A 63,272-nucleotide genomic window follows, 5' to 3' on the forward strand; every position below is an offset into this window, starting at 1 on the left:
ATGAGTTCATGGCCTCACGGAATCACCCCTGTTCCTCCTCCTGGACCCGAGATGGAGCCCGTGGTAGCACCCCGGTGGGAGATGCCTCCCTTACCGATGAGATGCTCCGAACTTCGACTACTCGTATATGCACATGGTGCCATCCCTCCTAGGACTGCTCGTGCCTCTACCCCTGCCGATGATGATGGTGATGAGGATGAGAGTCATGCGGCTGCACGCGGCGATGGCGAGTACTCATGGTCCACCGGGGATGAGATCTACTGATGACTGCGATAGCATCTCTCCTCTTTTCTTCGCCTTTTTGGTGTTCCGATGCCAAAGGGGGAGAAGAGATTAGAGTCTAGGACCACGGGGTTCTTTGATTCCCACAAGCCATGGGAGTTGCTTTATTTGGATTTTATATGGCTTGTGCTTATTTGCTTATTTGCTTTGAGTTTTCAAGAACCATTTGCTACTTCCAATAATTTGTGTATGGATATGTATGGACGACTATTATGTGTGCTACTCTATGTTAGGATGATTATGTGTGCTATGCTTATATATCTTGATATGCACATCTTCATACCATGCTTGTTTCCTAAAGATATTGGGGAAGCTTCTCATGTTCCACAAATGGTGCACTTTGCATTCAAACGCAAATTCTCCAAGTGCACACATTATGGGGGAGCTGTCGTAATATCTTATATGGAATCAAGGTTTAAAGCTTATCATAATACCTATTTGTGACTCTAGCTCGGTTTGTCATCGTATACCAAAAAGGGGGAGATTGTAAGGGTATTTTACCCTTATCCATTATTTTGGTAACAATGACACCGCGCTAGAGTATTTGACCTAATATGTTTATAAGGATAATCTCAGGTATTAGGCAATGAGGCATAAATGGTGTATCAAAGGAACAAGAAGGCTAAAGGAGACCCCCCCCCCCACTTCAACAACAATCAAAAGGGGGTCTACAGCAGAAATCCGGTCTGCAGCCCGGTCCAACCGGGCGAGCAACCGGACTGTCCGGCGCTCAGCTCGGTCAACCGGTCGCCAACCGGGGAAGTCCGGCGCACGACCCGGTCGACCGGCCGCCAACCGGAGTCTTCAGCAGAACACAAGAAATCCGGTTGCCGACCGGTCAACCGGCCTACTGACCGGCGGGTCCGGCGCACGGCCCGGTCGACCGGTCGCCAACCGGGCGCCAACCGGCCGCCAACCGGAGGAGCTCCAGGACCAGCAAAGAGCGTCCGGTCACTGGTCCGGTCAGACCGGCCTCACCACCGGGCTGTCCGGTCTGTGGCTCGGTCAAACTGGGTTTCTCGAGAAAAATGCTGAGGTGGCAAGTGACCAACGGCCATATTTCGAAGAACACTATAAATAGGCTTTCTCATACCTCTGAACAGTTAGGCATTATACTACAAGCTGTTCTTGAGCTCTCTCTCTCTTACTCCATTGCTAGAAACACCAAAAGGCTCAGATCTCCCTCCTCCTCCACCCAAACTCAAATCCCTCCGGGGAATCGTTAGAGGAGGACCCGATCTACCGTTCTACCAAGCCAAATCTCATTCCCCCTTGTATTCATTGAGAAGCTTGCTTCCTAGGGTTCCTTGGAAACCCTAGGTGGGCAAAGGAGTCCGGAAGCATCCGGGCTGTGGATTTGCTCCGGGCAAGATTGTGAAGGTTTGGAGGCTACCTCAAAGTCTACCACAAGTGAGTGAGCTATTCCTTCGTGGGATAGGCTCCGGAGAATAGGGTGAGCCTTCGTGGCGCGGGGAATCCTTCGTGGGACCTCCACTCCTCCAAACGTGACGTACCTTGTTGCAAAGCAAGGGAACACGGGAATACATCCTCGTCTCCGCGTGCTATCGGTTATCTCTAACCGAACTCCTTACTTGTGATTTAACGCACTGTGAGAGCCTTCGTGCTCGAGTTAGTTGTATCCTCATATAGGTTGCTTCACCTAGTTTGCATTAGGCTCACCTTTATATTCCGCAAAGCCTAATATTGCAAAGAAAGAATTAAAATCTGTAGAAACCTATTCACCCCCCCTCTAGGTTTACCATCTCTATACTTTCACAAGTTAGCGGAAGAAAAGGGTCAAAGTAGCTTGGCGGTGGTGGCGGTGGTATGCCGGTGGTGCGTGGTGTCGATGCTCTTGCGGATGCGGCGGTGGTTATGGGGCCGCGGTGGTGTGTACCGGTGGTTTGGGAGGGTGACAGAGCTTGCCGGTGGTGGAGAGGAGTGGTGGTGGTCGGCGGCGGAGGTGGGAGTGGTGGCGCCCGGTTGGCGGCCGGTTGACCGGCCCTGGCGCCGGCTGGCCCGGTCTGTCACCCGGTTGACCGGGTTCTGGCCCGGTTGGCGCCCGGTTGGGCGGCCGGTTGACCGGCTCTGGCGCCGGCCGGCCGGGCTGCAGCCCGGGTGACTGGATTTCTCAACCGGCTGCACGAGTTCTTGAGCCAAATCGTCCAAATTGACCCAAATCGAAGGAAAACGATGGAATTTGGGGCTAAAAGTTGGGGAAATAGTAGATCAAGCACCACAACATCGAATCCATGGACCAAAACCACTCAAAACGCAACCAAATTGCAGATCCGTCAAAAGGCAAATTAGGGCTATTTTTGGGGAATTTTTTGGAAAAATTTTAGAGACGAAATTGGGTGGGTGGGGGGTCAAATCCGCGGAAACCAAAGGCTGCTGATACCATATGATGAGATCTGAGATCTAGGGGTTGGCCCGATCTCGCGATTTGACCCAAGAATCGAGGGGAAAAGGTGGGAGAGCGCGAGGAACACGAAGAACACGGTACTCACGCACGCACACCAACCCGATACACCCGATACTTAACCCCGTGGCTCGATGGACCACGCCAATAGAATCACCAAGGAAGAGGCACGCGGCAGAATTCTCGGTGAGAGATTGGTGTTGGAGAAAAGAGATTGGTGAGGGAGAGAGAGTGACTTGCACTAGAATCTCACTCAACAATATCCAAATCAACAATAAGGATGGCCTTGATTACAGAGGGATGCTTATCCAAGATGGATGCTAACCCTAGGGAGACTAAGCTCAAAGTTGGTTTAAGCTCAAAATTATGTCTAAGGGGTAAAGGGGATGACCTAGGTGCTTATATAGGCATACACGGCCAGCAAGGCGAAAAGGTACGCAAATGGATAACTTAGGCAGTTTGGTGAGTCATTCCCGTCGGATCCGGTTTGGGGCCGGTCAGACCGGGCCTGTGGCCGGGTGGTCCGGTCCCTGGGGCCGGTCGACCGGTCGCCAACCGGAAACCTCGCAAGTTTCTGTCCGGTTGCGTTCCGGTACGATGCGGGGAAATCCGGTTGGGCGGCCGGTTGACCGGGCCTGGGACCGGATGGTCCGGTTGTGGGGCCGGTCCAACCGGGTCCTGGGCCGGCCAGCTTCTTCCTCCCGCCTCTTCTTCCTCTTCCTTCTTCTTCTTCTCTCTTCCTTGCACCATGGGAGTTCCTTCTCTCCGGTTCCTCGATGACTCTTGTACCTAATGACATGTAACACACCGACATGAGGTAGCATTCCATCCAAGGTATTGACGAGGTCGAGTGTCGAGAGGAAGGAGTTCACCTTGACATATATGGCGGGGGTTTGTGTTGTTGGTCCACTTGGGGGACTCCTTGGCCATGGTGTAGCGTCGATGATAGTCGGGGCTGCACTTGTTGGTCTTGAGGCGTAGGTGTCCAAAGGCCACCCCGCATCACAAAAACAGTACATTATCAAGCAACTAGCTAGAATGGAGACAATAGCAACTCTCTCCTACCTCTAGTTCTAAGCTCATCCTCATGTGCATTCTTCATTGCTTTCTTCCCTACCTTTCTTTTGTTTAACTTCATCTCCGTTTGGTTGACCTTAGCCCAAAGCTGCAAATTTTCTTCCTCAATGTCGCTCACATTCCTGCGACTAGTGTTGTAATTCACGGCTTGTTCCATTTTATCCTACAAAATTAACAGGGAATTTCCATCAATTTTAGCTGCAGAACAAGCTACTGTAAATGCAACAAAACAAAACAAGGGAGAACAGAACATGGAAGAAGAACTTACTGGAGATCCTGGGCCACCCGTCCTCGCCGGCATCGTCAACGGCGCCCTCATCGACGTAGGGTAGTACTAGACGGAGGTCTCCACCCATTCCTCCTCTGTCCAAGTGCTTCCAGCCCCGCCAGCACCTGCACCTGAGCCACTCCCACCAGCACATGTGTCTGAGCTGCTCACAGTCGCCGCCATCAGCTCGTCGGAGCCCCATGAGCCGCTCTCAACCTCACCTCACTGGCCGCGGAGCTCGCCTCTCTTGCTGCTTCTGCTCTCAACCTCGCCTCACTTGCCGCGACGCTCGCTTGACTAGGGTTAGCGATTGGGGAAAGATGGAAATATCCGCTCGCCGCTCGCTCCAACTAGGAAAGATGGCTTCTGTTCAAAGTACTACAAAGCGTAAGGGGTTATCAGCAAATAACACACACTAGCTAGCACGCATAGATTTACCACCGTGGACGCCACATGTCATCTCTTGATTGGTGAGGACCAGTGATGAATCCAAATTACAAGTTGTTGTACTGCTATATCACGGTTTGCAAGTTTGAGGACCAAATCTTCAAGTCGTGTGCAAGTTGTTGGACCTTTGGTGTAATTAGCTCAATTACAGCATATATATTTCAAGTCTGTAGCTCCATACTACTAACGAGCAGTTATACCATCGACCTGAAGATCAGTAATAGAGTAGCAGTTTAAGTTTTTACTGGAAATCTCACATGAATATACACCTTATTTGTATCATTTTTCAAAACACTGACATGTAACTTTAGAAGAATTTGCAAAAGGTTCACAAAACAAAATTTATTGCAGGACTGTCCAAATCATATTGTAAATAAGATGGCTTCATGGTTTGGCTATAGCTAAACAGAGCAAAGTACAAAGACCAGATTACGCAAGAAACGGACACACCATTCTCACAAGAAAAATACAAAACAATGGCCAAAAATGGTACAGGAGAATTCATGCTTTTATTTCTCATGTGCAACACGCTACATATAGAACAGGCCAAATCAACACGTTTTTAAACAACATTGATGCAAAATGATACCCCTTGTGCCACTAACAAGAAACAGCAGTAAGAACTTTAACTGTGGCTTCAGACTATTTGATAGTTAGAAGCAACCAAGCGGACCCTCTGTGCATACTTCGGAGGGTTACCTTCCTTCAGAGGATTGATTCCAGTGACCTGCAAACATTCCAGAAAACTAATAAATAAATGGGGAGATCAGGGGACATATGAAGCAGCGAGTCCACCAGTACAGTAGAAACTAACCTTCAAGTCACTGAAAGTATTGGATGCAGCAAATCCAATAGATATGGGGAAAAATGTTGACGGATCAGCTGGGGGAACAATAAATTCCATAGACCCGCTGAGAAGGTAAAAAATAATAATTAGTAAGACATGATTGGACAACGTATTATAAAAAATATTATGATTCAACGAAATCATATGGCTCATGCACCTGCGGTTTGACTGATCAATGAGAAGAATGGACCATTCCAACACAGAGTTTCTTGGGTCATACCTATATGCACAAGGAGAAGTTAAATACTAACAAGAAGCAAAGCAAACAACAAATATATGCAGCTGAACGTCATTGCAATGCAATGATGGAAACAGAGCAATAAAATAAACCATAGTTTCTATAGAACTATAGAGTCTAATGCTCTATGGATGCAAGCTTTCTTTCCTTCATGACGATCCCTTAATGGTTCGAAACACCAGCGGTAAGAATTAAGACTGGAATGCTAGCCATCACTACTTATTTATTAAGACCTACATAAACAGTTAATATAATAACTATCTAAGGGAGTGAGTGATACTAGGACTGCTAAAGGCCATACAGCTGGATTTGCAAAGGCATAATTCTCATGTACATATATAAAACTGTCACTGATAATTTATGCAAGATATTTTCATAAATAAAACATAGCCAAGAAAGCAAACTGAAAGTAAGTCGAAACATTACTTCCACTCTCCATCAATCTGTTTGACAGTTGGAGCCTCCCGTAGTGCAGGCAGAGGAATAGTTATGACAACATTGTTTAAGTCAAACATCTCTGAAGCCTCATATTCAATGTTGACGTAGGTTTCATTTCCAGATACCGACGGCCAGCAGTTAACTACACAAACAAGACAAGTTACAGAGATCCCGAATTAAGAGTGCCAGAAGAGAATAAAGCAATTTTGCACCTGACAGAGGTAAAGACGATTCATTCATGCCCTGGATTCTCCACTTCACAAGTGGTGTTTCATTTTGACCACTTGGGAAAGGCCTGTTTGGATCTTTTGCTCCAACAATTTGCTGGCTGTTAAATAACTCCTTGTTGATATTGGGGTGTGTTTTGAAGCTAAGTCCAGATACATCTTGGTTTTCGATCTGTAAAGCACACCACAAATCAGAGATAGAAGCTCCAATTAATTGCATGGTCAGCAATTAGATAATGCATGACAGAAATCAATAAGGTTTCTTATCAGCAACACATATATTAAACAGAAATGAAAGTAAATGTCAAACTTATAACAATGGTCAATATTGTATTACTCCCTCCGTTCCTATATATAAGCCATATAGTTTTTTGAGAAAAATTCCAGAATATAAGGTTTATTGCGTTGCCCTACTTGTATGGACAATATTTTTGGAGATTTGATTAGGTTTACTTATCTTATGCAAAGTCCTCTATTAGTTCACGGCAATTACTTACGGTTAACCCTAGCCAAACATGGTGTAATTTTTTCTAAATATGCGTTTCTTAATTTCCGTGCCAGAAATTATATGGCTTATATGTAGGACCAGAGGGAGTACTATATTAGCAAAAAAATACTGTATTCGCAAAAAATTAGTGTAAAATACTGTAATATGCTAAGATGGCAAAGAAAATAAAATGTAGATATTGCTTGAAGTTCAGAAGAAAATTACCTGTAACTGGATAAATCCATCTGCATCATTAATGACCTGAAGAGCAAGGGTCCCTTGCACATCAAAGTTATTAACACCTCCATCTCTTTTGACTGTTACATTAAGCTTCTCTTCAATAGTCACGGTGATGGGATCGCTTGGTAGAAGAGGTGAGGACCTTGAAACTGAACTTGGTTGTGCATCCTCCAATATGACTTCTCCTTCAGCTTTCAAAGATTCTATGAACTGATTTGTCTTCTGGGATTTGCCTAACTTCATACCCAAACCTTTACCAGGAGCAGCAGCTGCTGCTGACGGACGACCTGCAGAAATGATGCTATGAATTAGACCAAAATGGACATGACATGGATGCCTGAACTCCCTCTTTAACAACAGTACAGCGCAGATAATATACGTGCCAGTCATTAACATGAGGGGAAATCTGTCTCGAAAGATCTGAATAGACCCTACTTGGCAAATCTAAGAAATCAAGAGATTGATCTATCACACCTAACCAACAATCAAACAGGAGAAATCAATAGACAGGGGCTTTTATTACTAAAAAATTCATATGAAAATATAGAGCATGAAAGTGAGATGTAGGTATGCTGAGTAAAAAAAAATCATGAATAGTGTAAAGTAAACCCAAGAGCGGTCATTTTGGCTCCCAGGAGCATATGCTCCTGGACGGAAAGTAGGTTCATAAAACTTGCTAGAAAAAAAACAAAAAAAAATGAACTTTTCTGACAGCATACATGTTTCTGTCTTTTACAAGTCCACAAAATTTTGTGAAGAGGCATCTTGTGTCCTTGGCAAAAAAAAGACAAAAAAAATGGGATGTAAAAGGCCATTTTTGGAGAACCAATTTGTCCTTTTTGCACAGGCCGCAAAAAATGTCCTTTTTTCCTGGAACTTTTTAATTGAACATAGGACATGGACATGGACATGGACATGCAGTAAAATATTCAGATTTCTCTGACATTTTGAAAATGCCTTTTTTTTGGAAGCAGGAGCATATGCTCCCTTGGCACCGTTTCAAATTTCCAAAACCTTAGCATTCTTGTTATCACACAAAGTACAGATGAGTTTTACAGCACAGGCAGGTTAGGTGAAAGAGTGAAAGTATATCATGTTTCATCTACATGAGAAATGCAACACAATGACATAGAAGTACATGTAAACAATGAAAGGAAAGGTTTTAAGAAATCCCCACATAAATGTTTTTGAACAGTAACTTTTCATTAACATGAAACAAGTATTTGCAAAAGATGACTAAAAAGACTTAAGTTACCACCTTTGGGTTTACTAACAAATGAGTCCATATCAGTGCTCACACTTGAACCACTTCCAAAGCCAGTACCAGTGATATTCATGTCGCTGAAATTTTTTTCAATTACACGGGGACCAGAAATTGACGAGTATCCTTTGTCAAGTTTGCCTTTCTCCATCTGTCCCAACACCAACCAGAAAATCATATTTCTTAATACATGAACAAAGTAATGCTCAATAAATAGCATGAGACGGTTGTAATTAATAAAATACAATTACTATCTTAAAGATAACAGATTGTTGTTGATATATTAAGGCTATCATTTTATATTACTCGACTCAATTCCTGCATTGGGTTATAATATAAGTTAGCTAGCACTGCTCGCACCAGTAATACATTTTCCTGTGTGAGCTTACAAGTTCTAATGCTCCACAATCTATTATATGAAACTAGAAAATTTATTCAGAGACATGTTAACTGGATAACTGTAAAAGTGTGACTCAATGGAACAGGTGAGACTGAAGGGGCTGATACCAGCTATAGAAGTCTTAACCGAGCCTAAAACTGACACCTGAATATCCCAAATAATATGGAGTGGCTGGAAATTAGTGACTTTTTGCCTAGTGGCCAAAGCTCACTAAATTAAAAGTCATTTTTCTCCCCAGCAAGGTAGAATTCATATATTTAAAATAGACAAAAGAGTAGGGCAGACCCTGATTTTGTCCAGCTCATTAGCTCTCTTCTTCATGATATCCTTAGTGTCATTGATTTTGCTCTGCATCATCAGCTTGTGTGCCTTCTCTTCATGGCTCTCCATCTCACAGTATTGTTTGACTTGTTGCACTGTTACATTTTCCTTGTTTCCAAGAGAGATTGCTTCATCAAATGCAAATATAAGCTCAAATGCTGTTTTACAGATTGAGTCCTCATCCAGTGCGGAGTATTCAGGCACCTTTACAAATGTTAAGGAGAACTTGGTACAAGATTGTTGCAAGAAAAAAGACCAGCATAGCAGCATACATAACTGAGGATGGGTACCACCCAGTTTAGACACAAAATTTATAGTTCCACATGTAGTTCTAGTAACTTTATATTGTTTTTTCCATTGTAAATCTACTACCCACGTGTAGTTCTAGTAATTTATATTGTTTTTTCTTTGTAAATCTACTACCATGCTCAACATGGACATAATATTATGTGCTACTAGTTAAGGAACAAATTCGTAAGTTAGAAAAGTAATAATCTATTTTTTGTGTTTGCTTAAATATGACATTATCATTATCAGTATGTTAAATTCTAAATTGCAAGACTGAAGATATGAAAACAGGATACAAGCTTGGATAGTAGCCTCAGTGTGTCCAGATCTTCAAGAATATTACTTTGCTTGTTTGTGATAAGGAGCAGATATAGGCCTTCAATAGGTTGATAAACATAACGAACACTTTCAGTCTCAAGATAAGTGTGCTGCTTCCCAGTCCCAACAAGTTTTGGGAATGCTGCGAGTAATCCTTCTATCCTTATTCGAGACATATCAACATATTGTCTTGAAACAAGTGCTGCACAAAACCATATGAAAAGACTTTAGGCTAGTACCATTAAGGCTACGAATCAGTCTTATACAACACTGACCAACAGATTATCGAAGTTAGAAATGTACTGATCCTGCATTATGATAACAGCTTGTCCACTATTGCTGCTTCAACAATTTATAATAGGATATTATCACTCCAGTTACCAAAAGTACACTGAATAATATATGGATGTATGCTATAACAAAAAAAGATAAGGAATGCATTATTTGGGGATTGGCATGAATATTCAGTCACTAACTGAAATTATCTAACCCAACGCACCTTTTCCGGACTTCGAGATGATGGAAGCAGCAAGAACCACCTGAGGGTACAAGAAAAACAATCAGCTCATCCAGCAATAAAGTGGGACTACTTATTAAATTTATTTTATGAGAAAAGCGGGAAACATGTTCAATACATCAGAAAACACCACGATAGGCCAGATCTAATGAAGTTAATCACAGATAGACTGACAGGCTTAAGGAAATCAGGCATACCATTTTGAATAGCGATGTTCGCCCCTGGAACTATTTAAAACAATTCAGCGAATTATGCACCTGCTGGAGGTAGAAAGAATAGTGCAATCAGTAAACAGCCATCCAATAAAGCTACAATAACAGACAGAAAAAAAAAGGAGGTAACTGGATCAGTAGGAGACATCTATTTATTGAATATTAGCCATTCAAACTTGAGAGCAAGAAACTAAGTAAGCCCTAAGATTGCTGTTGGACATGCGCCTTAATCCAACAAGGTTTTGTTTGGTTTAATAATTACATTTGGTTGTATGACGGTTAATTCCCTTGTTTGGTTCTAGCAGACAGTACCATGCTCAGTTCAGGCAGTTGACACATTATTTCTACTCGGATCAAATGTCTAACTAGCACTCAGCGAGAGGAACTTTGCAGGCAGTTTGACACATTATTTCTACTTGGATCAAATGTCTAACTAGCACTCAGTGGGAGGAACTTTGGCAACGAGAATTTGACCACACAAAACACTGCTAGATCAATAAATATATGACCCTTTAGGAGATGACAAAAATAAAGGAAAATCCGGCAGCGGTAGATCAAGGGCGGACCAAACATGGGAGCACAACCTTCGAAAGGTTTGAAAGCAAACTACGTGTAGTATTAGTAGTACACCGCGGAGCAAACAGTCCACAACAAACTGGAAGGATCAGAGAGGATGAAAGGTCTGGATTAGGATTATCACAACGAAGTACCCAATAAGGATGATGATGGTGGATTTGCAACTGAAGCCTAACTACGCAGGCTGCCACAGGGAGGAGGCGCAGTTGGTTGAAACAAAGAAATGTGGCTCAGATCTGGGAGAGTGAATCTGATCTGGCGAGACAGTGGGTAGCCATACGATGGGCGACAGCGGAGCGGAGTCATATCTCAGCGTCATGGAAGGGCAAGATCTAGCCCGTACGTCTCATCTCTCGGTTTTAGAGAGAGAGAGAGAAAACATGGTGTGTTATCTTCTAGTGCACACTAAATTGTGCCCGCCAATACCATGAACTTCTCATCTGCGGGACAGGCGGGCCCAACGATTTTCAGCGGTAAAAATCAAATCTTTCGGAGATGAAAGAACATGGTGCACCAGGTTTACATTGCCGTCAGAAGAAAGGATATGTATACTAAACAAGATCACATCCAACACAGCCATCCAAACAGTTTTAGGCATCTCAGATTTGACCCACCAAATGTACGACGTGAACAACACTATGGATCTCAGATCCGGCATCCAGGCCATGCTAATTTGGACAGGCGGGTCGAGGAGGATCAAGAGATGTACGGTGAAGGAAGGAGACCGGGGTGAGGAGGAGGAGGAGATCGATGGGATGGGGAGCGGTACTCACGGGCGGAAGGGGTGCGACGGGCGGATCCGGCGAACGGGGCGACGGGCCAACCGCAATAAGGAGTGAGGGAAGGGAGGGCGATTGGAGGAGGAGAAGAAGGAAGGGACTGGAGGAGGATGAGAGGTGGGGGAAATTATACCTCAACAAGCGACGAGGTGCGCCGGACCGCCGTCCGCCGGATCTACCAGCGTCGTCCGGGACGATGGCGATGGAGAAAATGCCGGGAGCGCGCTTGTTTTGGCGAGATCTGGAGCGGGGAGGCAGTCGGACGACTCGCGCGAGAGTGATTAGAAGCTGCGGACGTGTGAGGGTGCGAGTTCCACTAGTAGCAAGCAATTTTGTTCCCCTCAAAAAAAAATTTGCGAAGCCAGCATAGATTTTTTTTTTTTGGACAACTAAACCAGCGTAGCTAGTGTTCTCCAAAAGCATTTTCTGCGAAAAAAGTCCACATAATAGTTAGGTGGGTTTAGTGTACTAAATTTAATACATAGGGGTTATGTAGACTTCTTTCCATTTTCTGCCACAGCCCGTCTCACTAAATCAGTATTGGGCAACAATTCGACCATTGCACGAAAACGGAATATTTTTTAGTGGGAGGCAGCATTTTCATCGACTACAAGGCGATTGTGGTGGCTCCGTCAATCTCAAGACTCGGCGGAACAAGCTTCTTGACGTAGTCTCTTGGATGTGCTCATATGGGTAAGGCGAATATGGGTGAGTGTATGTATGTATATATGAACGTCTATATTTATATTTTGTTTCGCAAAAAAAAAGATTGACCATTGCACGATTAGTTCCTGAACCATATTTAAAAATACTTGTAATACACTAACTATAGTTTTCTAAGAGATTTAACGGTTCTTACAATGTTTGTTGCGTTACAGTATTTTTTTTTCATAAAGACACCTCATTTTTTAGTTTCAAGATGAGATTTGCAAATTTTGGTGACTTCAATTTGGTTCTAGATGAGATTTCCAGATCTGATAGAGGACAACAACTTTTTTTTAGAGTACGCTAAAGAGGTACCATATTTATACAGGAGCTAGTGGTTTAAGTATAAGACTACCACTTGTTGCGAGCAACGAGCCTAGCACAACTCCGCACCAGCTAGTCCGAAGACATACCGTGTCTCGACCTTCGTCGGACGTCTTCGAAGAACAAACCCTCGAAAAAGGCTCTCCTTCAACGCACCATCTAAAGGAGATAGATGGCGGAACTTGGTCGGTCCCGAGAAGGCATCATCTTGGACTCGTCGGCTAGTTGTGTATCTCTGGAATAAAATGATGATGTCATGTTGACCTTCTCCAGCAGAAAGTTGGACGATGTGATGTCGAGCATGAAGGTGGATAGAGCCCCCCGGACCAGATGGTCGAGTTTTCTATGATCTTCTTTAAGAGAATATGGGATTTGGTCCAACCTTAAATCTTTGAAATCCTCAATAGCTTCACACTTGGCTGGTTGAACATTGTGAGGCTCAAGTTTTGGGTCCTCACCTTGATTACTAAAGTGGTGGGAGCGAAAGATATTCGTCGTTTTAGGCTGGTTGCCCTGATTAACGTAATCTTCACCCTCGTGGCAAAGGCTTATGGGTTATGTCTTTCTCCGATTGCACATCGTAAGATCAGTAGTACCTAGTCCGCATTTATCAAAGGTGCCACATTCGCGAGGAGATTGTACACGAGACCAAGTCCAAGAGGCTAAGGAGAGTCTTTTTGAAACTGTACTTTGAGAAAACGTATGACCGTGTGAATTGGAAATTCTTACCGTGATGTCCTCCTTTGTAATGGTGTTGACCTGGGGTGGGTCCATAAATCTCTTAGTTTGGTCTCGGGTGGCCAAACCGCGATCACCATTAACGAAGAAGTGGCAACTTCTTACGTAATGGTAGAGAAGTAAGGTAGGGAGATCCCATGTGCCAGCTTCTTTTCGATTTTCTGGTGTAGGCCTGGTGGCTATCTTGGAGTCGGCCAAAGGGGCCGACCATATTATAGGAGTGATCCTACACCTCATCCTGGTACGAGTGGCGCACCTGCAGTATGCAGATGACACCATTATCATGATCCAACCGGAGGACTTGGAGATTGCCAACCTCAAGTTCATTCTTCTATATATGCTTTGAGAGCATGTCGGGCTTCAGAATCAACTTCCACAAGAATGAAGTTATGGTGTTGGGATGTAGCACCGAGGAACAACAGAGGGTTGGTAACATGCTCAGCTGCAATCAGGGAAACTTCCGTTTCGTGTGCTTGGGGCTCCTTGTCAGTGATAGCGACCTCTCGGTGGGGGATTGGAACCCCTTTTCCTTGAAGGTTTCCAAGAGAGCGGACCCCTAGATGGACAAATTCATGTCCTTGGTGGGGAGGTTAGTCCTCACCAACACATGCCCATCGAACCTGCCTATGCATGCCATGTGGATATATATGCTGGGTGATGGAGTCCATCGAACATTTGGCAGCCACAAATCACGGTTCCACTGGGAGCACTACTAAATTTTGGATTTGTAGTGACATCTCGTTTTTTTGTCATGTAAGATCAAAATTCATCGCTGAAATTGTGCTCGTGAGGAAAAAGTCCCGTCACTGAAGCCCCGTCATAATCAATATTATAACCATGGTTTTTACACTCTTTTTTTTGTCATTGTCAAACCGATATTCGGTAACGTTCCGAAATCTGTCATCTTGTACATGGATTTATTTTCGACAATTGCAATACCCTTTACCACTTGATTTGGAGTATACTTTTTCAGTAATTAGAAGGAATCTGGCAACATGTCAGTTAGCATTAGCGTCTTGTTCAACAATTAGCAGGGATATGGCAACATGTCAGTTAGCATGCTCATTCCAGATCCTAAAGCCGTACTATTAAGAAAAGAAACGCTGAAACTAGCAACATGTCAAAACCAGCCCTTTCCGTTGTACGCATATCAAATTACATGTATTGTTTGTTAGAGATTGTTGTATGACAATATCACAAAAATTACATGCACGTTAATTCTGATCGTCATCTTAAGGGAGGCAAGGAGCTGGGGCAGCGAGATCCTGAGACGATCTGCGGAGATCAGGGCCTAGCTAGGGGCAGCAGAGCTATTGGGAGCATAGGTGCTATCGGGGCGGAAAATTTGCTAGGACCGGAGGTGGAATAACTGGGGAAGAGAGAGGAGGGGCTACTGGGATGGGCAGAGGAGGAGTTGCTCGGGCCGAAGTTGGAGTCGCTCGGAAGGGTGGAGGCGAAGGACAAGGGCGATCAAAGAAGAGTAGGGATGTAATTTTGCTCATTTTTCACCTGGTCGGAACAATTCTTTAACGTTTTATATTTTGGAGAGTGGATTTTGTATGTGTGGATGGGTTCAATTTATTTCTCGAGATGCTCGCGTTGGTAGATGAAAAGGTTCCTTTCTCTTCTTATTTTATCCAAATCTGAAAAGTAAAATGGACGGTGACCCAAACACCCACACCCATGCTTGTAAGTACAAAAATAGTTTCCTATATTTTGACACGGGAGTACCTTATTGTAGTTTTATCTTAGATTATCTGTTTTTACACACCATTTACGACAACTCAATGACCGAACAATTTTATAATTAATTGCATTGTCTGTATTATTCGTGCATATGTCAAAATGCTATATTTCCAACATTTATTTCCTCTTGGAGGACCATACATCGTGATTTCCGGGGAAATACCGGATGCACCTGGGTGCACATGCACCCAGTGTCACCAATTTTGAAAAAAAAAACTATTTGAAAATCTCAAAAAATGAAATAATTTGTTTTCATATACATATTATGTTGGTACTTACTTGTGTGAGTTTCATGGAAATTTTTTATTGTATGTGGCCTACACAAAAAAATAACAAAATGTCCAAATAACACTATATTGATTGGTTGTGCACTGTTCACGGAAATAGGAAATTCCATTTTCCCATTTATGTGTTTACACGTGGCTGAAACTTTGAAATAGCATTTTTTAGAATTTTCAATATAGGGTGCATGCCCAGGTGCAAATCATCAACCTCCGTGATTTCCATTATACAACAAGAACAGAGGCTTGCTCCGTTCGTTTTCTTCAACCTCATGATGTGATGCCGATATGGAGGATGTGGTGCTCCAAATGGCTTAGAGCATCTCCAGCCGCGTCCCCCAAGGAATTTGGGACGCGCCAGACAAAAAATGCGTTCCAGCCGCGTCTCCCAAAGCCCATTTTTGTCGGGAAAATTAGATCCATACCATTATAAAAGATCTCATCTTTAGAAAAATACCACTCAAATTTTGTGCTTTAGAAAAATACCACTGAAAGATAAATCCGTTACTGATTTGTACCACTGCCGTCAAACTCGAAGTTAAGTAGACCAATCGATCAGACTTTACTGAACACTGCCGGAGGGAATTTCTGTACGTACCCACGGCCGCCCCTGGCCGGAGCATGCTCAGCACACTCCATGGCCAGAGGGAACTTCCTGTACGTACCTGCGGCCGCCCCTGACCGGAGCATGCTCAGCACACGCCATGGTCGGAGGAGCTCGTCAGCGCCACCCCATCGCGGAGCCCCTCGAGGAGCTCGCCCGCGCCACCCATCGCAGAGCTCGTCAGCGCCGGCACCTCGCCGTGGTCGCCCGCGCCGGACTTGGCCGAGCTCGCCCTCGCCACCCCTCGAGGAGCTCGCCCGCGCCACCCCATCGCGGAGCTCGTCAGCGCCGGACTTGGCCGAGCTCGCCCTCGTCGCCCCTGAAGAGCTCGCCCGCGCCACCCCATCGCGGAGCTCGTCGGCGACGGCACCTCGCCGTGGTCGCCCCCGCCGCAGCCTGGAGGACCTCTCCCACGACGGCCTTGGCCGAGCTCGCCTGTGCCGCCCCGTCGTGGAGCTCGTGGGCACCAGAAGCTCACCGTTTTTGCCCCCGCCGCACCCTGGAGGACCTCTCTTGCGCCGGCCTTGCCAAGCTCGCCCGCTCCGCACCATGGCCGAGCTCGCCCACGCCGCCCCTCGAGGATCTTGCCAGTGCTGCTCCGTCGCAGAGATCGTCTGCACCAGCACCTGGCCGCGCCGCCCCGCGGTGTATCTTGCTGCGCCGCGCCATGGCCGGAGCAACGGTGGCCGGTGGCGGTAAAGTGATGGCTAACAGCCGCTAGAAGGGCCAAATCACGTGAACATCACGGCAGTGGTAGAGAACAATAACGGAGGTAGCTTTCAATGGTATTTTTTTGATGCACAAAATTTCAGTGGTATTTTTCTAAAGATGAGATCTTTTAATGGTATGAATCTAATTTTCCCATTTTTGTCCGGCGCCCCGAGCCCGTCCCCGTCCCACAGGGGACGCACCGGGCACGCCAGACACAACGAAAAGCGAGGCGGGGAGTGGCGGGGCCGACCCGTCAGCGGCACGGAAGGCTAAAACCCCGTCACCTACCTTTGGTCAAGCGACGTTAATGGCGTCCCTGTTTTCCCAGGCGACGCAGGGACGCGTCTCGTCGTGCATGGCCGCGTGGCCGTCCGCGCCGGTGTTATTGCGTGCAACCACCCGCTGCCGCCGCTGTTTTAAGACGCCCTGCAGTTCTCACCGCTCACAAACCTTCTCGTCGCCGTCGCCTCCCTCCTCCCAGATCTTCTCCTCGCCGCTCCAAAAATGTCGAGCCCGTCCTCCCGCAAGATCGCCGCGGCGAACGGCTTCGGCCGCGGCAGCCTCACCGTACCGGAGGCGTGGGCGTTGTACCACGCCCGTATCCGGACCCCGCCGGACATGCGGCTGCCAAGCAGCGGCGGCTGGAAGATGGCCGTGAATGGCATGGGCGTCCCGCCGCCGCCGAAGCCGGGCACGGATCAATGGAGGGACGCCATCAAGGCCCGGCGGGCTCAACTCACCGCCGAGGAGCGGTTGGATCCGACGTGGGCGGTCGACAACAACGACGCCTGGTGGACGACGTACTTCAAGGCGAAGTACGACATCGACATGCACAGCACCGACGGGCTCATCGGCGGCCCCAACAGCTGGAACAAGGACGGCCGCGCCCTGTTCTGGGGTGTTCCGGGACGCACCCTCGAGAACGTCATCCGCGGCATTCGCAACGGCGCTCCAAGGTTGGAGATGCCGTCGTCACCGCCGCCGTCTCCTCAATGGCAGCCGAGGAGGACGACGTACTCGTCCTCCTCGCACTCTTCTTCCTCAGGACCGGCACGATCGACGCCGTCCTCGTCGTACCGGTCGGCGCCCTACACCGTCCCCAAACGGGAGGTGAAGGAGGAGCCGGCGACGCCCGTCAACACGAGGCGTGGTGGCATCGGCATCGGCAGCCGGCGGCAGCAAGGGAGGCGCGGCGGCGCCCTCCTCATCCCGAAGCCGGAGGTGAAGGAGGAGCCGGAGGAAACGTCGCAGGCGGCGCTGCTGGCGGAGTACGAGCGGCAGCAGCGGCTCATCGCCAGCAGCGACGACCCCGAGGACTGCCCGTGGCTGCGGGCGGCGTTCTTGGCGTCCATGAACGACAAGGACGCCTGGAGGGGCGACCTCGACGCGGCGATCGCCATGTCCATCCACGACTCCGGCAAGCCGCTGGTGGACCTCACCGACGACGGCGAGGCAGGACCAAGCGGCTTGGTGAAGGACGAGCCCGTCGACGAGCCCGTCGAGGAGCGCGTCAAGCGTGAGGTCGTCACCGACGACATGTACAACTTCCAGCAGTACTACGACGCCTCCGGCCGCCGCAAGTGGTTCTAGATTAGGTTTAGTTTAAATTTAGTCAAATTTCGTTCGAATCTATGTAAGTTTGGACGAATCTAATCGAATCTTGTTAAGTTTAAAATTTCCGAAATTTTGTTTGGGGGACGCAACTGGGGAGCGACGTCCCCCAAACGCTCAATCCGGCGCGGTTTGGGGGGCGGTTTTGGGGACGCGGCTGGAGATGCTCTTAGTCCCCGGCAATGACGGGGTGCGTCTCAACCAAGCCAATGACCTGATTGCGTTTTAAGGTTTTCAGTTTGTGGTTCTCTTTGTCAAAATTTGGGGACCAGTTTGCAGTTTCTATGTTGTTCACTGTCCTGTTCTTGTTGTTCTATGTTGTTCACTATTAATAGAGCTTCGGGTTCTTCAGAACCGTTCTTAGAGCATCTTCAATAAATAAATGTTGTATAATAGGGCGTGCCCAAAAAACCATTCCTTCTAAGAGCATCTCCAACAGGCGCGCTATATAGGCCGCGCGGCATAAAAACGTCCGATATAGCGCGCGCGGGACAGAATCAGGCGCTCCAGCAGGCGCGGTAAACGGCGCGGTGCTGTAAAATTTTTAGGGCGCGCGGCGTTTTGCACAATCCGGAGCGGCATATCCGGCGCGTCGGCTACGCGCGCGCGGCATCGCTCGTCCAACCGCGAAAAATCCCCCGCGCTGAAACTTCCTCCCCGCGTCGCTGCCCCGAGCCGAATCCGTCGTCTCCGCGCGCCGCCGGCGATCCCGACGATGGACGACCCCTCCGGCAACCCGCCGACCCCTCCCTACTCTGTCACACCCTCCGCCGCCGCCGCCACTTCCGCCGCGCCGCCGCCAAACCCTAGCGGCGGCGCCGACGCCGGGAACCCAACGGCCGGCCGCGCGGGCGCTCGTTCGTCCCGCCGCGCGGGGCACTACACGCAGGCGCTGCCGCGGCGCGGATGGCCGCGCAGGGCACCGGCAACGCGCGGCCCGCGCCGAGGAGGGGGGAAGGCGCCGTCAACGAAACGGCCTCACGTCGGCCCCGCCGCCGTCGCGCCACCGAAGAAAGCGAAGGCGCCCGTCCCCCGCCGACAGCCTCCTCCTCCGGCGCCGAACCGTGCGCCTCCTCCTCCTCCTCCTCCGCCGACCCAGCCGACGCCTCCGTCCGGCAACCGCGCGGGCGCACATATGGTGGATGGTGAAATGCCCGAGAGGTAAAAAACACTTCTTTTTGTCGAATTGTGGTTTAGATGCATACCTAGCCGATGGTAATGAATTTCATTGCAATGTAGAGTGGATGATGCGGCATTCATGGAGACAATGAATGTTGGATCCTCGTTCTTGCATGACGATGAAGCCGCCTATGGGGAGGAGGAATATGAGGATGTAGATGAGGAAGGAGAAGGGTTGATTGAACCTCGCCCTCCCGGCCGGGCCGCCAACTACACCATAGCGGAGGACAAGTTGCTTTGCAAGACGTGGTTGACAATTGGAATGGATCCAACAACCGGTACCGATCAAACAAGAGAAACATATTGGATGAGGATGACGGAGTACTTCAATACAAACACAAGTGGGATCGAGCGAACCATGCGCTCACTTCGGTCCCGTTGGTCCCAGTATCAACACCGATTGCCAAAAATGGGCGGGCGTGCAAGCCAACATCGATGTTCTCAATCCGAGTGGCACTAATGAGAATGATAGGGTAAGTGACTCTACTATGTTCACCATATGGCTCATATGAGAAGAATACGGTTGTACTTCATATGGCTCATCTATTTTCTTTTGCGCATATGTGTAGAACTCCATGGCTCAAGGATTGTTTAGGGATGTGGGAAAGAAGAACAAGAAAGGCAACAAGATTCTTGGCAAGCCATTCACCTTGCATCATTGCTATGAAGTGCTAGGGAATGAAGAGAAGTGGAAGACGCGCGGCAAGTTGGATGCGGCAACTATGGCGGCCAATGCTACCGGTGATGCAACAATCATCGATGATGATTCAAGTGATGAAGGGAAGAAGAGAAGCTCCACTCCTCACTCCATCAACAATGGGCGGAGGAATGTGCCCGGTAGGAAGACCGCCAAGGAAATGAAGGGAAGGAAGGCCGGAGATGATGACATTGCCATGGCTATGGAGAGGATTGCAAATGCAAGGTTGCAAGCAAATGAAGATAGAAAGATGCAACGAAACTTGGAGAAAGAGGCTATGGATGCTATTGAAGCTAGGAGAGCCGCTTTGGAGGAGAGGATTGCCGCCAACGAGGAGAGGAAGTTGGCTTTGGAGGAGAAGAGGCAAGCCACCGAGGAGCATGCACGCCTAGCGGAGGAGGAGAGGAAGCTTTTCTTGATGGATACTTCCCATATGGATGAGAGGCAAAAGGAGTACGTCAACCTTCTTCGCGATGAAGTGTTGGCCAAAAAGAGATTGTTGCTAGCCAACATGAACACTTCCACCACCGGCATGTTTGGAGGAGGCATGTTTGGAGGAGGCATGGGAGGCATGGGCGGCATGGGAAGCATGCCCATGCCCACCATGGGAGGCATGGGCGGCATGGGAAGCATGCCCATGCCCTCCATGGGAGGCATGGCCGGCATGGGAAGCATGCCCATGCCCTCCATGGGAGGTATGGCCGGCATGGGAGGCTATGGAGGCATGGCCGGCATGGGAGGATCAAGCTATGGAGGAGTGTTTGGAGGGACCATGGGAGGCTCCGTGAGTGGTGTGTACGGGAGTATGGGAGCACCACCGGGAGGCTTCGTGTCTTCCATGAATGCTACTATTCCTCCTTCAACCCAAGATGACGAGGACGAAGAAGAAGGTGTTGACTTGGAAAATGCGGAAGTGTGATATGCATTTGTGATATGCATTGTTTCACTTTGTCCATTTGAACCATATGTCGTGTGTCATTGTTGAACTACGTCATTTTGTGTGTCCTTGTTGAACTATGTGATGTTGTTGCACTTTGTGTCATTTATTTCATGAATTGTGTCATTTCTTTCATGAATTGTGAATGCAAAATAGACTAGAAATCTGTTTTCCGCGCCCGCGCGCGCTGTATTTTGCAGCGCCCGGCGGAGGACCATTTTTCCTGCGCGCGCACGCGCTGTATTTTGCCGCGCCCGGCGGAGGAAAAAACGGCACAGCGCGCCATATCTGTTTACCGCGCGCGGATTCTTGGTTTTAGCGCGCCGCGATATAGCGCGCCTGTTGGAGATGCTCTAAGTGCGTGATGGCAAAATTCATGCTCCATTGTATAATAGGGCACTCTCTAAAAAAAAATTAGGGACGCACAAAGAAGCTGTATCCAACGCTCTATATATGCCGCGCCGGCTGCAGCGTGTTGTAAATTCCATCCCATGGCACGCGCATACAACTGCCGTGCCCGTCCATGATTCCACGCCCGTCCCCGACCCTGTCGACCACCATGGCGGTGGAGCCTGAGTGCGCGGCGGCCGTGGCGGCGGCGAGCGCGTCTTAGGCTGCCTCGAGCTTCGCTGCCTCCTCCCCGCCCCAACACCTCCCGAGCCGCCCGTCGTCGTGGATTCCGCCTCGAGCTCCCCGCCCATGCCTCGTAGCCCCGCTCCCCTCGCCCTGGGCTCGCCTGGCCTCTCCCCGCTCGGCTGCGCCTGGCACCACCCCCGCTCGACCTCGCCCAACACCACCCCGGCCTCGCCCTGTGGCGGTCGCGCCTGTGCCGGCCTCCTCTTGCCCGTGTGGGAGCTATTCTTTGATCTTCTTTTGATGCACATATGTGGGAAAAGGTGTTTTTGGCGCTCTATTTTAGCACGATTAGTAAAGCATTGCCCGCCGCGCGTTGCAAAATACAGCGTCCAGTGAAGTTGATGCCTACCTCGCGCCATAAAAGTGGATATAGCACGCTGCAGTTTTACCGCGCCAAATTTTGGAGATGATCTTATATTTGAAAAGAATAGACATGTCAAAAATAGGCATTTCTTTTCTCTTGGAGGACCTTACATTGTGATCTCTCACATTCGCATGAGGATGATTCACTTGTACAAATTATTTGGCCTTTTACAAAATTAAGGTACACATTTGTGTACTTCTTTTAAAAAAGAATTAACTATCATTGTCCGATGTTGTTGGGAGGTGGTAACAATTAACACAACAGTACTGCAAATCTAGTTTTCATCTAGGGGAGACAGGAAGTGTGTTCTGGCTTAAAATCGATACGCTAGTAAGGACATACAAGTAACAGGAATCATGCGTGAAATGAAACTGTAAAATCTGAATTTCTAGAGGCAGAAGTAATGTACAAGAAGTGATCTCATTTAGATATGACTAAATGAAAGGGAAGTGCGCCTACCTCAGACGGATCATGCTCGAATCCATCATGAAATCAGAACTTGGGTTTCCAATTACTAGGCTGGGCTTCCTAAAATTTTGATTTCCTTGCCTTCGTTAAGAAAGGGCAGTGACATTTTGATGCTATACGCAAGAGAAAAAATCTAATGCAAGTGAAATAAAGTAGACACCATTAACTCGTTCAGAACACACATTTAAGAGAAGCTGAAAAGGGCGGAGATTTTGTATGGCCGAACCTCTGAAAGAGAAGTGAAACATTGTAACTGAAAAGAATATCCTAAACCGAAGGAAGAGGGACAAACAACACAAAATCAAGCATACCGTCCCATGCAAATCTTCCTATTTCAATGAATTAGTGCTAGGAGGAACTAGACACTAAATGATATAGTAGAAGCGGGACCTATAAAATAAGAAGCAATCGGGCGGGTCCACCAAATACAGGCGAAAGTTCCCTGGAGGCGATCACGGAGGCGGTCGCGGTTAGGCTAGGGTTTTCTCCTTGAGGGTGGTGATCTCGACGGCGGCTACGATCTTGACGGCAAGATCCGATCCGTGCGACGGTGTGTATCCTCTCCCGTGCTCGACTGCTGCGGGGAGGAGGAGGTTGAGCCATGGCAGCACGTTCCAGATCGGTTCCGCTGGGTGGCAGTTCGTCCAGAACACCGTCGCGTTCGCCTGCCAAGAGGGGAGGCGATGATCTAGCGGCGGGTTTGTCGGCGAGGCTGGGTGATCTTTTGCTAACTGAGAAGGAGGCCACTGGGCTGGTGATCGGTGGGATGAGTTCGTCGGAGACACCGCGTCCGAGGTGGGCGGCGGTGGGAAAGGTATGTTCCTCGAGGAAGCTGGTGATCGGGGCTCTGGAGCGGGCGATGGATCGAGCGTGGGGCCTCCATAGGCTTGCACAATTCAGAGATATTGGCAACAATAGGTTTGTGGTGAGATTTTCTTCGGAGGGGGACTGGAAGCATGCGATGAACAATGGCCCGTGGCAGTTTGACTTCGCTGCGGTTCTCCTGAAGAATTATGCTGGCTCGGTGAGACCGTCAGACATGATCTTCGATACAATGGATGTCTGGATTAGAGTACCAGACCTTCCCATGGATATGATGAACAAATTGTACGGCAAGCTCATTGGAAATTGGGTTGGGAAGTATTTATCTGTTGATGTTGATCAGGATGGCATTGCATGGGGCAAGGACCTAAGGATTAGAGTGGAAATAAGGGTGGATCAGCCGCTCCCAAGGGGAGTGAGTATGAAGGAGAGGGAAGACGATGTCGAAGGGACCTGGTTTGACATCAAGTATGAGAGGATCCCTCACTTTTGTTTTGAATGTGGGTGCATTGTTCACCCGGAGGATGGCTGTGATGTGGAGAAGTCGGATATAAAGCAGTGGGGAGAGTGGCTTAGGGCCTCGCCGCGCAAATCCCAGAAGCAGCCTGCCCCTGCTCGTCCCTCGAACTCATCTGGGAGCTTTTGCAACTATTCTACGGGGTCGGAGTCAAGAGGTTGGGGTGGTGTCAGTATCAGAGATATTCCCCCGAGGAGGAACCTGATGAGAGATGAGACCTACTCGAGTTCATCCCGCACTGGTGGGTATGAGGCGAGCTATGACAATGGGGTAGCTACTAGTTTGGACAATCAAGAAGCCAATATGACAGATAGAAATTTTCGTGGCAAGAAAGTTGGGGTAGAAGAAGGGAGGCCGAGGGTAGGCACCTTTACGAGGCGGACTAGGAGTGCGCAGGCTGCACAGGCACCTGCAGCCAGTCGAGCACAAGAGATAACTCCAAACCACACACCACAGGGTGTGGGGGGCAGGAAGAGGGCTTCCAAGCAGGTCTGGATGCCCATTCCGGTTCAAATAGTAGGGGAGGACGGGCTCTCGAAGGATGGCAAACGCCAGCGGAAAAACTCGGTTTTTGATAGGATGGAAGTGGAGAATACCAGGGATGACTTGTTGGCTCCTGTGGGGTCAGTCTTCAATAGGATTGAGGTTCCAGTAAGGGGAGGAGGAGAAGGACAAAGCAGCTCAGTGTTCCAGAGGCTAGACACCCAATCGGCGGACCCTGCGGCGCAGGGCCGCCGGGACCAATGAATCTCCTATGCCTCAACTGCCGTGGTTTGGGGTTGGACGCGGCGGTAGGCGAATTGAGAGACCTGGTGAGGTCCTACAACCCAGTGGTGGTGTTCTTGTCAGAGACAAAAAAGAGAGCTAAGGCGATGGAGAGGCTCAGATGGAGCCTAGGATTTAAACACGGGGTGGCGGTGGATTGTGTTGGTAGAAGCGGAGGACTGGCGTTGTGGTGGAAGGAGGAGATGGACGTGTCAGTTAGACCCTGGTGCCTATCTTATATCGATGCCAAGATCTCTGTTGGTGGTAAGACTTGGAGGTTTAGTGGAGTATATGGTGAACCAAGGGTTGATCAGCGTCAAAGGATGTGGGATAAGCTCAGATATCTAAGTTCACAGGATGATCTGCCTTGGTTATGTATGTGCTGGAGATTTTAATGAAGTACTTTCTGAGGACGAGCAGTTGGGCGGCAATCCAAGGAATGCTGCTCAAATCGATGCGTTTCGAGATTGCTTAATGGACTGTGGACTCTCGGACCTTGGGTATTCAGGATACAAATATACCTGGAGTAACAGGAGAGAAGGAGGGGATAATATACAGGTCAGATTGGACAGGGGGACGGCGACAGCGTCGTTCCTACATATGTTTCCGTCCTCTCACGTAGAGCACATTGCGACAGAAGAATCGGATCACTCGGCTCTGGTCATTAGGGTTCTGGAGTCATTGCCAACTGGCCCAAGGTATCAGAAAAGATGTTTTATGTATGAAGAAATGTGGACCAAGCATGAGGATTATGAGCGAATGATCAAAGGGGCGTGGGATGAGAGGCAGCGGCATGGCCTGGGTATTCATGGGTTTTGGAGCCAGCTCCAAGATATGACCAAAGAGATGCAAAAGTGGAGTTTTCACACCTTTGGCTCTGTCAAGGCGGAATTAAAGGCCCTCCGATGTAAATTGGACGTCGCCAAGACGGAAGCTTTAGTCTCAAATTCCCCACTGGAGGTTCGCGAGATCGAGGAGAAGCTGCATAGCATATATGAGAGAGAGGAGATCATGTACCGACAACGCTCAAGACAGGAGTGGCTCAAGGCCGGCGACAGAAATACTAAATTCTTTCACAACCGAGCATCACATAGAAGGAGGAAGAATACGGTTAAGGGGCTGCGACGAAGTGATGGATCTCTTTGCAACACGGATGAAGGCATGAGGGATATGGCGCTACAGTTTTATCAAGAGTTATATTCGTCTGAAGGGTCTGCACAGGCGGACCAGGTCCTCCAGCTGATTAACCCTGTCATCTCAGCAGATATGAACTCGAAGCTTACTGGAGCTTTTGCCGACAAGGAGATAGAGGAAGCTTTGTTTCAGATGGGGCGCACAAAGGCCCCCGGGCCAGATGGTTTGCCGGCGCTATTCTACCAACAACACTGGTCGTTGTTAAAGGATGCAGTTTGTGCAGCGGTTAGAGACTTCTTATTGGGAAGGGGCTGCCCGGAGGGATTCAATGACACCATCCTAGTCTTGATACCTAAAGTAAATCATCCAGAGCTGTTGTCACAATTTCGACCTATTAGCCTATGTAACGTTCTGTACAAAATCGCTTCTTCTAAGGTCGTTGCGAATAGGTTGAAGAGAATACTTCCGATACTGATCTCTGAGGAACAGAGTGCGTTTGTGCCAGGACGGCTGATCACAGACAACGTGTTGATAGCGTATGAGTGTGTTCACGCCATTCGGAAGAGAAAGAGAAAGAAACCTTTATGTGCAGTCAAGTTGGATATGATGAAGGCGTACGATCGAGTGGAATGGAGTTTTCTCGAACAAATGATGATAAAGATGGGTTTCTGCCAGAACTGGATACATATGATCATGAGATGCGTTGGTACTGCCAGGTTCTCAGTGAAGTTGAATGGAGGGCTGTCTGAGCACTTTTCGCCATCTAGAGGGCTCAGGCAGGGGGACACTTTGTCTCCTTACCTTTTCCTCTTCTGTGTCGAAGGCTTCTCGGCGCTCTTGAGGCAGGCGCAGGTGGAACGGAGGATCGAGGGGGTGGGTTTTGGTCGGGACAGCCCTACCATTACGCACCTTCTCTTTGCAGATGATAGCATCGTCTTCCTGGAGGCAAGCACGAGCAATCTCGCGGCCCTTAGAAGCATTTTGCAAATATATGAAGCGAGCTCAGGGCAGCGTGTCAACCTACAAAAATCATCTATTTTCTTCGGTAAGGGGTGCCAGGAGCAGGTGAAGGGTGAGCTGAAAGAAGTCATCAATATTCAGGGGGAGGCTTTGTCAAAAAAATATTTGGGTCTGCCTACAGTGGTAGGCCGTAGCAAGGAAGGGGTTTTTTAAATATGTGTCAGATAGGACTTGGAGCAAGGTAAAGGGCTGGAAGGGACAAGACCTATCTATGGAGGGCAAAGAAACTCTGATAAAGTCTGTACTTCAGGCCGTCCCAACCTTTCCGATGGGAGTCTTTCGGTTATCAAAGAAGACATGCGGCTCCTTAAGATCAATTGCCTCAAGATTCTGGTGGGGTGCGGTTGATGGCAAAAGAAAAACACACTGGATAAGTTGGAGCAGGATGGGGAAGTCGAAGAGGACAGGAGGGCTGGGGTTTCGGCACTTTGAAGATTTCAACCAGGCGCTCCTTGCCAAGCAAGCCTGGAGGCTAGTGACGAATCCTACCTCGCTGTGTGCTAGGGTCCTTAGGGCCGGTATTGTAAGAAGGACAGACTGCTGACAGCTGAATGTCCCAAGGAGCCTCGTTTACATGGAGGAGTATATTGCATGGGAGAGATTTACTCAAACAGGGCTTGGTGTGGCGTATAGGGGATGGAAAATCTGTTAAAGTATGGGAAGATAATTGGATCCCGCGATCAGGTCTGATGAGGCCACTGGGCCAAAAATCGGACAAAAATGTGTCCAGGGTTGAAGAGTTGCTGCTCTCGGATGGGGCGGGGTGGGATGAAGAAAAACTGAAGGATCTGTTCTTCGATGGGGATGTCGCTGATATACTGCAAATTCCAGTGGGTCGTGCTGGCACAGGAGATTACGTTGCATGGAACTATACCAAAAACGGAATTTTCACAGTTAAATCGGCGTACCATCTTAATAGGCAGATACAGGAGTTGAGGCAAGGGAGGCCAGGGTCATCGGGGTCGTGTGAAGAGCATCGAGGTTGGCTTGCTCTCTGGGGAGCAGAGGTACTAGGCAAGGCAAAGATACACACCTGGAGGCTGATCAAGAATGGGTTGGCGGTGGGAGAGGAGCTGAGTAGGAGGCACATAAAATATGGGGTGAACTGTGTGGTGTGTGGCCGAGTGGAGACCCTGATTCACCGGTTTTGGGGCTGCCCTCACTCAGCCGAAGTTTGGGCCCAATGCCGGCGATTGACAGGGTTCCCCTTGACCAACCCCCACAGGCGAGTCAGAAACTCGAGCGAGCTCCAGGTTTGGATGCTGGATTGGCTGAGTTCTCTAAAGGAAAAAAGAACTAGCTGTCGGCATTATGGTGATCTATCAGAACTGGTTGGCAAGAAATGAGGCCAGGGAGGACGTCAAGATCGAGGATCCGCAGTCTATTGCCCGACGATCGATTCACTTAGTGGATGAGTGGGCTAATAGCAGAACTGTATCATTGCCTGAGGCGCACAGGGTGACAGAAGCTTGGTTACCACCTGATGCGGGCTGGCTCAAGGCGAATGCGGACGGGGCGTTCTTGAAGGAATCAGAAACAGGCGGCTGTGGCGTGGTGATCCGCGACCACCACGGTGAGTTCCTACTGGGTGCTAGCCGTTTTTTACGGTCCGTGTCTGATCCGGAGAGAGCCGAAATATTGGCGTGTAAACTGGCGTTGGAGCTTGCGAGGGACAGGAGGGTTGAGAAGATATGCCTGGAGTCAGATTGTCTCGCTGCGATTACGAAGCTACGAAGCAACGATATGGACCGTTCCATACACGGTGTTGTGGGTATACTTCATGGGTGTACCATCGACAGTGCCTAGATCCGGCAAGCCCGGGTGGCCCACAGATGGTGATGAGGCATGTGGCCCATCGGGCGGCCCGGCTTGTTGTTGATCATGAAGGAAGAAGTCCAGCCCAGGATCAGTAAGCCGGATCCGTACCGACATTAGGAGTAACCCGGATCCATGGAGGCCCATGAGGAACCCGGATCCAGTACGACGTATATGGAAGGCGGATCCGTGACGTACACGGCAAGATATTGTACCGTAGTTAGGCTATCTGTAATCCGGCTAGGACTCTCCGTGAAAACCCTAGATCCGTGCGCCTTTATAAGCCGGATCCCGGGAGCCCTAGAGGCACAACCACAACTCATTTTAACAACGCGAAAGCGCCCAGATAATTCCTGACAAGCAGCAGTAGGCCCTGTCATCGTGCAGGTGTTCCGAAGCTGGGTAACTCGCGTACCACCGTCCCGTGTGCACTCCGCCCTATGGCCCCTACTTCTTCTCCCCTCGTGAGGATCCCTCCTCCGAGGTACCGTCGATTAGGCAACGGCGGCTGGCGCCCACCGTGGGGCCTGCGGCGTCCGGAGGCCGGAACCGGGAGGGTTCCGCCATGGGAAGCTACGACGACACCATCGCCGTGGGGCGTGTCCTTTACGCCGGAAATCTGCCGATCGTCCCTCCGGATGAGTGTTGGATTCCGGCTAAAACCGACCCCGTCAAGCTCTCCATCGTCCCGGTTGGCGGCATACACATCTTCATCGGGGAAACCGTCGATTCCGACGGAAACCCACCGGTAAGTAGCGCCGACGCGACCGCCGCTGAGCAGGGACGCGATCGCGAAGATCCGATCTCAGACGCAGGAACTTCCTAGCGAAGATTCCGCCTTAGATCTGAAAAAAATCAAAACCCACCCAATCCGCCCCTGAGCAGGAAGTAACGGTGGAAGGCCAATGCAGATCCGCCTGGGTCTCCCAGGTGTTAGAGAAGCAAAGGTATCACTTCGTACACTTCTTGGCCCATACCGCCGGAACCGCCCCTCATGAAGCCGGAGCTGGTCCCGAGCAGGTCGAGGCCCCGGAAAACAACGCTGCTCCGGATCAGCGAGGAGGCTGTCGGAGAAAGCGAGACTCCGGCTGAAGAATCGATTTTGGGAAATCTAAGCCCAATCTCCGGAGACACCCAGTCCATGGACACTGCAGAGTTTGATCGCAAGGTGATGGAACTCGGATACGGTGAACAGCCTGACGTCGATTCCGTCCAGCCAAAGCAGGTACTTGCAACTGTAGCGGCGCTCGGAGAAGACGGATCAGAAGCGGCAGACACTCAATCCGACCCCCAGCCATCCCACCACGGATCTCCGATGTCGCGGGAACGGCCCCGTAGGGATCCTTCCTCGGAGAGCCTCCTGTCGCCTGAAGAGATAGTTGCACAAGCTCGCATGGATTTGGTCGCAAAGTCAGACGTCCTCAACACCGCAGCTGCTATATTGGATGAGAGGGAAGAAGCTGCACTGATCATGGATCGCTTTGAAAGACAGGATCGCGAAGTCACCGCAACGCTCGAGCAAATCAAGAGTATGAGAAAGGAGTGGGAGGTAAAAATGACCTACGCACAGGCGGAGGCTGATAGAATCGTCAGAGAAGCAATCCCTCCCCGCAGGATCAACTTCGCAACCCCGCCGAACGGCAGCCGCTCGCCACCCCAAAGGACAATTTGGCGAAAGCTGCAGAAATTCTGAAGAAAAGTGACGAGGAGGTTGACATCAACTACTTGCGCACGCTCGTCGCTTCAGCGGTTAAACAGCGAGCAAGGCGGATACTCGCGCAAGTTGGAAGCTAACCCGGAGCATTGCGTCTCCACTGCGCGAAGGACGCCCACAACAATCGCCACCGAGATGACGAATCGCGAACCGGATCCTCGGAACGCAGAAGGAAAGCCGGGGAACACCCAAATCCGATCCCCGTACCATCAAAGACGCCACCGTCAGATCCGAGAAAGGGAAAGGATGCAATGTACTCCGGACGAGACAAGTACCGCAACGCCTCTCCTCCGCCTAATGGTTACCCGCGTCCCCCTCGTCGCCGTAGTCCAGCCGGAAACACCAGGCCTCAAGGGCATGGTGGAATTGTTATCCGCGACATCGTGATGCCTTCCGGAAACCGGAACAGGGAGCGCACGCCGGAACCTCGCCGGAATCAGAACATTGATCGCGAGCCCGAGCCTAGGAGGAGCCGGAATGAGGAACGCGACCCGGAGCCCCGCCGGAGCCGGAACGGCCAGGGCAGCCAGCGTCATGGCGAAGGCAGCCACAGGAGCCGGAGCCAGCACCGGGAGGGCCGGGGAGAATCTGTAGGCGGAAGCGGGAGGTCGGATCGGCCCCCTCGCAGGTCTCCCTCACCACCACCTAGCGGTGGCGGCGGAGGTGGAGGCGGAGGCGGTGGCTGGAGATCTCGCTCTCGCTCACGGTCCCCCGCCACGGCTCGCGCGACGCGCAGGAACGCCTCAACGAATACGGAACCGACTACATCGGACCGAAGTGCTTTGGCGGGATGATTCGAGAGGAACCAAAGCCAAGGAGCTCCCTCAAGCTACCCGGAAACCCGAAGCATTATGATGGCACCGAAAGGCCGGATACCTGGATTGAGGATTACTACAATGCGAGTAACCTTTGCCGGAGGAACCCCTAATATCGCTCGCCGCATGCTCCAGTTGTACCTTGTAGGACCAGCCCGGATCTGGCTCAGTGACCTCGAGAAAAACTCTATCTTTTGCTGGTTCGACCTGAAGACCGCTTTTGAGAAACACTTCAGAGGCACCTACAAAAGACCCGCCACGGCAAGCGACTTACAAGCTTGTATCCAGAAGAAGGGAGAATCCTCAAGAAACTTCCTCACACGATGGTTGGCATGCAGGAACGAGTGCGAAAACGTCGACCACACCACTGCCATGTACGCCTTCATTGGTGGACTGCAGAGAGGAGGATTGCTGAGGCATAAGCTTACGTGTTTGGCTAACGCCAACAAACTGACTTTGGACGAGATGATCTCCATTGCCAGTGATCACACTGCCGCCGATGACGACGCAGGCGGTGATATCGCAGCTACAGCAATCCCCCTGCACCAACAAAAGAAGAACCGTGATAACGGTAACAACAGCGGCCACAAACGCAAAAATCCTGATGACCAGAAGAGTGGCGGATCCGACATGGTCGCCATGGCGTTCCAACGCGGAGGTTCAGGAGGCGGAAGAGGACGCGGCCGCGGAGGCGGAGCCGGCAGGGGTCAGCAGCATGGCACTGAGGTCACCGCTGGCGGATCCCGCGCCCCGCAAACCTACGAGGAGTACGGAGACATGCCCTGCCCGGCCCACTTGGATCCGGCTACGGGAAGTCCACTCACACCAACCGCAGCCGCAAGTGGGTCAACGACCTGAAGAACGACCCGGAGGCAGGATACAAGCGAGCCCGGAAGCACCGCCCACGCGGCAAAGGAGGCAAGGGCAAGAACAAGGACAAGGAGGAGGACAGTTCCGAGGCGATGGACGAGGATGATAACTCGCCGGATCCCAAAGCCGGATCCGCAGGTAAATCCAACCCCTTCGAGAAAAAGAGCGTGGGGGCTTACCACACCTTCCTCGGAACCCCCACGATCCGCGCTACAAAATCAGCTACCCGGATCCTGAACGCCACAGTTCCGGCTGTGCCGCAGTATGTCAGGTGGTCGGAAGTTCCGTGCACATTTGACAGGGAGGACCATCCCGCCATTGTGCCAAAAGAATACTACGCCTTGGTTGTGAGTCCCCGCATAGACGGGTATGACTTCTCCAAGTGCCTCATGGATGGCGGAGCCAGCTTGAACATCATGTACCTGGAGACTCTGGAGCGGATGAACCTCACCAAGGAACAGCTCAAACACAGCACCACCTGAGTTTCACGGCGTGGTTCCGGGTAAGAAGGCGAACTCCCTCGGCAGCATCACACTTCCCGTCGCTTTCGGCGATGTTCATAATTTCCGCGAAGAAAAGATCACGTTTGAAGTTGTGCCCTTCAAGAGCTCCTACCACGTCATCTTCGGCAGGCCCACCTACCACAAGTTCCACGCAAGAGCGTGCTATATCTACAACAAGCTCAAGATGCCGGGTCCCAATGGTATGATCACCATAACCGGAGACTACAAAAAGGCTCACGAGTGCGAGTTGGGCGAAGCCGCCTTCGCGAGTCTGTCATATCCGGAGAAGAGCTGAAAGGCTACGGGGCCGCGGTGGATCCGGCCGAGATGCAAACCACCAAGAAGCAGATCTCCGAACAGAAAAACTCCTTCAGGGCCGCGATAGAGACCAAGAAAGTCAGCTTCAAGGAAGATGACCCTAGCAAGCAAGTCTCGATCGGAGCCAACATGGACCCCAAATAGGAAAGCGCGCTCGTCGAGTTCCTCCGCGCTAACATGGATATCTTCGCATGGCAACCTTCTGACATGTCCGGAGTACCTAGGGAACTCGCCGAGCACTACCTCAACATAAATCCGGGGGCTAAACCGGTGAAGCAAGCTATGCGACGCTTTGGAGATAAGAAGCGTCGCGCCATAGGAATGGAATTAGCAAAGTTACTAGAAGCAGGTTTTGTAATAAAAGTTATCCACACCGATTGGGTCGCGAATCCCGTCCTTGTACCCAAAAAGAACACTGAAATACTAAGAATGTGCATCGATTACTCTGGCTTGAACAAACATTGCCCGAAGGATCCGTTCCCCTTGCCGCGCATTGACCAAGTCATTGATTCGACGGCGGGGGCGGAACTTCTGTGTTTTCTTGATGCGTATTCCGGGTACCATCAGATCCGGATGAAGGAATCCGACCAAAAGGCGACTTCATTCATTACCCCGTTTGGCACTTACTGCTATGTTACTATGCCTTTTGGTTTGAAAAACGCAGGTGCCACCTACCAACGTACGATGCAGCGGTGCCTGAAGGACCAAATTGGCCGGAACGTGCACGCCTACGTCGACGACATCGCGGTCATGACCCGGAAAGGATCCGACTTGATCGGCGACCTCACGAAACCTTTGAGAATCTCCGTCGGTACAAGATGATGTTGAATCCGCTGAAGTGCGTCTTTGGCGTGCCAGCCGGAAAACTCCTTGGCTTCATAGTCTCTCACAGAGGCATTGAGGTTAACCCGGAAAAGATCAAAGCAATCCTGTGTATCAAACGGCCAACTTGTCTCAAAGATGTGCAACGACTAACTGGTTGTGTCGCAGCAATCAGTAGGTTTGTTAGCCGTCTTGGCGAGAAGGCGCTACCTCTGTACAAGTTGTTGAAGAAAACAGACAAATTTGTCTGGGACGACGCAGCTGACGCAGCTCTTCGAGGGTTGAAGGAAATACTTACCTCCCCACCTATCTTGGCAGCCCCAGCAGAGTCAGAGCCAATGCTCCTTTATCTGGCGGCCACCAACAAAGTCATTAGCCTCGTCATCGTGGTGGAGCGAAAGGAAGAAGGTCATGAATATGACGTACAAAGACCTGTCTACTACATAAGCGAGGTGCTGACGGAGTCAAAGCAAAGATACCCTCACTTTCAGAAGCTAGCTTATGGAGTTTTCCTAGGCAGCCGGAAGCTGAGACACTACTTCCAAGAGCACCCGATGAACGGTTGTGAGCAAGGCTCCGCTATCAACAATTCTCAACAACGCCGGCGCAGCGGGACGGACGGCTAAATGGGGCATTGAATTATCCGCCTTCGACATCGCTTACAAGCCAAGGGCTGCGGTAAAATCCCAGAGTCTTGGCAGATTTCGTTGCAGATTGGACAGAAGCTCCGGATGCAAGTCTGGAGCCGGAACCAGAGACATGGGTTATGCACTTCGATGGATCCAAGCAGCATCAAGGCTCAGGAGCCGGAGTCACCCTGAAGTCCCCTACCGGAGAAGAACTGCAGTATGTTCTGCAGATCCACTTCGAAGCTACAAATAACATGGCGGAATATGAGGCTCTATTACACGGTGCGCGCATCGCTAAGGAAATTGGGATCAAGCACATCATATGCTGTGGAGATTCCGACTTGGTGGCACAACAAGTAGCCGGAACCTGGAACGCCAGAAATTCCGTCATGGCAGCCTACAGAGACGAAGTTGATGAGCTCGCCAAGTGCTTCCTCGGATACGAAGTCAAGTACGTCAGGAGAGACGATAACACAGCGGCAGACATGCTATCCAAGCTCGGATCCGGCAGAAAGCCAATTCCGCTCGGAATTTTCCTAGAGCATCTCCGGATACCCTCGGTGAAGGGCGCTAACCCGGAAAACCCGAAGTGGCGAGTGTCTCCGGCTAGAGAGTTATTGGCTACCATTCCGGCTTGGACACAGCCTTTCCTGGACTACCTCATCGATCAGAAGTTGCCGGAGGACGAGGTCCTCGCGCGCCAGATCATCAGACGAGCACGATCCTACACAATTGTTGATGGACAGCTCTACAAACGAAGCGCAACAGGGGTATTTCTCAAATGCGTCTCCAATCAAGATGGCATTGAAATCCTCAGAGAGATCCACGCGGGGGACTGCGGGCACCATGCCGCTCCCGGGTCACTCGTTGCAAAAGCTTTTCGGCTAGGCTTTTATTGGCTCACAGCTAAAGAAGATGCTTGACAAGATAGTCAAGACCTGCCGAGGTTGTCAGTACTATGCTACTCAACCAAACGCTCCAGCCCAAGAGCTGAAGACCATACCTATCACCTGGCCATTTGCGGTCTGGGGGCTCGATATGGTTGGTAAGTTAAAAAGATCATCTCCTGGTGGTTGTGAATACCTCCTGGTCGCTGTTGACAAGTTCAGCAAGTGGATCGAGGCCAAGCCAGTGAGAAAAGCCGACGGTGCTACGGCACTAAAATTTGTCTGTAGCCTCGTGATGAGATTCGGCATCCCACACAGCATCATAACGAGATAATGGCACAAACTTCGCTCGGGGAGAATTAAAGGATTATTGTGAGACAATGGGGATTCGATTGGACCTTGCATCCGTGGCCCACCCACAATCCAATGGTCAAGTTGAAAGAGCTAACGGTCTAATATTATCAGGAATCAAGCCACGCCTTGAAGAACCGCTGCGACGAGCAGCTGGAGCTTGGGCCGACGAACTAGACGCTGTCTTGTGGAATTTGCGAACTACCCCTAACAGGTCAACAGGGTTTACCCCTTTCTTCCTGGTATACGGATCCGAAGCCGTGATTCCCTCCGACATCATCCACGATTCACCGCGAGTTTCCGCCTATAATGAAGAAACAGCTGACGAGGCCAGACAGCTATCTGTGGACCTGATCGAAGAAGCTCGGAATCTAGCTGACCAGCGCTCCGCCATCTACCAGCAAAAGCTCCGACGGTATCACAGTCGTCGAGTCCGGAATCGCTCCTTCATGGCAGGAGACCTAGTCCTCCGCCTTCGACAGGTGAAAGACCATAAGTTGCAATCTCCATGGGAAGGACCCTTCGTCGTTAGCAAAGTGCTTCATAACGGGTCATACTACCTTGTTGATTTCCGCGAGCTGAGGGATAGACCTGCTAATTGGCGCCGGAAACGCAAGCGTGAGGATCCGGATGACATCTACGATGAAACAGATCGCCCTTGGAATATCGCACAGCTACGTCCTTTCTACACTTAGCATATTCTTTCCGAGTTACAAACTGCTGTAATAGTTATACATGATCAATGAAATAAAGCTTATGGTTCACTCTTTGAGTCTTTTACCTCCTTTACTTGTTCATTTTTAGATCGTGTATGTTTTCCGACTAAAACCGCAGAGCTGGATTCTTCCGCCTAGGCGTGTACAAAAGTTGTGATTTTCAAAAATCGTCCTTCAGGACGTAAGCTTAAGTTTTCTGATTAAGTTGTTGTCTGTTGCGAACTCGTGGATTCCTAGTAGCGATTTCCGGCACCTATGCCTGGGGGCTTGTTTCCGCGGTTATGGACGGATTGCCATTGGGCTTCGTCGCCGCCGGCGAGCATTTCCGGCTAAGGTTTTCCGGCTCGTGGAAGGTCAAGCGGGCAAGCCGGAAAATAACGAAATCAGCACTTGCTTTCCGACATAAAACGAAACATGCACATAATATTAAACGGATAGCAGGATAAGTGTTTCCGCCCCATGCATAATCGTTTCGTTCCTAGCTACTTAAGAATTTAAGTCTTATTACAAACCCACTCCGGGGCCAAAATGATGCAACTTGTTTCATTGTTTACAGCAGGAACTCTACTCGGAGTCCTCTTCTTCTGATTGCTGGTAGGAGGAGCCGTCGTCGCTGTCACCAGATCCGGCTTTGGAGTCGTCACCAGAGTTTTCTCCGGAATGCTCCCCGCTTGATCCGGATCCTTCTCCGTAAAACTCCGGCTCACCTGCTTCTTCCTCAGCATCGGAAAAGCCTTCGGGCAGATCATGTTTGTTATACCAGAACGAGTGATCTACTCGCCTGACAAACAGCTGTTCATATCCTTCGGTTTCCGCGAGGAGGGCGCCCATGTCGGAACCCTTGGGGGCTCCGCGTGCAATAGTCGCCGGGTTGAGCGAGGGAAGTGAGCCTTGCAGGTGGCCAAGACCAGGGAGGCGACTCCGCGTGCTGAAGACTTCTGCCAGTCCTTGATGAAATCCGGCACCAACTTCATAAGATTGGTCATCGTATCGATGACTGTTGTTTTGGCCTTCTTCGCAGACGAGTCGTGGCGATTCCGCGACAAGCTTCAATTAACGCGTTGATGGATTTCCGCGCTTCATCGTATGCCTCCGTCCTCGTAAGGTTTGACTCTTTTGACCATTCGTAGCCAAGGCTTGCTGTGGAAGAAAGATGTTCAGTTCCGTTAGAGGAATCATACAAGTTAGTCGGAGCAGCGATACGGAAAAATGCTTACGGAAGATAAGTTTGTCAATGGCCTCCGCCTCCTCCTCCAAAACTCTGTTCTTGGATATTATGGAAATCACGCGGCCCTGGCTTTTCTCCAGTTTATCATTCAGTTCCGCCAGGTCGCTGGCATGCTTCTCGGAGAGTTTCTTCCTTGCCTCGAGATTCCTTTTTGGTGGATTCATGAATGAAGGTTTTGAGGACTCGTTCTCCGCCTCAAGCACCTTGACTTTGGCGGAAAGCTCATCAAACGAGGAGTGCTTGGCAGATTCTTCTGAAGGCAGAAAAGTTGCACATATTATGCATCCTGAACTATGACAACACAAAAAGTGAAGACCCGGATCTCGTACCTTTAAGGCGGGTCTCAAGCAGCTGGATAGCCTTTTGGCTGTTTTCCGCGTTCTGGCGCAGCCCCTCAATTTCCGTGATCTGCTCTAGCACATGAATGCGCAGATCTTCGTGCAATTTCCGTGTGGTCTATGAAGCAGCAGGGAGATTAGCCGGATATTTAAAATCTTGGGGGCTAGCGAGGAATTCAGTTTGATATAAAAAATTTAAATTTCCGTCTAAAGTACATTCTGGGAAAGCATCGGATAATACACGTTACACGGAACTATATCACCCAATGCTTGGGGGCTAGTATTACCTGCCGCACTTCCTTGTGCTTGGCGAAAAAATCCTTCAAGTCGCTCTCCAGCTCGGCGAGTTCACGCACCTCCTCGTCCGGTTTTCCCCATACCTTGTTCAGCATGGCGGAAACTTCCGCGTGACGTTGTGCAAGGGTAAGTTTTTGAAGGGACGGAGTTGGTTGGAGATTGACTCGGGTCGCGTTGGTAACTTGGAGGAGCTTAGCTTTTTGCTCCTGTTCTTCTTCAGTGGGCTCCGCGAAAGCGGAGCTTGGTTGGTCTGGTGGAGGAATTGGTGACGAGGCACCCTTGGCGGAGTCTCCATGAGGAACGGGATCTTCAGGAAGGTCATCAATGTCGATGATATCCTTTGGATCCGGCTTGGTGGCGGAGGAAGCCTTGGGCGGCACTTCAACCTCAGGAGTGAGGGGAAATGAAGCCGGAGATGGCTTGGCTCTCTTCTTGAGGACCTTTGGGGCCTTGGGAGGCTGGCTTCCGGAGCTTCAGAAAAGACATAAAAGTATAAGAGCAAGTGCTGAATCAGAACTTGGGTCTCGGAAGTGGATATTTACCCGGAAGGTTTGAAGAAATGCTGGATTGCAGGCTGCCCCCTATTGCTGGTATTAATCAGCGAGAGGCGCTTCTTTTCCGCCTCCAATTTCCGGGTGGCCGCAATGCTGAGCCCTTCGCGGGCACGTTTTGCATAGGGGCTGGAAGGAGCCGGCTTCTTCCTCTTAGCAGGGCGGGAAGCCTCGGGAGCTTCCGCCTCCGATGCAGCTTCCGGATCCGCGTGGCCGGTGGATGGGACTCGGAGGAGAGTTCCGAGTTCATTTTCCTCAAGCGCCTCGAGCTGATACAAAGTTAACACTTGGATGAAAAAGTTTGAAGAAAAACAATAAACCAAAGTCAAGACGACGTACCGCGGTTCCGGATCCATTTGTATGGATATCTTTGTTGCATACGTGAACATGGAGTTCACGTGAGATCTTGAGGAGGACCCGGATCCTCTTGTCGATGGCGTCGGTGGAAAGATTATCTTTGGTGGCGCGCATTGGATCGTCGCGCCCCGTGTATTCAAACATCAGGCGGTCCCTGTGTTGCAGCGGCTGGATCCGCTTGGTGAACCAGGAAAGGGTTAAGTCCTTCCCCGTCAGCCCCTCCTCCGTGAGCTTGCAGATCCGCCTAACAGCGCGGGTCAGTTGAGGCGAGTCGGAGAAGTGGGGGCAGTGCGTCCATGACGGAAGCTCGGTGGCGGGGCAGTTCTTAAAAACCGGAAGCTTCTTTTCGCTCGCGGGGTCGGAGACGTCCTTCAGATAGAAGAAGCCCCCGGACCAGTATCTCGCGGATTCGTGGCGGTCGGTAGGGGGGTAGACGCGGCCCGGGCGGAGCATAAAGGTGATGGATCCGCATGTAGCGAGTTCGGCAGATTGCCGGATCCTCTCCTTCTTGACAGAGAAAAAATATTGGAATAGAGAAATCTCAGGGGTTACCCGGAGATGGCCTTCGCAGAGGGCGACGTGGTTGCTGATGGCGAGGACGCTGTTAGGAGATATGTTGTGGGGTTGGAGTCCATACGTCTTCAGAATCTCCAAGAAGAAGTCCGAAGGCGGAAATGAAAATCCGCGCTCTACCAGCGCCTTCGTCAGCACCATCTCATTGTCCTTCGGAGCCGGAGCAAGTTCATTTGGAACTGACCTCCAGCTTCCGGGTTGCAGAAAGCCCTCCGACTCGAGGTTCTTGAGCTCCATCTCGGTGGTGGTGCAGGGCCACCACTTTCCTTTAGCCTCGGAGTCTCGCTTCCGAGCTTTTGATTTTTTCGTGGCCTCTTCCGCCTGGTGCTCCGTTTGACCCTCCCCGGAAGCTTTCTCCGGGTGAGCAGAGGTCCCCTCGGCCTCCTTGCCGGAATCCTTTGAAGGATCCAGCCGGACGGGAACGAAGGGAGGAGGGGCGGAGGAGATCGGGGTCGCCATGATCGGCTCCGAGGTCGGAGGCGGAGTCGTTGAAGACATCTGAGGAAAAAGAGTTTGGCGGAAACTTACTTTAGTCGGATCCCACATCGTCTTCCCCAAAGTTCACCCCTACCAACTACGGCATGAGAACGAAGCTCGAGAGCTCACCGTGATGGAGTCCGCGGTGGTCGGAGTCGCCGGCGACGAGGTTTCTGCGCGGTGGCTCGCTGAGGTTAGAACCTGGACGAACACCGTGCGGCGGCGAAGCGACTCCGGCGAAGTTCCGGCGAGATTCCGGCACGGCGGAGAAGAGCTCGTGGGCGGCGCTTGGTCGAGAGGTGAGAAGGGGGTGAATGAGGGTAAAGGGCTCGACGGCGGATATTTATAGGCTGAGGGGATAAGATTCGTGTTCCGCATCCTGTGGTCGGAACGCAAGCGTCGCACCGTTGGATGCGTGACACGTGTCCCAAACCCTAACGGTAAAAATGGCTAGAGATAAGTTACCGCGGAAATCGCGCGAAAATGGCGCCAGAATTGGCGGAACCGTTTGAGTCTTTTAAAGATTCCGGGTAATTGCGTGAGGGTAAGTTTGTTCTCATTCACGAGCAGGGAATGACCCGGAAATGTTCTTTGGAATGTCGATGGATGAAGTCCCGCTGGATGGGGGCATTTTCCGACTAATAAGTTGGGGAAAGAAGAAAATGTGAAGTTGGAGCTCTTCAAGTTTCTCCGCGTTACCAACGTTTGCCGGAGATCATGATGGACCGACAAGGCGGAAGCTGCAGGTGAAACTCGGAGAACTACGGGGGCTACTTGTTGTGGGTATACTTCATGGGTGTACCATCGACGGTGCCTAGATCCGGCAATCCCGGGTGGCCCACGAGATGGTGATGAGGCATGTGGCCCATCGGGCGGCCCGATTCTTGTTGATCATGAAGGAAGAAGTCCAGCCCGGGATCGGTAAGCCGGATCCGTACCGACATTAGGAGTAACCCGGATCCATGGAGGCCCATGAGGAACCCGGATCCAGTACGACGTATATGGAAGGCGGATCCGTGACGTACACGGCAAGATATTGTACCGTAGTTAGGCTATCTGTAATCCGGCTAGGACTCTCCGTGTAAACCCTAGATCCGTGCGCCTTTATAAGCCGGATCCCGGGAGCCCTAGAGGCACAACCACAACTCATTGTAACAACGCGAAAGCGCCCGGATAATTCCCGACAAGCAGCGAGTAGGCCCTGTCATCGTGCAGGTGTTCCGAAGCTGGGTAACTCGCGTACCACCGTCCCATGTGCACTCCGCCCTATGGCCCCTACTTCTTCTCCCCCTCGTGAGGATCCCTCCTCCGAGGTACCGTCGATTAGGCAACGACACACGGGCCTCTCGTGGAAGAGATCAAGGATCTGCTGAAGAGTTTCGGGGAGTTCTCAGTATGTCACTCCCGTAGGTCGTCTAATGGCGTCGCGCATTGTCTAGCGCAAGTTGGCTGCATAAATAAAGTTTGTAACACCTGGATGGATCATCCACCAGAGTTGATTGTGAACCTCTTAGCACAGGAAGGTGCTGGTTAGTAATACAAATGCAGCAAGTTTTTCTCAAAAAAAAAAGAAGCGGGACCTCGGCGTGAGAATTTCAGAAATTCGTTCCTGACAAGATTTGAACTCTGGTCGTTGGGGTGCGCCAGTGCAACCCTAACCACTGGGCTATGCCCACGTCCTCACAAATCTTCCTATCTCAAATAGAGAAACCATCCACAATCTCAACATCTCTTGGTGGTGAGAAAATGAAGCTTGCAACATGATCTGATTGAGCCAAGTTCCAAAATAATTGATCAACAGAACCCCTAAATAGACAAACCATGTGCCAAGTTGACCAAGAGTGCAATAATCTGCACCAAAAGGCAAAACAGAGGAGATACAGAAAAAAAGAAAATACTAGCTTTTATTAAAGCTAAATGAGCTCATTCATCAAAGCGATATATGGAGGTATAGGAAATATAGCTTTTATCAAAGCTAAATGAGCTCATACATCAAAGCGATAGATAATTGTCCAATATACATGCAGATAGAGGCTTTTATTTAAAGCTAAAATGTGCATGCAACAAAGCAGCACACAGTACGGCTAGGAACTTAAGAGGTCTTGGTACACAGAGGCATAACTTAAGGCTTAAGGGCTCACACAGGAGTACATCAGAAAAGGACTGAAATCATTTTTTTGCAGGCCTATATCCTCTTAGAAGTTTCCTTTCCTCATTGGTCGCATCTGCTAGATGGTTCATTGCCAACCCGCCATAGGAGGAAGAAGTGTTGAACTCGTACACACGCCTGGCGGTATTACTAAATCCCTTGAACCGACGGACCATCTCACGACGGTCACGCGATATGCCATGATACTTGCACCAATACTCATAGAAGGCCCACATGGCTTCCTTGGACTTGAACACATTCTCATCAACAGGTGGATTGGGATATATTTTCCTGTAATTGGGGCCTTCTGTCATACAGCAGGCATAGAGTTACAATTTGATTTGTGGAAAATACAATCATTTGCACTATTGCCCTCAGCAGAGTAAATTTGATTGAACCAAGGCAGAGCTTTTATTAGCAATTGTCAGTTGGTAATACTAAATCAAACAACAGGCTTGTTAGATGTCTGGTGACTAGAAGAACTCCTAACGAATGGTGTCCAATCCCTGACTGTTTATTCAAATATATATCTACTGATGATGAGAAATTATATGTGAATTTCAGGTAGTATTAAATTCTGAAGCATTCGTGTCGATTGTCGAAATGAAAAAAGAAGTCGGAATTTCGGTATTGAAGATTCATACCCAAATTCGCGAAGGAGGCCCTTTGCTAGGGATTACCTACAGGGGAGATACGGATGGCGTCTGTAGGGGAGTCACTGATGGCGGCTGCAGGGCGACCGGCACCAGCAGTAGCTCCGACGGCTGAGGGAGAGGCGCGGGTTGCGAAGGCTGCCCGCGCGAGCTTGGACGCCATGGAAGCCATAGCCTAGGTCGTCGGAGGGAATCGATCTGGAATTAGGGTTTGTTCGCGGCGACGGTAACTCAACTCAACTCTCGTCCCGTTCACGTCGAGCTGCTCCCCAGCTGAAGGCCCACGCATACCGGCCCGGAAAAGATTGCGCCGCTCGCGCGGGAAAGCTGGGCGGAGTGAGTTTTCCCAAGTGTGAGTTTCCCAGCATCCACGATTCTCTTAGTAGTAGGAGTATTTGGCCCGGCCCAACCATTGGATAACAGAGAGCTCCAAGGAAGAGCACGCGAGTCAGAAACGCACTCTGCATCGAGGGCGACCGCCGCCGCCGCCGCCACCTGATCGGCCCGATCAGGCCGCCCCGTCCTGCATCGCGGGCGTTCGCCGCCGCCAGTAGATTGGGCTGGTCCTGCATGACCGGCACCAGATCGACGTTGCCGCAACATCGGGAGACGCTAAGTGTAGGTAGCGTATTGCTCTATTCCTTGGTGATCTAAGTAAATAATCCACACTCTCTTCTTTAATCAGCAAGCCCATTGAATATGGTTCTACTTTTTTAATCGATGTAGCACACTAGAGTCAGCCAAACTTTGATCTCTTTAATTTATTCGGTTGCTCTAGTACGAGTACTAGTAAGTGTATTTTTGTTGTTTGATGCAAGTATTAGAAAACATAGGTAAGATAATTGCTTTTCAAAGTAATAAAGCATCCATTATCGAAAAAAAAGTATTAGCAAACATAGGTCTGATAATTGCCTAACTGAAAATATTAATGGAGATGGTCTAGCTGCACCCCGAAGCATCCTAGGAGAAGGTATCTATTGCTGTGGACTAATTCAGATAATCAAAAAAATGTACCGATTGTTTTATTTGTTGTTATTGATCATGCCTAATTAACTTAGAATTTACTTATTGTTTCTGCGGCCGCTTGTTTAATGGTCTCTCAGCAAGTTTCCAGTTATGCTCAGGTACCAACATAGTTGGATCATATTTCTGCACTTCGTGAAGCTATCAGTAGAACTAAGAAATTTAGAATGTTGAGGTAGAGTACAATAACAAATGAACTTGATCAGTTAGTACTCATGTTTCAGGAATTGACAGCATCATCAAGATAATCAATATAAACATACACAGTAAACGTAGATCATGAGAAAGGATAAACGACAAAAACAAAACAGATCTGGTAGTTAACCAAGATGTGTGAAACAATAGCTTTTTTTCTTGAAGTTGAGCTTTAGTGTGTCAGTGGAGTGTGCGCAGGATCAACCATAATGCTTTACAAAGGATCAGTAGTTGTTTATTTCTCAATTTACTCTTTTTTTTGCGATAAAGGCTGAAAAGGTTACAGCAGACATCTTACAGATAGACCCAAGACATACAGAAGAAAAGCAAGACAACCCTCCTGAATCCCATCGACAACAACGAGCATAGAATGCGCCGCCGGCGCGCCGCCGCCACTTCATCGCACAAGCCTTGGACTGGACGAAGCCCCTCCGCGGACGGGAAGTCGACGATCCTCGGCTCCTGAGAGCCTCCACCCTGCACCGCTGACACGCATCACCTCAACATCACCTTCAGGAAGAACACCATCCGGAGCCGCCACCCCACGGACTCCGGCGAGGGGAAGGCGGAGCTCGTGCCTCCGAAGAGCCACAAGGCCGCCAGGGACAGCAGATCGACGGTGGAGCCCCGCTGGAGCGCCATCGACCGAGGAAGGGATCGCCGCCCCAAAAAACCGCACCGACGCCACCACCACCTCCACAGAACCGCCGGACGGAAACCCACGCACCCCTACACTATAACACGCCGGATCCGGGGATTCCCCGTCCTCCCGCCGCCGGAGGACGGCAAATCCGCCGAATCGGCGGCGGCAAGGTGGAGCGCACAGGAGAGCCCAGAAATCGCCTTTCGTTACTGTGGATGGGGAAAGGAAATGGTCCAAGTCGTTTTTTTCTATTTCTCAATTTACTCTGCTTACCAAGTTTGATGATTAACTTATTATTACCTCGATCCACCAGTAATCTCACAAGTTCAGGTGTAGAAATAGTAAACTGAAAGGATTCATTGTGTACTCTTCAGGTACACACCATTGGAATTATTTCCAAACATATATTTGTAACGGCTAATTAGAAAGGAAGGTAATCCCTTCTCCATTACATTCCAGATTTTTGTATTTGGATGCCATGCCATCTTAAGGATAATTGCACATACCATATTATATGTTCTATCTCATGCTACCGGACTGCTTCATAGAGCAAACACAAAAGGTTGTGACGGTATTCAATGCTGTCTAATAGTGTTTCTAGTTTTAAAAGCTTTCATATATGTTCTTGTTTTCTACAGGCATGTAATAGGTATAAGCATATATGTTCTTGTTTTCTACAGTCATGTTATAGGTGCCATGTTCTTCCTGCCTGTTGCTATTGCAACTTAAAGGTATGCGGATTTTTGGCTTGTTATTTGCCTGAATTATATGGTAGGTAAAAGTACAAGGCGGAGGTAAAAGTGATGGAGGCTTGGTTGGCTGGCATTTTGTGATCCTAATGGTGCACTCAACCAGTTCCATCAGAATGTTGTAAACTTGCTAGAGTCTGCTGTAGATACTCTTTAAAGAAGAATGAACAAGATTGAAGCTCTTATAAAGGGAGAAGAAAGGACCAAAGAAGATTGTTGACGTTAGCTTGGAGATCTAGTCCTATTTTACAAATGTTCGATAAACTTCCATGGATTTTGGCTTTTGTAATAGGCAGTACAATTTAAGTTCCGTATGGATATTTGCTAGTGTGAAACAGTGAAAGTGTACACAAGCGACAAGCTTCTGCATTTCTTAAGCAACAATCTGCATTACTTAAGCAATGAGTAGAAGGGCTGGAAGAGTTCCTGCCTACTTTACAGAACAAGTTCATTTCTAAGTACAATCAAAATGAACATGTTCGTGCCTGCTTCACAGAACTCTTCCAGATAAAATGAACATGTTCTGTGAAGTAATTACAATAAAAAATTGGCACACTCTTATAATTGATCCCTATTCATTACAGGTTTACTACAGAATCCAAACAATCTTCGAAAGTTCTCCTTTCTGCACTTGTTTTTAGCAATTACGCTCTCCTACGGATTGTTTTTTGAGTACATCAGACAATGTAATTACTCCCATGGGGCGTCAGCAACCAGCATCCAATGTCCATCCTTGTCTTCGTATGTCCACACATATTAACCATCGTTTTTGTTCTCAGATACACGATCCTCCTTCCCGGGCACAACATTTGACCCAGTACAGCATTTAAGGACAAATAAAAAAACTGTCTGAGAAAGCACTCCTTTAAACATTTAGTGATCACGTGCAACATGATAACACGGCATATAAATTGAGCAGTCCAAGTGAATATTCAGATAATGTGGATTCTCCTCGGTCGGGGAGATCATCACAGAGCCTTCCTATAATTTGATCATGTGTTACCTGAATAGGATCAGCGAAGTAGAAAATAGTCTGCAAAAAAAGAGCTAATTACATCAAAAAGGGCACGAGCAAAAAAAGTGTCAATGTACAAGGCTACATGTGATTATTTTCCCAGTAATGAAACAAAACTATGCCAAACTGACAAGGGAAGCCACTCATACATAATAAGGTTTTCACTATTGCAAAGAACCCAGCCTGCCTATACGTTTTAAGAACATTGTGAAAATTATTGTGAGCAGCTAAACCTAAACAGAAACATTGTGTGATGAAGGGGTTGTACTGAGCACCAAGTGCTACAAAGAAAGAGCACCACAAATACCTAAATATCTTCCACATAGAACTAACTGGAGGGGTATTTTAACTGAAAGGTTTAGTTGTCTATACATAACAAGAAAAAACATATTGATATCTTGTCAACGTAGTATAAAGACCTGAATTAAGTTTGACAGATTTTGTTCAGTTCTGACAATAGTTTGCTGAGTGAACAAGTCGGCATGAGCATAGTTCATGGTTCAAAAAAGCGTACGCCTAGGCGCGCTTAAGCGCTGAGCGATGGCCTTCCGCTTCGCTTCGGGCCTGAGCGTTCAATTAAGCGAGCCTGGAAATCTGGTCGTGCTATTGTTGGAATCTGGTAGAGGAAACGGAGTAGGGAAGGAGGGGTGGTTGCAGGGAAGGAGGGGGTGAGGGCAGGGAAGGAGGGGTGGAGGCAGGGAATCCATGGAAGAGGAGGCAGCAGCAATGCCATTGCGGCTGTCGATGAGTGCCTGAAGGGAGCAGGTGAGAGAAAAAGAGATAGAAGAGAGTAGATAGACAATGAAGATTAGAGAATATGGATGGTTCAGATTGAGCTGGGCAGGCTAGGGTTTCATATGGGCCTTACTGGGCCAACATTGCCTTACTGGGCTAATATTAAAGGAATATTAGACCTTATATGCGCTGAAAAATGCAACCGGCTGGCTCTCCTGGTGTGTCCGTACAAAACGCTTAAGCGCGCCTCGGTGATTGCTCTAGGCCTTGGCCTACCGCTCGCTTAGCGCTTACCGCTTTTTTGAACCTTGGCATAGTTAGTATAGGAAGTTCATATCATAAATCTAAGATTCAGGTCACTTTCTAGATGAGGTGAAACGTATGCAGTTTGCTAGATGACAAATGATTTTGGTAAGGAGTCAAGGTCTCAGGTGGCAAAATCATATGGATATGCAACCTACATCGCTTGTTCAAACACATAGCTCAATCACCTAACCTAAAAATCATTAAAATATTTTCAAATTTTTGATAGGAATATGTGTTTGATGTTATAATGTCCACTGGAAAATGAGCACTTGTTTTTTTGGCTTGAGTGATTACTAAATTCCATTGTCAACAATTCAGCATGGAGGAAACTAACGTTTGCTAAAAACTTATATCATAAGAATCAACATCACATCATTAAACATGTCAACGAGATAGTGCATCGCTAGAAACAATGTACGTAGTACCTAGCATCATCTAGCACTGAACCTATAAACCATTGTTTCAATATTCTGCAACTTACATTCTTAATTAGTAGGTTTGCTGAGCCATGGTTGTCACAAAGGAACTTACATGGAGCATATCGGTATCTTCTTCATGGACCTAGGACTCGCTCACAGATCCTGTGCTGGCCACCTTGGCGAGCGTCGGCCACCTCGCAGCTGACCGCCTGAGCGTCGACTCCCACCTCTCGCACGCTTCTGCAGCTCGCAGTCGACCAAGAGCAGGGAAGGACCGACGGCAGAGACGAGGAGAAGGCGACGCGCCAGCAACCACCAAAACCGGCGACGCCTCCCATCGACTCCTTCCATTTGGCCTGGAATGGAAGGAGTTCGTCGACCTCCTGCCGGCGCGTCGCGATGACAGCCACCTACCGCTCCCGGAACCGCGTGATGGGCTTGGCCGCCTTGGCGAGCGACGATGACGGCGCCGTCGACCTTGGATCCACACGGAGGCCAAGGGCCAAGGCCCCCACCACCGAGACGGTTTTTGGTAAGGGGACGACGGATGGGGATCAGGCCGTCATGCTGCCTGGAGCGGGTGAGGAGGCTGTGGCACCGGAGTTGGGGAATCGAGAGAGATCGGCGGCGGCGGAACGTCTCGCAGCAGGATAGTGGAAGAATGATGAGGACTCTCTGCGATCGGCAGATGTTGGGCCTAGTCCAGTCTATTGGGTTGGGCCTGTCTATTGGACTCGGCCCGTCTACTTATTTTTTTATGAGCTGTGAAAATTCCTAGAGTTATGTAAGATACCTGTTCAGTTTTGAGCTGTGGTATGAATTTATTTGGGCCATTGGATGGACGGAAATTAATGGTTATCATTCATTTGAGGGTACCACAAAAGAACCCTCCTAAGAAACAACAAACTGATCACACCGACCTCATCAGGCAAATCTACATAGTGGGAACACAATCACCAACCTGAAATCCAAACAAAACAGAACAAAGAGAGGAGGGCAAGGGGGATGGGGAGTGGGGATAAGAAAGGCTATGGGCACGTTTGGTAGCCTCTAGCCTCCTTTTTTGCATGGGCTGAGAATCGAAATGGTCTGTTTGGTTGCCTAGAAGGGCTTCACGTTGTGGCCCAACCACTTCTCAAAGCATCCTCGGGCCAGCCCTAGAACAACGCACGAACCGGCCGTTTCTAGCCGGCATGTTCTGTTGTCTTCACTTTTTGTTTGACTGATGCAACTTCTGCACGTGCTCTTGCTTATGTTCACTCTTCATTATACTACTCCACACCCCCTCTCTTAAAATCAACAAACCATATTCTGAATCAAAATAAGCTGTACATGAAAAAAATGTGTGTCGATGATATGAATCAATTCCGACAATCGATTTTAAGTTTTTTCACTCGTAAATTATCAATTTCGTGTATGAAGTTTTAAGCGAATTTTGTCAAATTCGTCGCACATGCTCAACCGTTTGGAATTTCATTTGAGGAGTAGGTTCACCTCACTATTCCGCATGACTTTCATGTTGACGGGTTTTTATTTCGGTGTACATACACGCATAGATAAATGACTCGCTAGTATACTGTAATGTGTAAGTACGTGTGAGTATAGTTTGAAATACTCTTGCTTAACTTCTCGCTTGTCATCTTCATGGACGACGACGTGGTGATGATACGTGAGATGTGAGAGCTGATAATCCATGGCCGTGGTGGCATGGTGATGTTCGTCTTCGTGGTCGGTGACGTGGTGATGCTTGTGACCGGCTTGATCGGCGGTGTCATGGTGGTATTCAGCTTCGTGGTCGGTGACATGGTGATGCTTGTGACGGGCGTGAACATCAGTGTCATGGTGGTGTTCGTCTTCGTGGTCGGTGACGTGCTGATGCTTGTGACCGGCGTGACCGGCGGTGTCATGGTGATCTTTGTCTTCGTGGTCGACGACATGGTGATGCTTGTGACGGACGTGAGCATCGGTGTCATGGTGGTGTTTGTCTTCATGGTCGGTGACGTGGTGGTGCTTGTGACCGGCGTGACCAGAGGTGTGATGGCGTGTAACTCACACGTTCGTTGGGAACTCCAAGAGGAAGGTATGATGCGCACAGCAGCAAGTTTTCCCTCAGAAAGAAACCAAGGTTTATCGAACCAGGAGGAGCCAAGAAGCACGTTGAAGGTTGATGGCGGCGGGATATAGTGCGGCGCAACACCGGAGATTCCGGCGCCAACGTGGAACCCGCACAACACAACCAAAGTACTTTGCCCCAACGAAACAGGGAGGTTGTCAATCTCACCGGCTTGCTGTAACAAAGGATTAACCGTATTGTGTGGAAGATGATTGTTTGCAGAAAACGAGTAAAACAAGTATTGCAGTAGATTGTATGCGATGTAAAGAATAGGACCGGGGTCCACAGTTCACTAGAGGTGTCTCTCCCATAAGATAAAAGCATGTTGGGTGAACAAATTACAGTCGGGCAATTGACAAATAGAGAGGGCATAACAATGCACATACATGTCATGATAAATATAGTGAGATTTAATTGGGCATTACGACAAAGTACATAGACCGCTATCCAGCATGCATCTATGCCTAAAAAGTCCACCTTCGGGTTATCATCCGAACCCCTTTCGGTATTAAGTTGTAAAACAACCAGACAATTGCATTAAGTATGGTGCGTAATGTAATCAATAACTACATCCTTAGACATAGCATCAATGTTTTATCCCTAGTGGCAACAGCACATCCACAACCTTAGAACTTTCTGTCACTGTCCCAGATTTAATGGAGGCATAAACCCACTATCGAGCATAAATACTCCCTCTTGGAGTTAAGAGCAAAAACTTGGCCAGAGCCTCTACTAATAACGGAGAGCATGCAAGATCATAAACAACACATAGGTAATAACTTGATAATTAACATAACATAGTATTCTCTATCCATCGGATCCCGACAAACACAACATATAGCATTACGGATAGATGATCTTGATCATGTTAGGCAGCTCACAAGATCCAACAATGAAGCACAATGAGGAGAAGACAACCATCTAGCTACTCGCTATGGACCCATAGTCCGAGGGTGAACTACTCACTCATCACTCCGGAGGCGACCATGGCGGTGAAGAGTCCTCCGGGAGATGAATCCCATCTCCGGCAGGGTGCCGGAGGAGATCTCCAGAATCCCCCGAGATGGGATTGGCGGCGGTGGCGTCTCAGTAAGGTTTTCCGTATCGTGGCTCTCGATACTGGGGGTTTCGCGATGGAGGCTTTAAGTAGGCGGAAGGGCAACGCGGGGGCCACACGAGGGCCCCACACCATAGGTCGGCGCGGCCAGGGCCTGGGCCGCGCCGCCCTAGTGTGGCGGCGCCTCGTGGCCCCACTTCGACTCCCCTTTGGTCTTCTGGAAGCTTCGTGGCAAAATAGGACCCTGGGCGTTGATTTCGTCCAATTCCGAGAATATTTCGTTACTAGGATTTACGAAACCAAAAACAGCGAAAACAGACAATCGGCTCTTCGGCATCTTGTTAATAGGTTAGTTCCGGAAAATACACGAATATGACATAAAGTGTGCATAAAACATGTAGATATCATCAATAATGTGGCATGGAACATAAGAAATTATCGATACGCCGAGACGTATCGGCATCCCCAAGCTTAGTTACGCTCGTCCCGAGCGGGTAAAACGATAACAAAGATAATTTCCGAAGTGACATGCCATCATAACCTTGATCATACTATTTGTAAACATATGTAATGAATGCAGCGATCAAAACAATGGTAATGACATGAGTAAACAAGTGAATCATAAAGCAAAGACTTTTCATGAATAGTACTTCAAGACAAGCATCAATAAGTCTTGCATAAGAGTTAACTCATAAAGCAATAAATTAAAGTAAAGGTATTGAAGCAACACAAAGGAAGATTAAGTTTCAGCGGTTGCTTTCAACTTATAACATGTGTATCTCATGGATAATTGTCAACATAGAGTAATATAACAAGTGCAATATGCAAGTATGTAGGAATCAATGCACAGTTCACACAAGTGTTTGCTTCTTGAGGTGGAGAGAAATAGGTGAACTGACTCAACATAAAAGTAAAAAAGAATGGTCCTTCAAAGAGGAAAGCATCGATTGCTATATTTGTGCTAGAGCTTTTATTTTGAAAACATGAAACAATTTTGTCAACGGTAGTAATAAAGCATATGAGTTATGTAAATTATATCTTACAAGTTGCAAGCCTCATGCATAGTATACTAATAGTGCCCGCACCTTGTCCTAATTAGCTTGGACTACCGGATCATCGCAATACACATGTTTTAACCAAGTGTCACAATGGGGTACCTCCATGCCGCTCTGTACAAAGGTCTAAGGAGAAAGCTCGCATTTTGGATTTCTCGCTTTTGATTATTCTCAACTTAGACATCCATACCGGGACAACATGGACAACGAGATAATGGACTCCTCTTTAATGCATAAGCATGTGGCAACAATTATTATTCTCATATGAGATTGAGGATATATGTCCAAAACCGAAACTTCCACCATGAATCATGGCTTTAGTTAGCGGCCCAATGTTCTTCTCTAACAATATGCATGCTCCAACCATTAAGGTGGTAGATCTCTATTACTTCAGACAAGACGGACATGCATAGCAACTCACATGATATTCAACAAAGAATAGTTGATGGCGTTCCCAGAAACATGGTTATCGCACAACAAGCAACTTAATAAGAGATAAAGTGCATAAGTACATATTCAATACCACAATAGTTTTTAAGCTATTTGTCCCATGAGCTATATATTGTAAAGGCGAATGATGGAATTTTAAAGGTAGCACTCAAGCAATTTACTTTGGAATGGCGGAGAAATACCATGTAGTAGGTAGGTATGGTGGACACAAATGGCATAGTGGTTGGCTCAAGGATTTTGGATGCATGAGAAGTAATCCCTCTCGATACAAGGTTTAGGCTAGCAAGGTTTATTTGAAACAAACACAAGGATGAACGGTGCAACAAAACTCACATAAAAGACATATTGTAAACATTATAAGACTCTACACCGTCTTCCTTGTTGTTCAAAACTCAATACTAGAAATTATCCAGACTTTAGAGAAACCAAATATGCAAGCCAAATTAGCAAGCTCTAGGTGTTTCTTCATTAATGGGTGCAAAGTATATGATGCAAGAGCTTAAACATGAGCACAACAATTGCCAAGTATCAAATTATCCAAGACATTTTAGAATTACTACATGTAGCATTTTCCAATTCCAACCATATAACAATTTAACGAAGAAGAAACTTCGCCATGAATACTATGAGTAAAGCCTAAGGACATACTTGTCCATATGCAACAGCGGAGCGTGTATCTCTCCCATACAGTGAATGCTAGGATCCATATTATTCAAACAAAACAAAAACAAAAACAAACCGACGCTCCAAGCAAAGCACATAAGATGTGACGGAATAAAAATATAGTTTCAGGGGAGGAACTCGATAATGTTGTCGATGAAGAAGGGGATGCCTTGGGCATCCCCAAGCTTAAACGCTTGAGTCTTCTTAGAATATGCAGGGGTGAACCACCGGGGCATCCCCAAGCTTAGAGCTTTCACTCTCCTTGATCATATTGCATCATACTCCTCTCTTGATCCTTGAAAACTTCCTCCACACCAAACTCGAAACAACTCATTAGAGGGTTAGTGGACAATAAAAATTAACATGTTCAGAGGTGACACAATCATTCTTAACACTTCTGGACATTGCATAAAGCTACTGGACATTAATGGATCAAAGAAATTCATCCAACATAGCAAAAGAGGCAATGCGAAATAAAATGCAGAATCTGTCAAAACAGAACAGTCCGTAAAGATGGATTTTATTGAGGCACCAGACTTGCTCAAATGAAAATGCCCAAATTTAATGAAAGTTGCGTACATATCTGAGGATCACTCACGTAAATTGGCTTAATTTTCTGAGTTACCTACAGAGAATTAGACCCAGATTCGTGACAGCAAAGAAATCTGTTTCTGCGCAGTAATCCAAATCTAGTATTCACTTTACTATTGACATAGGCATCCCAAATGGGCCTGCCAAAGATAGTACCCGGGATTTATAGAAGGCCCACTACCCGAAGAATAAGAAGGTTCGAGAGTCCAAGATATGTTAAGGGAAGTAGAATTGTAATAGGAAGTGTTGTTTGTAAATCTGGCGGGACGAGTTAGAAACCGTCCCGGACTCTGTAACTTGTACGAAACGAGACCCTCGGCTCCACCTCTTATATAAAGAGGGAGTCGAGGGACGAGGAGATCATTGAATCATTGTCTGCAAACCCTAGTTTTCATATTCGTCGAGTACTTTTCTGTAGCGACCTCACCTTTTAAGGTGTCGATCTCTGTGTGTATCTGTGCTAGTCCCTGGATCAATCGCTAGCACACACAATACAAGATGTAATACCAAGAAACAAAGGTCTTTATTACATCGTATGATCCAGAATTTACATAATAATTACAAATTGCATAGCACAAGGCTAGCATATCATCAGAGTTTCACAACGAATAAACATAGACAGCATGGAGTCCTGCGTCTTCATGTGCCACAGGCGAGCATGTTGAGGATAGACTCGTAACCCTAATCATCGTATCTCACTCGTCTATCAAAATATCTGCAACAGGTAAAGTTACAGCCAAAAACATTTGGTCAATACTTTGAATGTATTGGCAAGATGACACTTTGGTGGACACAAATGGCGCCTAATATCTACATGCATATTTGGCTGGTGGTGTTTATGCTCATTTGCGGAAAGCCAATTTTTCCCTATCTTTTGCAAATAGTTTTTCATCATCTCATTATATTTTGTCACACAAAACCCTTTGTTCACCCTCCAAATTTTAAATTAGAAAATTGGGATGAGGAGATTCTCGATCAGTTTCAAAGTCTTGATGCTCAGAATTGTCCGTAACCGGGGACACGGCTAAGTACTTAGTTTTGACTCTCTCGAGAGGTTTGTGCACTTTTCCCACAAGACTCAGCTATTCCTTCATCCATACTACTTAGGTGTGGCATGGAGGAGAGAAAGACGAGACAAGACTTTTCAGAAGCAATCCCTCAGACCAGCACGGACGCGCTCCATCCTACAACACTACCACCCTCTGTTCGCCTGGCTGAGTTCTCGCAACTTAGTTGGTCAAGGCAGAGCCCATATTGCCATGTGGCTGCACTGGAAGCTTCTCAACATTGAACGTCTCCAATCTCTTTGTTCCTGGGCGGCAATCCCCACCTATGTCTGCACTCCGCTGACTGATCTTACCAATCCGCCCAGGTGGTTCATTAACTTAGTTGTTTTTCACCACACAAAAACATAAATTTTCCAACACACACACATGTATTCATGAGATCCCTCCCACGTATCTATTCAGCATGACTAAGCATTCTACACTTACGTTGTTTCTTCTAACAGGAAAAACAGGGGTACCCTAAATAGGACAAAGAAAAGCATAGAATCTACTCATGCATACTACTGAAATAAAATAAATACTACATGCATAGTAAAACATTGGGACATTTATGAATTGGTGTGTCACTTGCCTTTTGTTAGTTGAAGATCGTTCCCTTTTCCCTCAATCAAAATACGTGGCTCTCCGCACAAACTATAAGATAAAAAAAATAGCACAACATAAACACACCATTCATAGCAACATAATCAAACAAGACAACAATCAGAAATCGTTCTATGGTACTAAGGTGTGGCATGAGGTTTGGCTTGCAAGATATGGTTTGATAGATTGGAAAGGTCACGTACTTTGAAAGAAAAAAGATTATCCAAGTCAAGTGCTTAGGAGGAAAAGATTGACAAGGGCATATGGTCAAGCGTTGTTTGCTACACCGGAATGAATAATTGGAATGATCCATGTGATAGAATCACATGACTCTCAGATGGCGTAAGGCAACAACACTCACCAATGGCACACGGAAAAAGATTAGTTAGAAACTAGTGATATGAAAATTTACTCAAATAACTCAATTGTTATTCGAATAATATGGACTAAGATAATATGTTGTGGAGAGATGTGATCATGTAACATGATGAATGTGTGGAAGAACTATATTGCGGACCATAGAAATACCGCGAAAACAAAGTGTGTGAATCCTACATGCAAAATGTCCAGAATGATCTAGGCATTTTACTGATTCCAACGGTATAAAGTTTGTCAAAAATCGACGTGCAGAACTCAAGATATGAATTTTACAATACGCGGTTAGAATTCTAATGGTGTTCGAAAAGTTGTCCGAGAAAGTTTCTCGGATGGAAAACCTTTCTACATGAAACTTGTACAGAATTGTATTACAAAATCAACGCAAAAACTAACATCTAAAACGGAGCTCTAAATCTAAAGATTTGGAATTTTGAAGTTTCTGCACATGAGTTAGCTAGCACATTGCGCACCTGATCGATCGTTATTTGGACTAACATAGGCTCTGTGATTTGGATCTAACGGTTTACGGTGGATCTGCTACCTAATTTAAGATGGACAAAAGTGGCTTACAGCGGCAGGGACGTGATGGACCTAGACGATGTGACGACGGACGGCTCGGACGCGACTGTTCTCAGCGTCTCTCCGGTGATGTTCTGGCGCGGCGAGGTGGCGCACAGGAAGCAGGGTTTCACGGCGGCCTCGAGGAAGTTCTCGACTGCCTTGCTCTCTTCCTCGCATGGCAGCTACGGCAGAACGGAGGTGCGCGACTCCGGCATCATGCAGATGAAGACTCACGGGCTGTTCTTGTGCGAAATAAAAGACACGGAGGGCATCAGCAGGGTACAAAACGTATAAGTAGGAAGAAAGGAAGAAGAATCGGGGTCTGAGTCTGCCTGTACCGGCTGTATTCGATGATGCCATCATGGTGGCCGGCGAGCGGATGGGACGACGGCTGCGTGTCAAACATCGACCAGAGACTGCAACAAGATGTCCTGGAGGTAGGCGACCGTGAGAGGAGTTCACGAAAATAATGGAATTGGCCTACAGGTTCACGTACACGACGTACCAGTCCGATGAACTCCGATGATGTCGCGGCCAACATCAACTAGGTGATAAACGACTATGTCCTGGAGGTAGGTCTTGATGAGAAACATTTTCTGGTGCAAGGAAGTTTCATGGTGATCACTCTAGACGACAAGATCTAGCGATGAACTCGAATATGAGGCTGTAGATGGCATGGTCGGTGTGGTCTGTACATGGCTTATCTGGAGAAACTTTGTGAATGAAAGTGGTGGAGAAGAACAAGGGACACAAGGTGCTCTCCTCGGTTTGATTTAGTATGGGCTGAGGAGGGAGATCGGGAGTGCTATGCCGACTGGTGGCATTCGGTTCACCGCGTTGGTTTGAGAGATTAAGACAGTTTTGGAGAGAATAAATTCCCTGAACGGATTGTGCACTGAATATGGAATAACTTTCGTGTTTAACTCGAAGAGAAACGGCCACTATAATTGATGGGAAATTGAAGGGGAGAGGTGGCTGCCATGAACGTACGTACGTTCCTGGAGGAGATGAACAAGACGAAGAGGTAGGTTCGGTCGCCCTTGTTGGGCTGAGTTGGCCCAGTTGGGTCGGCCTTTTTGTTTTTTAATTTGTGTTCTTTTTTTTTTCCAGATCTTTTGGTATATCAAAAATAATCAGAAAAATGCAAATAAGGTACCGTTGGATTAGTTATGAAAATATTTTAATATGAGATCAAATTTGGAACAAAAATATAAACTTTATAAAATCAAAATCTAACATACAAGTCTATGTGGCTATAGTGCCTTTTTAGGGTTTATTGTTTTCTCAAAATATAAGTTTTAAAACCCTTCAAACAAAATAGAGTATTGTTGGCAAAATTTTTGAAACCAAGATTTATGAAAACTCTATTTTTAGAAATACCTTTTTAATGAACACAAAAAATTTAATTCCTTGTGAAATTTCAACCATGACAAACAAAGAACCTAAATTTTATTATTATTATTTCACATTCCAAAATTTGAAAATTTTGGGATGTGACAGACTACCACCCTTAAAAGGAATCTCGTCCTCGAGATTCGAGAAAGGCTAGAAAGAAAGATTGGTTTGGGATATGTTATGGTGGGCTACCACCCTTAAAAGAAACTTTTGTAGGTAGTCTTAACTCTTGGGTTTAGGCTAAGCTCATCTTAGGTATGACTTGGCACATCCTAGATTATGACCTCACACCAGGTCATCTTTTGAAAACATATGTGGCTTCTGAGTTAATATTCACTAGGCGGTTGTTTATTCACATATAGTGAACGACATATCTCTTCAAGGTGACTTGAGTAGGCTTTTACTTATAGTTGGGTTTCTAATCCATATGGGCTAGCTCTCGAACCAATTTTGACACTGAGGGGTCACTCAGGGTCAAACAGAAGACCAACGTGAGAGTACTTCATGACATTCTCCATCTTTTGCTTGTTGGTGTCTTCGGCAACCTTCCACTACTCTTCAACTAGTGGAGGATATTCAAACTCACTGTAGTCCTACGTTTGGCAACACTTGCCTACTATAAGGGTATAATATCTATTCACCCTATGGTTCTGGCTTCTCAGCGACACCTCTCTTATAGGTATGTCTCTCTAGATTTACCATTCCGCATAACAAGAGCAAACAATATGAGTAGTCGTCATGGGGGCCAATCCATGTCGCACCCAATCATTTCCTTGTATTTAGTTTGGTATATCTCGTATTCTAACTCTCGGTCAACCTCACAAGTTTGACAAAACTTCCATGGAAAATTGAATCAATGTTTCAATTCCCATTATTGAATTGTTTTCAAAAACTTTCTATCGATCATTAACTACGGTTTTGCGTATCTCACACTCCACGCTTCTTCACCTTGTAGGAAACATCAAGGTTGGTTTTTCTAAGGTGTTTTTCATGACGATTAGTCGAGAAAACACTTGTTGGGTTTGGTATAGACGAGAATAGATAGAAAGGATCTAAAGGAGTTTTTCTACCCAAACATAGATCAAGACAATTCATCAAACAACAAGCATCTAACAGGCATCAAGCAACATGGTTCAAACACAAACAAACCAGCATGGTCATACCACAATTTGGTAAGATCAATACTTTGTTGCGTTATCGTTGGTTTCATAAAAGAGAACTAATGGTGGTCTAGTATATTTCTATTTTGGATGTTTCAAGTTTCTATTCTACTCCATCGGTGTATCTTCGTGTGTTGTGTAGTGTGCATCGAAGTCTTTCTTCAAGTTCTTCATTGGTCTTCCATGAAACCCTTCTTGCGGAGTCAACGAATGTCACATGAAGCATCAGTCCTTCACTTCACGCACAAGGTCATCATGTGTCTTTTCTTAAGGGTTTTCAAAAGGTAGGCCATCTAGAGTAAGAGGGACAATTTTGAGGATGAAGTAGGTAAGAATACAAGAAGTTCAAAATCCAAATATCAACTTAATAAAAATTGGATAGATTTTTCATCCTAGGGTCTACCTATTTTTAATCCAAACCTAGGGTCACGAACCTACGGTCAACACAATGCTCTGATACCATCTGTAGCGACCTCACCTTTTAAGGTGTCGATCTCTGTGTGTATCTGTGCTAGTCCCTGGATCAATCGCTAGCACACACAATACAAGATGTAATACCAAGAAACAAAGGTCTTTATTACATCGTATGATCCAGAATTTACATAATAATTACAAATTGCATAGCACAAGGCTAGCATATCATCAGAGTTTCACAACGAATAAACATAGACGAGCATGGAGTCCTCGCATCTTCATGTGCCACAGGCGAGCATGTTGAGGATAGACTCGTAACCCTAATCATCGTATCTCACTCGTCTATCAAAATATCTGCAACAGGTAAAGTTACAGCCAAAAACATTTGGTCAATACTTTGAATGTATTGGCAAGATGACACTTTGGTGGACACAAATGGCGCCTAATATCTACATGCATATTTGGCTGGTGGAGTTTATGCTCATTTGCAGAAAGCCAATTTTTCCCTATCTTTTGCAAATAGTTTTTCATCATCTCATTATATTTTGTCACACAAAACCCTTTGTTCACCCTCCAAATTTTAAATTAGAAAATTGGGATGAGGAGATTCTCGATCAGTTTCAAAGTCTTGATGCTCAGAATTGTCCGTAACCTGGGGACACGGCTAAGTACTTAGTTTTGACTCTCTCGAGAGGTTTGTGCACTTTTCCCACAAGACTCAGCTATTCCTTCATCCATACTACTTAGGTGTGGCATGGAGGAGAGAAAGACGAGACAAGACTTTTCAGAAGCAATCCCTCAGACCAGCACGGACGCGCTCCATCCTACAACACTACCACCCTCTGTTCGCCTGGCTGAGTTCTCGCAACTTAGTTGGTCAAGGCAGAGCCCATATTGCCATGTGGCTGCACTGGAAGCTTCTCAACATTGAACGTCTCCAATCTCTTTGTTCCTGGGCGGCAATCCCCACCTATGTCTGCACTCCGCTGACTGATCTTACCAATCCGCCCAGGTGGTTCATTAACTTAGTTGTTTTTCACCACACAAAAACATAAATTTTCCAACACACACACATGTATTCATGAGATCCCTCCCACGTATCTATTCAGCATGACTAAGCATTCTACACTTACGTTGTTTCTTCTAACGAGAAAAACAGGGGTACCCTAAATAGGACAAAGAAAAGCATAGAATCTACTCATGCATACTACTCGAAATAAAATAAATACTACATGCATAGTAAAACATTGGGACATTTATGAATTGGTGTGTCACTTGCCTTTTGTTAGTTGAAGATCGTTCCCTTTTCCCTCAATCAAAATACGTGGCTCTCCGCACAAACTATAAGATAAAAAAAAATAGCACAACATAAACACACCATTCATAGCAACATAATCAAACAAGACAACAATCAGAAATCGTTCTATGGTACTAAGGTGTGGCATGAGGTTTGGCTTGCAAGATATGGTTTGATAGATTGGAAAGGTCACGTACTTTGAAAGAAAAAAGATTATCCAAGTCAAGTGCTTAGGAGGAAAAGATTGACAAGGGCATATGGTCAAGCGTTGTTTGCTACACCGGAATGAATAATTGGAATGATCCATGTGATAGAATCACATGACTCTCGGATGGCGTAAGGCAACAACACTCACCAATGGCACACGGAAAAAGATTAGTTAGAAACTAGTGATATGAAAATTTACTCAAATAACTCAATTGTTATTCGAATAATATGGACTAAGATAATATGTTGTGGAGAGATGTGATCATGTAACATGATGAATGTGTGGAAGAACTATATTGCGGACCATAGAAATACCGCGAAAACAAAGTGTGTGAATCCTACATGCAAAATGTCCAGAATGATCTAGGCATTTTACTGATTCCAACGGTATAAAGTTTGTCAAAAATCGACGTGCAGAACTCAAGATATGAATTTTACAATACGCGGTTAGAATTCTAATGGTGTTCGAAAAGTTGTCCGAGAAAGTTTCTCGGATGGAAAACCTTTCTACATGAAACTTGTACAGAATTGTATTACAAAATCAACGCAAAAACTAACATCTAAAACGGAGCTCTAAATCTAAAGATTTGGAATTTTGAAGTTTCTGCACATGAGTTAGCTAGCACATTGCGCACCTGATCGATCGTTATTTGGACTAACATAGGCTCTGTGATTTGGATCTAACGGTTTACGGTGGATCTGCTACCTAATTTAAGATGGACAAAAGTGGCTTACAGCGGCAGGGACGTGATGGACCTAGACGATGTGACGACGGACGGCTCGGACGCGACTGTTCTCAGCGTCTCTCCGGTGATGTTCCGGCGCGGCGAGGTGGCGCACAGGAAGCAGGGTTTCACGGCGGCCTCGAGGAAGTTCTCGACTGCCTTGCTCTCTTCCTCGCATGGCAGCTACGGCAGAACGGAGGTGCGCGACTCCGGCATCATGCGGATGAAGACTCACGGGCTGTTCTTGTGCGAAATAAAAGACACGGAGGGCATCAGCAGGGTACAAAACGTATAAGTAGGAAGAAAGGAAGAAGAATCGGGGTCCGAGTCTGCCTGTACCGGCTCGTATTCGATGATGCCATCATGGTGGCCGGCGAGCGGATGGGACGACGGCTGCGTGTCAAACATCGACCGAGAGACCGCAACAAGATGTCCCGGAGGTAGGCGACCGTGAGAGGAGTTCACGAAAATAATGGAATTGGCCTACAGGTTCACGTACACGACGTACCAGTCCGATGAACTCCGATGATGTCGCGGCCAACATCAACTAGGTGATAAACGACTATGTCCTGGAGGTAGGTCTTGATGAGAAACATTTTCTGGTGCAAGGAAGTTTCATGGTGATCACTCTAGACGACAAGATCTAGCGATGAACTCGAATATGAGGCTGTAGATGGCATGGTCGGTGTGGTCCGTACATGGCTTATCCGGAGAAACTTTGTGAATGAAAGTGGTGGAGAAGAACAAGGGACACAAGGTGCTCTCCTCGGTTTGATTTAGTATGGGCTGAGGAGGGAGATCGGGAGTGCTATGCCGACTCGGTGGCATTCGGTTCACCGCGTTGGTTTGAGAGATTAAGACAGTTTTGGAGAGAATAAATTCCCCGAACGGATTGTGCACTCGAATATGGAATAACTTTCGTGTTTAACTCGAAGAGAAACGGCCACTATAATTGATGGGAAATTGAAGGGGAGAGGTGGCTGCCATGAACGTACGTACGTTCCTGGAGGAGATGAACAAGACGAAGAGGTAGGTTCGGTCGCCCTTGTTGGGCTGAGTTGGCCCGAGTTGGGTCGGCCTTTTTGTTTTTTAATTTGTGTTCTTTTTTTTTTCCAGATCTTTTGGTATATCAAAAATAATCAGAAAAATGCAAATAAGGTACCGTTGGATTAGTTATGAAAATATTTTAATATGAGATCAAATTTGGAACAAAAATATAAACTTTATAAAATCAAAATCTAACATACAAGTCTATGTGGCTATAGTGCCTTTTTAGGGTTTATTGTTTTCTCAAAATATAAGTTTTAAAACCCTTCAAACAAAATAGAGTATTGTTGGCAAAATTTTTGAAACCAAGATTTATGAAAACTCTATTTTTAGAAATACCTTTTTAATGAACACAAAAAATTTAATTCCTTGTGAAATTTCAACCATGACAAACAAAGAACCTAAATTTTATTATTATTATTTCACATTCCAAAATTTGAAAATTTTGGGATGTGACA

General features: G+C 47.7%; 2 protein-coding genes across 3 annotated transcripts; both read right to left on the reverse strand.

The window, feature by feature from the left end:
* Positions 1-4,986: 4,986 nt before the first annotated feature.
* On the reverse strand, positions 4,987-11,904 carry LOC124706662 (coatomer subunit delta-1). The gene is made up of 12 exons (XM_047238336.1): positions 11,779-11,904; positions 10,276-10,335; positions 10,061-10,100; positions 9,540-9,763; positions 8,920-9,159; positions 8,232-8,385; positions 6,959-7,260; positions 6,232-6,418; positions 6,008-6,161; positions 5,501-5,563; positions 5,311-5,407; positions 4,987-5,223 (listed from the first exon to the last, which is right to left on the reverse strand). The coding sequence occupies exons 2-12, from the start codon at positions 10,276-10,278 to the stop codon at positions 5,134-5,136; spliced, it is 1,554 nt and encodes a 517-aa protein (XP_047094292.1). The 5' UTR covers positions 10,279-10,335; positions 11,779-11,904; the 3' UTR covers positions 4,987-5,133.
* Positions 11,905-42,051: 30,147 nt separating this feature from the next.
* LOC124649997 (thiol protease SEN102-like) lies at positions 42,052-43,193 on the reverse strand. 2 transcript variants are annotated; one of them, XM_047189565.1, is made up of 2 exons: positions 42,995-43,193; positions 42,052-42,618 (listed from the first exon to the last, which is right to left on the reverse strand). In XM_047189565.1, the coding sequence occupies exons 1-2, from the start codon at positions 43,137-43,139 to the stop codon at positions 42,335-42,337; spliced, it is 429 nt and encodes a 142-aa protein (XP_047045521.1). In that variant the 5' UTR covers positions 43,140-43,193; the 3' UTR covers positions 42,052-42,334. The 2 variants fall into 2 exon arrangements, with proteins under 2 accessions (XP_047045521.1, XP_047045520.1); XM_047189564.1 differs by having other exon boundaries at positions 42,052-42,621.
* Between the last annotated feature and the right edge of the window lie 20,079 nt (positions 43,194-63,272).

The sequence above is a fragment of the Lolium rigidum genome, chromosome 4, assembly GCF_022539505.1.
Source record: "Lolium rigidum isolate FL_2022 chromosome 4, APGP_CSIRO_Lrig_0.1, whole genome shotgun sequence".
NCBI classification, from domain to species: Eukaryota; Viridiplantae; Streptophyta; class Magnoliopsida; order Poales; family Poaceae; genus Lolium; species Lolium rigidum.

Coding starts and splice junctions, on each gene's coding strand:
- LOC124706662 (XM_047238336.1), bottom strand. Junction 9,764..10,060: donor CATCTCGAAGTCCGGAAAAG/GTGCGTTGGGTT, acceptor GGTTTTGTGCAG/CACTTGTTTCAAGACAATAT. Junction 5,408..5,500: donor ATTGATCAGTCAAACCGCAG/GTGCATGAGCCA, acceptor TTACCTTCTCAG/CGGGTCTATGGAATTTATTG.
- LOC124649997 (XM_047189564.1), bottom strand. CDS start 43,139: ATGGCTTCCATGGCGTCCAAGCTCGCGCGGGCAGCCTTCGCAACCCGC. Junction 42,622..42,994: donor CATCCGTATCTCCCCTGTAG/GTAATCCCTAGC, acceptor GCTGTATGACAG/AAGGCCCCAATTACAGGAAA.